Source organism: Amblyomma mixtum, chromosome 10 (assembly GCF_055824585.1).
Source record: "Amblyomma mixtum isolate Tamu chromosome 10, ASM5582458v1, whole genome shotgun sequence".
Lineage (NCBI taxonomy): Eukaryota > Metazoa > Arthropoda > Arachnida > Ixodida > Ixodidae > Amblyomma > Amblyomma mixtum.
In genome coordinates, this window is record NC_143021.1 from 138,474,842 (window position 1) to 138,546,317 (window position 71,476).

General features: G+C 48.2%; 3 protein-coding genes across 3 annotated transcripts in view; all 3 read left to right on the top strand.

Moving 5' to 3' along the window:
- LOC149327077 (uncharacterized) overlaps nucleotides 1-93 on the top strand; it is a 2,888-nt gene extending 2,795 nt beyond the window's left edge. Inside the window, exon 2 of the mRNA XM_089564090.1 lies at nucleotides 1-93. This exon is cut by the window's left edge and continues 1,397 nt beyond it. The gene's annotated coding sequence lies outside the window, so the exon portion shown is untranslated.
- Nucleotides 94-26,578: 26,485 nt separating this feature from the next.
- LOC149327078 (uncharacterized) lies at nucleotides 26,579-31,314 on the top strand. Its single transcript, XM_089562731.1, has 2 exons — nucleotides 26,579-26,592; nucleotides 29,094-31,314. Exon 2 carries the CDS (start codon nucleotides 29,161-29,163, stop codon nucleotides 29,674-29,676), a length of 516 nt encoding a protein of 171 aa, XP_089418857.1. The 5' UTR covers nucleotides 26,579-26,592; nucleotides 29,094-29,160; the 3' UTR covers nucleotides 29,677-31,314.
- Nucleotides 31,315-48,616: 17,302 nt separating this feature from the next.
- LOC149327079 (uncharacterized) lies at nucleotides 48,617-60,087 on the top strand. The gene is made up of 8 exons (XM_089563708.1): nucleotides 48,617-48,795; nucleotides 55,182-55,381; nucleotides 55,459-55,488; nucleotides 56,501-56,563; nucleotides 56,666-56,737; nucleotides 56,967-57,041; nucleotides 57,556-57,618; nucleotides 59,653-60,087. The coding sequence occupies exons 1-8, from the start codon at nucleotides 48,710-48,712 to the stop codon at nucleotides 59,703-59,705; spliced, it is 642 nt and encodes a 213-aa protein (XP_089419834.1). The 5' UTR covers nucleotides 48,617-48,709; the 3' UTR covers nucleotides 59,706-60,087.
- The last annotated feature ends 11,389 nt before the right edge of the window (nucleotides 60,088-71,476 follow it).

The window sequence follows — 71,476 nt, forward strand, 5'->3', positions numbered from 1 at the left end:
GTTCACTTTCCTTTCACTGGCAGGTGACAGCCGAAACTCTTCTAAGTGACCACTTTCTCATCCATATCACCACCTCTCTCTCCCACATCCCTCGCTGTCATCCGATTATTCACACTGACTGGCATGCTTTTCGCACTAATCTCGCCTCCGACTCCTTTCAATCCTACGACGACTGGACGTCGCGCATCTCTGCAGCGCTCACGTCCAGTAGCCGTCGCGTTCGCTCTCGTTACCCAATCCAAGACCCAGATCCTCACCTTCTCCGTTTATGGCGTCGCCGTAAACGTCTTCAACGCTCCTTTCGCTCCCAACCACACAATGCCCAACTTTCCTCCCGGATCACTGCTTTGCGGGCCGAGATCGTCGCCCACTGCGCCTCCCTCGAGCACTCTCGTTGGAGTGCTCTTTGTGACCGTCTTGACTCTGCATTGCACTCGCGATCCACATGGTCTCTCTTCAAATCCCTCCTTGGCACTAAGCCTGCCCTTGCTCCCACTCTAGCTAAAGCCCTCACTCAAGGAACTCCCTCCGATGTTTTTGATCAGCTCGCCTCTCTCTATCTCCCGCCCCCTCTGGCACCCTCCTACCCGGTGTACTGCGGTGGACCTAACCCCGATCTGGACCAATCCTTCACTCTCCGGGAGCTCGAATCGGCTCTGGCTGCTAATGCTACACGCTCGGCTCCCGGTGAGGATGCCATTACATACACCACACTTCGCAACCTTCCTGACTGCGCCAAAGAATTCCTCCTTAAAACCTACAATGATGCATGGGACAGCGGCTGCCTGCCCAGCTCCTGGACCTCCTCCCTCATTTCTATGATTCCAAAGCCGGGCAAGCCTCCCTCTCTCTCTAACCTCCGCCCAATCTCCCTGACATCATGTGTTGGTAAGACCCTTGAGCGAATGGCCCTGACTCGCCTCTCTAATTTTCTCGAGACGAGGGAGTTCTTCCCTCATTCTCTCATCGGCTTCCGACGCCACGTCTGTGCACAGGACATGTTTCTGGTTCTCCAGCACACGTTTCTGTCACCTACCCCCACTCAAATTCACGCCCTTGTGACCGTCGATGTTCGCAAAGCCTTCGACGGTGTTTGCCACGACCACATCCTTTCCCAACTCGCCTCCCTAGACTGTGGCTCCCGCATGTACTGTTATATCCGCTCATTCCTCTCTAAACGTGTCGCTCGCTTTCGAGTCGACACCTATCTGTCCGACCCCCACAACCTCACCCGAGGCACTCCTCAAGGTGCGGTTCTCTCTCCTACCCTTTTCAATCTTGCTATGGCCCCTCTCGCCTCCCAGCTAGCTGAAATTCCCGACCTGCATCATATATTTTACGCCGATGACATCACTCTCTGGTGTTCATCTGGCTCTCCCGGTCACGTACAGGACACCCTGCAACGTGGCCTAGATCTCATCGACTCCTTTCTCACCACCGCTGGCCTCTCTCCTGCTCCTGAGAAATCCGAGCTTCTCCTTCTCAGCCATTCCTCCTACCAGCGCTCACACAACCACTTCGTCTCTCTCCACCTTTCTGGCTCTCCCATTCCTGTCGTCACACAGTGCAAAGTTCTTGGCTTCCCTTTGCATGCGGCTAAGAATGTGCAATCCCTTCACCGCGCTGTCACCACCTGCCACTCTGTAACTCACCTCCTGCGGCGCGTGGTCACTCGACGCTCAGGTCTCCACGAGGCTCACGCGTGCCGAGTTGCCCACGCGCTGGCCCTCAACAAGGTCTTGTACTTTGCACCCTACGCTTCCTTCACTCAGACTCAACTTAACGCTCTCGAGACTGCTCTTGTGGGCCTCTACAAGGCAGCTCTCAACCTTCCTATCACTACCTCTACCACTAAGCTCTTTGCCACAGGCCTCTTCCATCCTCTTCGTTCTCTTCTCAGTCTCCATCGTGACTCGCAGCTTGCCCGGCTTTCCCTTACCCGTCAGGGTCAGTGGTTATTGACTCAAGCGGGTATCTCGCCCATTCCAATCTCCCCGTTTACCTCTCCTATTCCCACCCCGGCCCCCAATCTTCGTATCCTTCCCCTCCCGACCAACATGTCCCCCGTCCTGCACGCCGGACGTCGTCATGCGGCCGCACAGCACCATTCCCCTCTCTTTGATACCCAGGGTGTAGCTTACACGGATGCCTCCTTCGTGGCTCCTCGAGGTTCCTGCGGCTACGCCCTGTACCATCCACACCTCCCTGCTCCTGAAACCCACACCAGCGGGCCGTATCTACACCCTCCAGACGCATTGTCCCTCGAGGTCCTCGCCATTGCGCATGCCCTCCAGTCATTTTCCCTCCTTCCCTCTCTCCAAGAGTACACAGTCTATTCGGACTCACAAGCCGCTATACACCACATACAGAAACGCACCCTGACCCCTTCTCTCCAACAGGAGGTCGAACGAGCGGTCTCCGCACTGCAGCCTTCCATCGTTTTCCTCCGCTGGGTCCCTGGGCATTCAGGGATTGACGGCAATGAGCTGGCTCATCAGCTCGCCCGCGACACACTTTTCCGGGCACCGTTGATCCCCTGGCCCAAGCCCTCGGAGGACGGTGGGAGGCTCACCCTTCGCCGCACCATAAAAGAGGTCTACCTTGAGCTCCGCCTCGACAAACGCCTTTACCCTCCCCCTCATCCATCACTCACGGTGCCGGAGTCTCGCCTTCTTCGGCACATTCAGATGAATGCAGTTATCACCCCGTCCCGCCTCTTCCTCTATCGCTATCGATCGGACCCTTCCTGTCCCAACTGCCCCTGTATCTATGCGGACCTGGCCCATTGCCTATTCTATTGCCCGGCTGCTCAGCAGTCGGGTTCCTTCCCCCCACCCTCTCTATCCATCACCACCTGGCTCGACTGGCTTGGCGCTGAAGGGGAAGAAGAACAGCGGCTTCTGGTCGCCCAGGCGGTCGAAATGCTCGGCCTGTAAATTATGGTTGATTAAAAGTCTTTTACTACTACTACTACTACTATGCAAGGCGAATATGTGTAACTCCTAGACAGTGTTTCGAGGTACGGGCTGTGGAGTCGGTGAATCTTAGGAATTGGGTCTTTATTCAGAGAATGTGACACAAAAGAAAAGAGGGCCCCAAGCCCTTGGAAGGTACAGACTGGCAGCACGAGCAGCTGCTCTCTTCCGCTGCTGGAGGGACTCCCTGTGTTTACTTCCGCTCCATCGAACGCCCTGTCCACGCGACCAACCTGCGCATTCTCGGAAGGAAGCGTCCTTGGGTGCTGACGGTCGCGTTTTGGAACGCCGAACAGGAGCCCCGCGTCCGCGACGAGGCCGGCTACCTGCGCCCACGGTAGGCCAGGACGCTCACGTTGCAAAAAGTTTCCGGGCCCGCAACGCCACAACAGCGTAAGTGCAAGAAATCACGAAACGTTATCAAGACAACGCACAAAGAACTAGTTTGCTGAACCCTGCTTTACGCTCTGACATTCTAGGCAGGAATACATTAGTCATCGTCATCAGATTGATTAGCGAAACTCTGCATATTCACTTGTTCTCCACTTGTGATAAGCACGTTCGTTTTTAAAAAAGATAACTACTGAGCCATATAAAGCACGGATAAGAGACGCTTGTGTTATTTTGTTAGGACAGCGCACCCTGAGAATGGTTTTAAGCGTGTATTAAAATCATACCGTTTCCAAATGCCGTAAACCTGGAAGAAGGCGTTTCGGCAGCAGCACTTGAAAGCCCTCCTCGCATAGAAAGCTTCAAGCCTCCGGACCAGCAGCCTGAAACGAAAACAACGGTGGCAGTGCACGGCTCACTTTTGGGAGCTGATTTACGCAGGTGTGCATATATCGACACGTCGACGAAACCCGGCTCAGAATCGTCGCATCAGCAGCGCAGCTGTGCTTCTACATATCTATGGCTGTGGCTACACAGGCGCTCAGTCTTGATTATATTCTTCGCACTATCCATCCTTGCCTGCTGCTATGCCTGGACGAAGAGTATATTGCATGGCTGCCGCGGCTGCGCCAACTGCCGCTTAACGACATCGAAAGTGCCATCTCTCATGCTGTGCAACAAGCTGAGAATGACGAAGGCTGCCTCTGGCGCATAGCCTGGCTGCGCTGCTGGCTGTTGCCGCTGCAGCGCCTGGAGGGATGGCGGATCTACTCCCTCATTGTTTCGCTGGAGTGAAACAAGTGTCTCGAGTTGCTGGAGCTTATGGCAGCTGCGCTTCGACCTGGTAACCGACAACCTACGCCCGTATGCAGAATGCACAGAAGAGGATTCGCTGCCTGCACGCTGACCGAACATCAGGATCACCTGTCCCATGATCAACGCGCCGTTTACGTTGTCTTGCGGCCGGGGTGGCGTTTCTTGGCAGTCCACTACATGGGATTCAACAATCAACAGCGAGTGCTAGCCACTCTGCGTGAAGCGCTGGGTTACGGTCCTCGGCAGATCGAGAGCCTAGTTGCCATCCTCGACGATGTCTTCTGCGTCATGGATGAGTTCGAGCGCGACCGCGAGCGCTTGGCGTAACCGCAGCTCGAGCTATGGCTCAAACGGCCCACACATTTTGCGACGGATTTTCGTCGTGGAACCTATGTGGGTGCTTTGGCAGAAGGTAAGTACAGCTTGGTCTCTTGGAGCCCATTTTTCTAGGAAATCTTAACGACTTGAAAAATATTCAAGGCAAAAAGACTTTTGAACATCACCGCGGTTCTTCTGAGCGCAGGGTTGAAATTCTTAATCTGATAACATTACGATCTGTATTAGACGGTCTTTCTACTGTTATAAACTTTCTACGGAGTGCGCATGAAATTTTGTAGGGGCGGAAACCTTGAATTCACCTGCAATTGCTCATTCGCTGCAGGAACATGGGCTTTCGGCAGTTACCCTAAACAACATTCAGTTTCCATCACTGAGTGGCCTAATGCATTTTTCGAGGGTCTGACAGTTTGCCTGTACCTTTAGAAATTTCCAGAATGGCATTGCGTGTAAAAACTTTAGGGCTCCCCGATTAGTTCTCGTGGACCGCAAGCGCGAGACTTCGTCCCTTCCTAGATAAATATTTTATCTTATTCAATGCCTCAAAACGAACTCTTCGAAGAAAGTCAATATCGAGATAGCACGTGCAAGAGAATTAACCTAAAAGTTCTGCCGCTGGACTTTATCGCCAATTTTTGGGCAAGAATAGCAAAAGAAATGCTCTTCGACTTTATAAGGCTGTCGTATCCGTCGTCCGGATCGCCGAGCTAAGTTCACCACCTGGTGTTACATACATAGTGCCCCAGCTAACTTAAGCCCCGGTTTAAAAGCATGCCGTGGCTCTCTCTAACACAACGTGATGAAATGCATGCTGCTGGATGTTGTGTGGAACAAGTCTAACTACTGATCTCCGCTTTTCAATTGCACATGCAATAAAGAATAATTAAGCAACTTCGCAAGCAATGAAGCTGGGCGAAAAAATCTCATGAGAAAGTTGCAGAATGGCCCCAAAACATCCGACTGAACAGTTTCAAACTTTAGATAAAGTGCAAACAAGATTCTTTTTTTTTTCTCTCTCTCTGCGGATACCAGCGATATAGGAAAAAATACCCCGTGGCACACCACTTGCCCGCCGCTGTCGCAGTACTCTCAAAAATTCCGCCTACACACGAACTGCTCATTGGCCGGGTGCGCTGCCGCTGAAAAGGTGACACGGCTGCAACGTTGGCGCCGGCTGTGCGATTTACCCCAGCGCAAGCGATGCCGGCTGCGCCTGCTTATCGCTATCATGACGCGCTATAAATGAAGCATACCGCAGGTGAAAATCGCACAGCCAGCTCCTGCGTCATTGCCCTGCCGCCTTTTAAGCGGCAGCGGACCGGCCTGAAAGATTAACTCGTTTCAACGCCGAATATTTGAGAGCACTGCAATAGCGGTGCGCAAGCGGTTATATGCGGTATTTCCTTGCATTTGGGGGGGGAAAAATTTAATTGGTAAAAGATGTTAATTTACAAATGAATGTTTGTGGAGCGTTCTAAAACTTCACTGCTTGCTAATTTGGAAAATTAATCGTGACCAAATATGCTATTCAGCACAATCCAAGAAAGTGACTTGCTGTACACGATAGCAACCAAAAGCACTTGTTTGCGTCGTATGAGAGTGCTGCGACATACTTTCAAGCCCTGGCTAAAGTTAAGTGCACGAAAAGCCATTTACAATATAATAAGCAGGAGAAGCAGCGAAACGTATGCCAATGAGCTTTCACTTTCACACAGACAAAAACTCAGCAGATGGCTTAGGATGTCTAAGCGATGAATGTCGTGCGATGACACTACTTACGCTGAGTGCATAAGCTGCTTACGTGCTAAAGGCATTATACCTAAATGAATTTACGACAAAAAGCCTTGCACCTAAAGGGCTTTACTCAGAAGGCCTTCGACTTATAGGCGTTTAGCACGAAGGAATTTTGCTTGAAGGGATTTGCCCCGGTGAAGGTCCACCAGCAGTATACGCATGGCAGGTTGCCCACAACCCAGTGGGCAGGAGGGCGCCTGCCGGAGTGCAGACTTCAGGCACGTAGTACATATGTCCGATGTGAGAAAATGCGCCTAGTGGTGCTACTGCAGTAAAACTCCGAGCTTGCAACTGCCTTCCACGCCGAGAATCTTATCTACTTGTGGTCTCTGTCTTGCTAGGTAATTGCAATTAAAATTGTGAAATAATCATTTCAAACAACCTTTGCAAGACACTGACGCATATGCCATTTGTTCATTCAACTACTTCGCAATTTCTTATAAACAAACCCCTTTTCGGGTGAAGGCGTTTGTTCTTTCGCATGCTTCCTCCAAAGCAATGCACAGATAAAATGCAAAACTGAAAGTGATACAACTTGTTGAGGATGTTCTGCAATGACGATAGCTTAGTTTCTTTCTCCTTCCAACTGCAGCGGCTGGCGCGTTGACCTGCAATGAGTGCGGCTACAATTTCTCATCGCGGCTAAAACGGGACTGGCACCAGTGGCGCGAACGTCCCTAGGTACAAGTACAGCAGCAGTGTTGGATCGCCGAGAACGACTTCTCTTCGCCATGGACAGACAGTACGAGCTCCCTCTGCTCGGGCCGAGCATTAGAGCTACACGGGATTCATCAACAGCTTTTATTTTTGCAGTCATGACGATGATGTTTGTGAAATAAAGTTTTGTTTTTAGCCAGCCTTTCTCTCTGTACGAAAGTCGGATTGTTGCTGAAACATGTGAGGTCAGCAAGGAGGAATACCTTCGCTCAGATCAGTTACGCTCGCCGCTAGCGCGTCATTCTAAAACACGTGTTACGGAGGGAAGGATAAAAAAATTCGAAGGGGCACTTCATCTCCGCCTTACTGACTTAATGCCCTTATATTGAGGTAATGGTTTTACATGCGCAATTCGTCATTTTAACTTGATGTTCATACGTCCCTGGCAGTCCATAAAACTCCTTGAGCATTTGTCCATCGCTTAAGGGATGAGCCTTTGGCCTGCGATGCATTTGCTGCCACTTGCGGGTCTTATACGACCCAAGTTGCTCTTCCCTAGTAACCTCTCGCAAGCCAATGTTTATTTCGCTGTCATGTGACCACCCTAAGGTCAAGTAACCTAGGATGGTTCTTCGAGGGTAGAAGTACTGGAATCACGCCGGTATCGTGAAAGATTAAAGTTTTATTATTTACTGTACAACGAAAAACCACGAATAGACAAAAACCGATATATTGAACTTGCAAATGCGCGTACGACTCGATAATTCCACAACAGAAAGGTTAAGGATTTCACGTGCAAAACCAACATGTTCAAGAACTCTTTTTTACCTAGGACGACACGTATCTGGAATGCACTGGATGCCCAAATTGTTGAATGCCCCACTCTTGATGCGTTCACAGACGCAGTCCTGAGTAAAAAACGAAATGTATTGTAACCTGCTCTGAGCCTGTTCTTGTGCCCCGTGTTCACCTCTTACGCCCTCGACACATTTTCTTTGTTTCTTTTTTCTCCTCAGTCATAATGAAACTCTGTACAAAGAACTGTGCGAATTTTGTCGCTATTGACCATCTGTTACCTTGTGGTGCGCTTTCTTGTGGTGCGCTTTTTTGTCATGTGCATATATTCTGTACGGTCACGCCCACCCACTCCTGCCCAAGACCTTGCATAAGGTTGGCAGTACCTGTAAAATAAATAAATAAATAAAATATGGTGCCGGAGCCAACCTGTTTAGCGATCACGACGCCGACACCGGATTGTCTGCGTAACGTGGCCTATAACGTTGTCTCGTTAGAAAGGAGGCATTTTCAAGGCTAGAAACTTAGAGCAATGTTTTCACCAGTACAGCATAATATACGACAGGAATTGATCGCCACTCTTTATTCTAGCACGTGTTCTGCGTGAGAAGTGATTCAGCGATTGGTTATGTTTCAATACATTGAGAGGACGCGGGAAACGACGAAGACTGGCACCACCAAAGATGGCTGTCAAATGGCGGCTTAATTTAGGGCGGGAGGTAATATTGCTTCGAATAGCAATTTGCACCGACGCTAGCATTATCTTTCCTAGCATTTCGCAACCTGAGCTATCTGTAAACTGTGAAATAATTGCAACACGAATAAAGTTAAAAAGAAATGCTAGCACCAAGGAGCTGCTAATGAGCGATAAATCTAAGCAGATGTGTCGCACAAGTTGCGTTAGCGATGTGTGCTTACGAGTAACATGACGAAAAAAGTGCGCTATCACTTCTTTAGTGACAACATTCCTTTCTTTCTCGATTGTATGTGAACGAAACTTTAAACAGTACGTATGTCTTTTTGCAGTTGGGTAACCTATGCGAAGCAAATTTGGAGAGCTATTTTTTTTCTGCAAAATTCCATAAACATATCTGTACTCTCTTGCGCAATTTCGAACTCTCACTCGTCGCGACATGACATTCAGTAGGCTAAGCGTGGTAAACTATGGATCCTTTAGATACTATCATAACGTTCTAGTTGGGGGCCAAGCACAACTAAATACTTCTCAAACTGCCTTTGAAAAAGTTATTTCACTCTGAATAACAAAGCAGAGAAAAGGGTCAGAGGAAACAGACAGGATTTCTTTTTTGTTTCTTTCTACTAAACGGCAGCTATTAGCGCCGGTCCTGCCTATTTCCTGTGTTCCTTGTCTCGGCGCTGTTATTCCCAGTCAGTATGTACCAGCTATCCCAACTCGCCATCTTACTGAAGTTATTATTCATGGTTCGGTCATTTCCTCTACATCAAACCCAAATACGTAAACTGCTCTTTCTTCCGATGGGACGAAGAGAAAAAACGGAGCGCAGTCAACCTTGGAAAAATTCATTACCTGAGGGCAAGAAAGTATAAAATCATATTCCCTTGGTCGTTGTGTTATATCCCTCATAAAGGTGAAAGTGCTATGGCCAGCAGGCAATCTAACTCTCGAGTCCAAGGACATAAAGATTGGTTTCCGCTCCATGCAGTGGTGCGTGGATGGTCCGTTTAATATATTTTTTTTATTTTTTATTTATGTACATACTGCAGACCATGGTTAGGTCCAAGCAGGAAGGGCAGGTGCACAAAAAGCAAAATTATAGCAACAAAAATACAACAATACAGCAAAGATAATGAAGTAAAACAACAATACAGCAATGCAAGACAAAGCAGAAAAAATACATAATACTCAATATCAAAAAAGATGGCTGAGGAACGCGTCTGATTTTCAGGGTTGATTAGGTTCGGTTAATGAGTTACAGTCGGATATGGTGCGTGGGAAAAAGGAAAACTTGAACGAGTTAGTCCGGGCAATATATGGTTTTAAAAGAGCTTTGTGATAGTGTCGTGTATTCCGTGTTGGCATTGGGGAAAGATAAGTGACGGGCGTGTAACTGAGAAGGCTTTACATTAAAGATTTTACATTAACATTATTTGCAAATAACATCTGAGCAAACGATTTCAACAGGTTCAATTCCAGATATATCTGCAAATAACATCTGAGCAATCGATTGCAACAGGTTCGATTCCAGATGAATAGGCGATGACTCGAGTAGTTCCGGTTTTTGAAGCAGAAACCGGTCCGATCCTTCTAACTACCGTCCGATTTCTTTAACATGCATTGCCTGCAAGCTACCAGAGCACATTATAGATTCGCACGCGGCCTTTCATACAGGGTGTTTCACCTAAGGCTTTCTGCAATTTTTAAAAATAAGCTATTTGAATTAGATGCGCGCTTTTTATGGCATAGCATTGTCAGTGGTGTAGTACATCATAATGCAGCTAAGACGTGCTAACTAGTAGGCTTGTTAACTAATATTAAATAGTTAACTTCTAAACTTTTACCGTTGGGCTCCTTAATTATTGAGAGGCATGTAGCCCAGCGTAAGTAATGTCCATATCCGTTTTTAGAATTTCGAGAACGCGATTATCCTCGGCGCTGTGGCCCAACAAATTTTGGCTATTTCGACGAGTTAGGCTCACTGGAGAGGTTGCTTTGCCTGCAAGCTTCTCAAACCGCATGTATTTTGGCGCGATGTAGGCGAAATTTGTTGGGCCACAGCGCCGAGAATAATCGCGTTCTCGAAATTCTAAACACGGATATGGACATTACTTTCGGTGGGCTGCATGCCTCTCAATAATTAAGGAGCCCAGCGGTAATAGTTTAAAAGTTAACTATTGAATATTGGTTAACAAGCCTGCTAGTTAGCACGTCTTAGCTGCATTATGATGTACTACACCACTGACAATGATATGCCAGAAAAAGCGCGCATCTAATTCAAAAAAGCTTATTTTTAAAAATTGGAGAAAGTCTTAGGTGAAACACCCTGTATAGATTACAACTGCTTCTGTTCCCCCTATCGGTATAGTTTCAGATCCGGTTATTCATGCGAAACCCAACTTTTTCATTTCAGTACCGATGTCAGCCTAAATTTAGATTCGCCATTTCAGACTGATGTCATACACCTGGACTTCTCGAAAGCTTTTGATCGTGTAGCCAATCAGCGCTTTCTAGAAAAACTTTCATGCTTGTGCCTCGATCCCCTGGTTTTTACATGGCTTCGCTGTCTCCTAACTGCTCGTTGTCAGTAGACTGTTAACGATAATGATTAGTCGTCTGCAACTGAGGTTTTGTCCGGTGTCCCACATGGCTCGGTGCTCGGTCCACTCCTATTTTTATTTTCATAACTGACCTTCCTGCTGGAGTGCGTTGTCATCGAACGCGATCCATGTAAGTTCCACCAATTGCTGCTGTCACACTTGCAAACCTGATGTTGATTACTCTTCTCTTTGTATTTTACTACCGTTTTATATATGTTTGGCCACTCTCTGTGATAGGTTTATGCACATTTTCTTTTTATATCCGGCCAGGATATGTATATGGCAATGATTGTGATCTGTTGTATTATTGTGATGTGCGCCGTCCCCCCCTTCCCTTTTATGCAATGCCCCACCACCCATGGGTTTTTAAGGGTCAATAAGTGATGATGATGATGACGAAAGGAATCGTTCGGCACAAACACCTCCGTCGGCTTGACTGAAAAAAATTATGGTTGGTCGGGAGCTTTGTGATGTAATGTGATGTAAGAAAAGAAAGTCGCTAAGCGGAAACGAGCCACCGTCCAGAGGATCTGGATCCGGGCACGCTACGCCTGCACCACTGGCGAGCGTTCGTGCAATGCGATAAATGGAGACTTTGCACGAGCACCTTATACTGAAAAGTAGGCGAATTGCGCTACAGGAACACTTAGTTATTTGGGTCACTAATTAGAGGCTCCAGTTAATATGGACCATGATATGTTATCGTACAGTATGTGATGGTACCACGCGCGTCAATGTCCGTGAAAGGCAACCATACGCACCCTTTAAAGCTATCACGTGATACTCTCCCCTCAACGTAAGTTCGGTTCGGTTTATGGGGGTTTAAGTTCGCAAAGCGACTCAGGCGGTGACGGACGCCGTAGTGAAGGGCTCCAGAAAAAATCGACTACCTGGGGCTCTTTAACGTGCAACAACGTCGCACAGTACTCGAGCCTCTAGGCATTTCGCCTCCATCCAACTTCTACCACAGTGGCCGCGATCGAACCCGCATCTTTTTGGTCAGCAACCGAGTGCCATAACCACTGAGCCACCGCGGCCCAGAAAATAGATGTCCCTCATGTTTTTTGTATAAATCTCATTCTCAGCTTGTACGGCTCACGTTTCTTGCGGGCCGGACACTAGAACTCTTTTAACGCACCTCTAGAGCCCGGCGAGGATGCTTCTGGCTTTTGTGGCTCCCTGCTGAGACGCCCTCTGGCGAGCCGCCGCGGTGGCTCAGTGGTTATGGTGCTCGGCTGCTGACCCGAAAGACGCGGGTTCCAACACGGCCGCGGCGGTTGAAGTTCTATGGAGCCAAAATTTTAGAGGCCCGTGTACTGTGCGATGTCAGTGCACGTTAAAGAACCCCAGGTGGTCGAAATTTCCGGAGTCCATCACTACGGCGTCTCCGATTGCCTGAGTCGCTTTGGGACGTTAAATCCCATAAACAAAACACAACCAAGCCGAGCTGAGCGCGAGGAACAGCGTTAGTAGTAAGCAGCAGGCTCAATGATAGCCCTGCCACGGCCGCTCAATGGAGAGCGCCTCCATTGAGCGGCCGTGGCCCTGCTCAGGGCGTCACTTCTGTGAGTGTCATCTGTTTCGCTCAGCGGGCCGCAGATTATTAAGGCAAAAGCCTTTATTAGCTCATGCTCGCGGTGTCCGTCCATGCTCACGGTGTCCGTCCGCGCGCTGGAATCGTGCCATCTGTGACCTCCCCTCCGCGCAGCGGCACAGCCTCCTACGTAATCTCCTTTCCTCAAATTCATTTTCTTCATCCCTGCTCCTCTTTACTCTTTTACTCCCACTTCCTCCTTTCCTCCACAAACGGATGACGGGTGACCACCGAGATATGCGAGACAGTTACTCCGGAATTTCCTGTCCTCAAATACAATTTTCATTTTCATCACTACGGACCCTCTTTGTCTTTCTTCTTTCACACCCACATCTTCCCATCCTGTACGGTGCGGCTCGGGTGTCCACCGCGACGCTTTCTAGGCACCGTCTCATACGGCGGCATCAACAACAAAACAGCGCGATTCAGGCGTCCACTGACCCAGGGAGCCAGTTTGGCACTTCCGTTCTTTATAAGGATCTGAGTGTAAAACGTCAACGCCAACGCCAATGAACACAATGACCGCCGAACGGGCAACGGCGACGGCTGCGCCGCGAAACAGGCGCCAAAGAGCTGCGCACTCAAAGACTACAATGAAAAAAATTGGCGGGGTCTTAGCTTTCCTTAAGCCTAGTAGGTTTCGAAAGCAAAACCGCGGTGCCTCCAACTGAAGGAATGCAGTGCGCCTCGTCTACAGGTCACGCGTGGCTAGCGGCCGCCGCTGCGCGACGATTAAAGGCGTGTTCGGTAATTTTATTAAGGCGTAAGCCTTTAATGCCTCATACTGTCGTTAGCAGACGCTGTCGGCAGCCGTGTCGACAGACGCGTCGGCAGATTTGTCCGCCTTTTGGCGTCACTGCTTAAAAAGAAACTGCACCGAGGGTCGGAATCGAACCAGAGCCTTTGGCATTTGAAGCGGAGACGCTAACACTCGGCCACGAAGGCTTTTTTTTTTCTTCAACATCGTATTTATTACAGTGATGTTATGTTCTATGTACATGAACTATATACAAGCCATTATGAAAACAGTGGTAATCAATACATATTCAAAAGACATACACTAGAAAAGGGGCAATGCAGAGCACATCACTAATAGTGAGTGCCACTCCTGTTCGTACTCAGTCTGGGCATACACGTCTCTTAAATGAACAACCATTCGACTGAAGTGATCCTTTGTAGACACAACAGGTTCACAGTGTCTGTCCATCATGCGGGTTTTCCAGAGGCTGTGCAGTCCAATCAGAAAGAGCATTTCCACAGGTTCATCAACAAATGGCAGCGCAGTGAGATAGCGAACAGAATGTGGAGTCAGATGAATCCTTTTTTTAAATGTGCGTTGCAGGATATCCCAGAAGAGTACTGCATCTTTGCAACTAATGCAACAATGCTCAATTGTTTCTGGTTCATCACAAAGGCGGCAATTAACGGTAGACACAAAAATGCCCTTTTTATCTAACCATGTTCTAACGGGCAACGTACCGGTGTGTAACTTAAAGAAAAAGGTCTTTGTACACGGCGAGACTGGCATCTTACGTACTCTTTTGAGTACGTCATGCCCCGGTAAACCAACATACAGAGAGCGGTACATGGGCGGAGAGAAGAGCATACTAATCAAATCCTTATACAACTTTTTCTTCGACACTAAAAAAAGGAACTCAGGAGAAAAACGAACAAGTAGGAAACGGACAGCCAAATACACCTCTTGCATTATGCCCCACAAACACGGACGGTCACAAACATTGGAAGACACAATGAGGTTGGGTAAACATAAACTAAATTTGTTTGCAGGAATGAACGTACTATTGGGTGTGTAGTGTCCCGGAAAAACATGAAACGTGACACTATCTGTCGGACATACAGGCGAACTAGACCAAGGCCGCCAGCGCTTACAGGCCGAAAAAGGTTATCACGCCTCATGGATTCAAAAGACGACTCCCACACAAAAGTAGCAAAAACCCTGTGAAAACGCTGGATAGGAAGTCTTGCGCAATGAATAATTTGCAGTACATAATATATTTTAGTGGCGAGAAACAGATTACAGGCGGTCGCCCTGCCAAAAATTGAGAGGCCATGGGGGACAAACGTTTGAGCATAGCGCTGAAGAGTTGACACGCGATCTTTCCAATAATGTGCGCTATGCTTATAGGCACTCAGAGGGACGCCAAGGTACTTTGGTGGCCTGCATGTCCATGTTATACCAGCATATTCAGCAGGTGTCGAACCCCAGCTACCAAACCAAAGACCGCAACTCTTAGAGCAATTAATCCGACTTCCTGACACCGAACCAAAGTCCTCCGTTAAACGAATAACCTCATCGATGCTTGGCTTATCACTACAATAAACGCAAGGTCATCTGCATAAGCCAATATCTTCAGTTCATGGCCCATTATTCGGAAACCATTGACAGCTCTACTGTTTTTAACACTTATGCAAAGTGGCTCCAAGTATAATGCGAACAGGAGCGGAGACAGTGGGCACCCTTGTTTCACCGAAGACTGAATTGGGACTGGTTGCGAGAGACAGCCATTAACAATCAAGCGCGTGGTACAGGATGTAACAAAGGCGTATGCCAGTAGAAAGTATTGAACCGAGATTGACGTGATTTAAAAGTGCAAAAAGAAATGAATGGCACGCTCGACCAAATGCCTTTGCCAGGTCAATTTGCAGCATTGATACTTGTTCTTGAGCGTCACTGCAATACTGCAACACCGTACGCGCTACATGTAGGTTAGATTGCATTGATCGTCCCCGCAAGCCACACGTTTGATGAGGCCCAATCAAAGTAGACATTGCAAGCTGCAGCCGATTTGACAGTAGTTTAGCAAAAATCTTATAATGTACATTAGAAAGAGTGATTGGTCTGTAGCCATCTACAAATCGAAGTTTTTCCTTATCCTCGGTTTTTGGTATAAAGACAATATGGGTTTTCGTAAATGACTGAGGCAGAAATTCAACATCAATACTTGTCTCAAAAATTTGCAGCAGGACAGGGGCTAGAACAGATTTAAATGCCTTGTAAAATTCTCCTGAGAGGCCGTCAGGCCCCGGAGTTTTCGAGAGCGGCAATTGATCAATTGCATCTTGCAATTCACCCAAGCTTAAAGAGCCACTTATTGCCTTGCACTCATCCTCATTGAGTGGGTTAATCATGGACACCAATCGCGCTATATGATCATCATCAGCAGTGCTAGACGTGGCAGCAAATAGAGAGCTATAGTGGTTTTCAAACTCGGTAACTATGACATCTGTACTTGTGACCAGGGCACCACCACAGTAGAGCTCAGAAATTCGCTTGGCAGCCACGTGACGACGCTCATCTAGCAAGGCCTGTCTAGTAGGCTCCTCGTAGTGCAGAGCACGGTTGCTGCGGGATCGTACACGGGCCGCACGATAGCGTTCTGCATCAAACTTCTGAAGGTTGCACTTAACAGCACCAATTTCCTCTGGGTACAATCCAGGAGCCTCACATTCAAGCGCATGCAGATTATAAAGACTCTGAAGTAACCGTTTCTCCTCACCATGCTTAAGTTAAGACTTCACGGAGCCGATCTCAATAGCTATGCTACGAACTTCTAGCTTAAACATCTCCCAAGCTGCAAATGGGGCATCCATGACCAAGGAAGATTCCAAAGCTGTCATCACTAGCTGCTGAAAATGCTCATCATTTAGAAGCTCGGAATTAAGCTTCCACAGTTCCCACTGCGGCTTAAATTTGGGACGGGCGCATTCTCCAATCCGCGCAATGACCATAGCATGATCTGAGAAAGAAACAGGCTTGAAATCACATGAAATGTGCCGTTTAAGGAGATCTACGGAAACGTAAATGCGATCAAGGCGTGAATGTGAGGCTCCTCTGATGTATGTGAAGGCGGATGGCAATCCGGCATCAATTAAACCTGCGTTTTCGGTAATAGACAATAATATACCAGAGCTCTTATCGGCGTTTTGGTTAGGACCTGTGCGATCGCGTGGGTCGCACACACAGTGGAAGTCACCCATGAAAACGACATAACGATCACATCCTAGGAGAGTTGCAATGGCATGAAAAAAAACTGCTCGTTGCACCGGATTATTGGAAGCATACACATTGATAACCCTCCACGACTCGCCATGCAGTCGAAAGTCACAACATATCAGACGCCCTTCTATGTCAACCTGGTACTTAATGTCAGAAATAGGTACACTCTTTTTTAAGAAAAGAAAGCAACCTGCCGAAAGACCCACTGAGTGCGACACACAGACGTTGTAATCTGTTAGGAAAGGTCGCAGGCCTATCTCTGTATCCACTTCACTTTCTATCTTAGTTTCTTGAATAGCGACAATGTCTAGCCGATTGCCCCAAAGCAATCGGCGTAACTGTACTATCGCGCTCAATATGAGTTGCAACGCGCGGTCATCGACCAGGGCTCGTTCCGTGGTGTGCCTCCTCCAAACAGTCGCTCGGAATTCTGGGAGAAACTTTTTCCTGAGCGGGGGTGCTGTTGTTTCATGGAACAGAAGTTTCTCCCAGAATTCCGATCGACTGTTTGGAGGAGGCACACCACGGAACGAGCCCTGGTCGATGACCGCGCGTTGCAACTCATATTGAGCGCGATAGTACCTGTTTCTGCCTTGAACGGAGCCCACATATGTTGAGTTTTGCTACAGTCAACTGCTGGTTAGACGCCATGGTGGCTAACTGGAGCCTCAATCAGGCATCCACGGTGTCGGGGGGCATCACTCCGGAAGGTGAGACCTCCCTGGAGTTGACGCCCTTTCTCCTTGATCTGGAGCGCTGAGGAGGTTTCTTATTCTTTGAATTTCGACGGCGGGACTTGTGCTTGGCGGGGACACTGTCTTCCTCAGAGGAGGCAGAACTCGGAGACACACCGCGCTTCGAGGCCGCACTTAAAATTTGCTCATCGGCATCACAGTTGCCGTCGGGGAGTGAAGTGCCAGGTTGGCACTCTGTTACCTGTGTGGCACATCCGGCAGGAGCCTCAGAAGATGTAGCAGTGCAGACACTCGGCACCGGAGCCACAGCGTCGTCCTTGTCTTCCTCTGGCCCACGCACAGCACAGGCACGTGCGCCAAGAGCGCCATCACTGACACTACATATAGCTGGAGCCTGCTCCGCCAGGCATCGACGCTCATCATCTGCAGACAGCTGCTCCATCTGTGAAGGCTGGGTAGGCTCATGCTGCACAGCAGGAACGGGGCCAGACAGCGGGTCAGTAGTCGCTGAGTCAATGGGCGCAACGGCTGGCGTGCCACCAGCAGCATCCAAAACTTCTGTTGCGTCCATCAAGTGCTCCTGCAATGCGTCGTCCATGGCACGGGTGCCACGGCGTAGCTTATGAGCATACGACACTACGCACTCCTCTGTAGTATGGCTGAAACGCCGACAATAATCACACCGAGGAGTGCGGCAATGACGGCGTATATGGCCAACCTTGTGGCAACGGAGACACAGTGGTGGCCTTCCTGGCACTAAAACCAGACATTGTACACCGCAAATTGTCAAAATGTGAGGCACGTCATTGACAGTGACGCCATCAGCAAGAGTCAAGGCAACGTCTCGATTCAAGGTGCTCATGCCCTCCATTTCTGGAACCCTCCAGTGCTCCACTCTGATGGACGTAATCGTTCCGCAAGGGCGAAGGGCGTCCCGAATGTAGAAATCTTCAAGATGTTCAGGGAGCCAAAGTATCTTGAGCTTTACTGTCTTCGGTTCCGGGTCAATCACTAGACAACGACGGTTTTTCACTTGTAACTCCTGAGTGCTCACGAGCTTAGCTTTCGCTAACGCTGTCTTGCATGTTATCATCCATACGTGAGACATCTGAAACTGTCCGATAGAGCTGATGTCACAGAGGTCAACGACACCACGTAAGGCATCTCTGAAATCCTGGGCACGATAGGGACGGCCAGCAAGGTCCTCATGTAGAAATACGGAGTTAAAAACCAGCTTACCAGCAGGCAGACGGGGAAGAACAGTACGGTAAGTATTACTGGAAGCAGAAGCCGCAACAGTACCTCGGCCTAGGGCCGATTTATCCATTTCTGCGGAGAGCATCAAAAAACGCGATGATGATGATGATGATGATGTCCTCGGGCTGAATGGCACATACCCACGGCGGGGGATTGGCCAGGGTGCATAGCGGATACAAACGCACTCGTGTAAAGGGAATGGAGTATAATTAAATCTAAAATTTTGGGACGCAGAGCTAGAAATTGTACAAAACAAAAAATACGGAGAAAGAAAAGTTGTGAATTCACATTCTAGCAGAAGAATCTACCAGATGAAATTATATAATCGTGAATAGAATCGAACACTGGTTTCAGGGCATATCCCTTGGCGCTCGCCCCGAAGGATAAGAGAATCGGAATAGATAGAGGAAGCCCAAGCCGAGCGAGGGAGATCTCCAATTAAATTCTACGGAGAGCAGCGAGCCGCCGGCAGGAGAGGAAAAAATGTTCTATAGACTCAATTTCGCCACAAGACTGCCTTCTGCCTCCACGTCCGTGGAGGCAGAAGGGGTGGTGGGCTGAATAGCAGCAGTAGCAGAGGAGGGAGGACAAGTAGACGAGTTGAGGTTACTTAAAGCAGATGAAGCAGCCTGCGCGGAAATGACCTGGGACAAGGCATCGCTGAACGTACTGATCATGCGGTCAAGTACGCCAGCAACAGCCTTCTCCACCGCAGCAACAACGGACTTAGTTAAGGCTGCCTCCACATCAGCAGTGGTCGTGCGGGCAATACTTGCGTATGAGCACTGCCCGACCGTTCGGAGTCGGCGAGTTGGGCCGCATACTCAGCCGCTCGTTGAGTGAGCTCGGCGATGCGAGCTTTAAGTTTCCGGTTGTGCTTCTGCCGGCGCCACCGACGGACGAGGCAATGCCGGGCCTCCCAGAGGTGGAGCAGGTGGTTGTCCACATCAGAAACCGCCTCTGAGAGCTGAATTTGAGTTTCGGAGGAGCGAACGCTAGAGACCAATTGTTCTGACCAAGACTGGTAGCCTTGTTCATGTATTGGTGTGGCAGTGTTATAATTTTGCCTGAACTCGGTCCAATCTGGGAGTCGGACTTGTGTTGTTGGTCGCGCGAAAGGATAGGTCCTAATCGTAATGTTCAGGAGGCAGTGGTCGCTGCCGAGGGTTTCCTCGGTGTTAACCCAGTCTGCATACTGAATGTTGTGGGTGAAGGTCAAGTCCGGACACGTATCCCTTGTCACGGAGTTGCCTATACGAGTTGGATGGATGGGGTCAGTGTGAAGAGTGAGGCCCAACTGGGTGGCACGATGCAACACGGCCGCGCGGCAAATGTCCAGGCGGAACACGTGGCCACTTTTTCGCGCACTAATTGACCCCACGCAAACACGCACGGAAACTCAAAAACACCTCCAAAGAGCCATACACAGCTTTCAGGGCAACACAACTCAGTTGGCGCACAAGCTCCGGGACCAGTACTTGTGCACCACCCAGGACCCCCGCGGGCCGGCGTACTCTTATGCAGGTTCTGAGAACGTTGAGCTGGATCAACCGTTCCAGATCCATGACCTGAGGGCGGCCCTGGCAAAAATGAAACGTGGCACCGCTCCGGGTCGGGACAAAATTACAGTCAAATTGTTAGCCAACCTCCCCGACTCGACATACTTGTCTTTACTGAATTACATTAACTCAATCTGCTTGGGGAAGTACCACTCCCCATCGACTGGAAGACCGCCCTGGTCATCTTCATTCCTAAACCTGGAAAGGCCATCAACACGGACAACCTCCGCCCCATCTCTCTGACTTCTTGTGTGGGCAAACTCATGGAGACGATGGTACGCGACAGGCTGTCCGAGTTCATGGAATCCAAACATCTTTTAGCAGACACCATGTTCGGGTTTCGCCCACAGAGATCTGCACAGGATGTCCTGCTACAACTCAATCGGGCTGTCCTTGACCCCGTCGAATGCGCTCACAATGACAAGGTCGTACTCGCCTTGGATTTGAAGGGAGCATTCGACAACGTTACCCACGAGATCATTCTCACCCACCTCTCTCAAACTAACTGCGGCAGAAACGCCTTTCAATACATTCGGCAATTTTTGACAGACAGACAATCTTACATTCGAATCCAGGATAAGGATCATGGCCCTTTTCATTTAGGAACCAGGGGTACACCACAGGGCGCGGCGCTCTCTCCCCTTTTATTCAATCTGGCTATGATGCGCCAACCGGCCCAGCTGGGCGCTGTCACCGGTGTACAGCATGCGCTGTACGCCGATGACATCACCCTGTGGGCCACACAGGGTTGCCTTGGAGACATTGAGGCCAACCTGCAGGAGGCGGCGACCATAGTGGACCGTTATGCTCGCCGCTGCGGCCTCCAATGCTCCACCCAAAAGTCTGAATTTGTGCACATACGCCCCTCACCAAAGTGCACAGCCAAAATTTCATTGTCTCTTGAGACAGGTCCAATCCCTGAAAAAATCGAAGTCCGGGTACTGGGGCTCGTTATACATCAAGACAGACGGTCAGAAACAACATTGGCGAAACTCCGCCAGGTGGGGGACCAGGTGGGCCGCTTAGTCCGCCGGGTTTCTAACAAGCGCGGGGGGTTACGATGTAAGGACGCCTTGAGGCTGGCGCATGCATTTGTAACCAGTCGAATTCTATATTCGACTCCATACCTCCACCTGCGGAAGCAAGACGAGGATTCACTCGAAGTCATCCTCCGCAAAATTATTAAGCGGGCTCTGGACCTCCCCGTGACCACCTCCAACAAGCGCCTCCTGGGGCTGGGCATGGTGAACACATTTCGGGAGCTCCGGGAAGCTCACTTGACCAACCAATACACACGTCTCTCGAAGACATCGTCGGGTCGCCGCCTTCTTGCCCGACTACACATCCAACACACCACTCTCATGGAAGAGCGCGTACGTATTCCATCTAGTGGAGATGCGCCCTCCACGTGCGCCCTCTTCCCGCGAACATGAACCGTGAGGACCATAATGGCCGGCGCCTGGCGCGGGCGGAAGCCCTGGCCCGCCACTATGGATCGAAACCCGGCGTATTCTACGTGGATGCCTCCGGCCCCCACCATGGTGGATGGTTCACGGCCGCAGTCGTCCACGAATGCAAAACAGTGAACGGCCTTACTTTCCGAGCCCGTGACATAACACACGCGGAGGAGGTCGCCATTGCTTTGGTTGCATCTCATTCCAATTCAAAAACAATTATTTCCGACTCGCGAGGGGCATATCGGAACGTCGAGCAGGGCTGGGTACCGTATCTAGCCTACCGCATTCTCCAAAACAGCGTCTATACCGGGGACCCCGCTCACCGGCGTATCGTTTGGGCTCCTGCTCACATGGGCCTTGAGGGAAATGAGGCAGCTGACGCCGCCGCCCGCGCGCTCTCTCACCGGACATTCCCCTCCGCCCCGACGATCAGGAACTCGAATTCTCTCCAGCTTACTCGTTTAAAGACATTTCTTTACTTTATCAATCTGGCCATAGTCTTTATCCCCGCCCGTGTAAAGGTCTCTCAAAGGCGGAGGAGCGGCTTCTGCTTCGCCTATATACAAATACTTTGCTGTTCCCGGCAGCTCTAAAACACTTTGACCCTTCTTTCTCTGGCAGCTGTCCGCACTGTGCGGAGAAGTCTTCGGACATCTACCACATGGTGTGGGCCTGCCCCTCCAACCCTGCTATCCCCCCTCACCCCAACCCAACCCGGGAGGACTGGGAGGCGACCCTGCTCGGCTGCTCTGACCTGCAGGCCCAACGCGCCTTGGTCGCGCGAGCCCGGGCAGCGGCCGACGCCACTGGGGTCCCGAACTAGGGACCTCCACCTAGTACTTGTGAGGGCTGGCCCCCTTTCGGTCAGCTCATACCTCACCTCCCGAAGTTTATCTGTAAATAAATGTTTTCCACCACCACCACCGACCGTTCGGAACGCCGTCTTCGTCTTTCTCCTCCGCCATGCCAGCTCGAACGCTTGGAATCTCCGCCACGAAGGCTCAAGGTTCGAGCGTGAATAAAGGCACATCTAGTGAATGCATGGGTTTCATAATTAAAATAAAAGGAATAAAGTGAAGGAAAGGAAAAATAAAAATAAGAAAGTAAACAAAAACAAAATAAAAATAAGATATAAAATTAAAAAAAAACAATAAACATGAGAAAAAGAATGAAAATTAAAAGAAAAACAGAATATCAAAAATAAAAAATAAAAACAAAGAGATCCAAAGTGCCCCCTGAATTTTTTATATTTTAAGGCGACAGCCTTTAATTCCTCATACGGACGTTAGCAGCCGTATCGGCAGATGTGTCCGCGTTTTAAGGCGAAAGCCCTTAATGGCTCATGCTGTCGTGACCAAGACGTGTTAGCAAATTTGTCCGCGTTTCAGATTGGTCGAAATGGTCGTGACGTCACTGCGCGCGAATTTCGACCGGAGTCTACCGAAATATGTGAGACAGCCACTGCGCAATTTCCTTTCCTCAAATACAATTTTCGACTGCTGTCCACCGAGATATGTGAGACGGTTACTGCGTAATTTCCTTTTTTCAAATACAATTTTTATTTTCTTCATAACGGCCCCTCTTTCTTTCTTCTTTCACTCCGACTTCCTGTACGGTACGGGAGTCCACCGAGATGACAGAAAATTTCCTTTCCTCAAAAAGCGTTGCGTTCAAAAGGCAAGGCATCGCGCGGAACGGGTGGTGGCGTACCTCCATTCCTGTATGGAGCAGTTCGGGTGTCCACCGAGATGACAGAGAATTACTGCGTAATTTCCTTTTCTCAAAAAGCGTCGCGTTCAAAAAGCAAGGCATCGCGCCCAACGGGTGGTGGAGTTCCATGGACCGCCTGGCATCGCGACAACACGCTTTCGCGTTCCACTCCTAAAAGCGAAGCTTAAGCGTCATTAATTAGCACTTAATTAGTATATAGTCATTAATCAGTAATTATTCAATAATTAGCAATTTCCATTACTTCGTCATCAATTTTGTGTGACGTCTTCCAGTGGTGACGTCACCAGTGTGACAGGCAAAGTAGTGCGGAAAACGCTTTCTCCTGTACGCACTTTAGACAAAGTGCGCCTGAATTTTTGTTTTTGGTATTGTTGCGAGCGAGAAAAATGGCTGAGGCTTAACTTGGTTAACCCTGGTCTGATGCGAAGCATATTGATGGCTAGGCTTGGTAATATATGGCTTTCCTTGGTTGAATACTTGGTCATTTTAATACAACCACTAGAAGCCTTCGTCGTGGGGGAAAACAACGGCAAGGCTACAGCGGAACGCCGACTAACCCCGACACGCACGTTGGGTGGGCGCCTGAATTGCCACGGAAGCCGCGTTCACGCTGCCCGGTGGAGCGAGCGTTTCACCTACACCGAGTGTGAACGCGCGTTCGAAATGCGCGGGAATGCCGCTCGAGGACATTCCGGTGTCTGTGCGATGGCATCGTTCTCCCTCTCCCAGCGCGTGACGGCGATCTGTCGTGACGTCATGTGTCACGTGGTATGTCACGTGGTGTGACGTCACTGTACCACGTGGTCTGCACGGCGTGCAACCACAGCGACGGCGCGAGGTGGACCCCCATCTTCCCTGTCATGGCGTCATGTGTCACGTGGTATGTCACGTGGTGTGACGTGACTGTACCACGTGGTGTGCACGGCGTGTCACCACGGCGAAGAGCTGTAGTGTACCTCCGTCTTCCTCTGTCACGTGTCACGTGGTGTGCACGGCGCGTAACCACGGCGAAGGGCTGTAGTCTACCTCCCTCTTCCTCTGTCGTGACGTCATGTGTCTCGTGGTATGTCACGTGGTGTGACGTCACTGTACCACGTGGTGTGCACGGCGCGTAACCACGGCGAAGGGCTGTAGTGTACCTCTAGTAATATGCTTTGCATAAAAATGGTGAGGCTTAGCTAAGGTTAAGCCTAGTCAGATGCGAAGCGTATTGATGGCTAGGCTTGGTAATACATGGCTTTCCTTGGTTGACGTTCATCCCGCTCTTCATCGGTCTCTGTGGCACGCTGAAGCTTTCGCTTCTCGTTCAAACCAGCCCTGCTTCTAGGCGGCATCCCAACACCTGGCCGCCTCGTAAGTGCCCGGAGATGTTGTTGTTGTGATTGAGAGAAGAATGAAAAGGAAATGGCACGGGCCTGCCTACTGGCTCGATCCGAGCCACCACCGCTGCCATATGAAGACAGAGGAGAGTTAAAAGATCAGAGGAAAGAGAAAAAGGAAAGAAAAGACGCGCGTGGCAGCACCAACTGCATCCGCCGGAGCGGACGCTCCTCAAAAAACAGATAAGCGGCCGAAGCCGCGCTCGCCGAAGCGAGAACAGATACTGCTTGCGTGCCCAGAGAGTTGTTGTTGTTGTGACTGAGAGAAGGATGAAAAGGAAATTGCACGGGCCTGCTACTGGCTCGAGCCAAGCCACCACCGCTGCCACGTGCAGATAGAGGAGAGTTAAAAGATCAGAGGAAGGAGAGAGTGCAAAGGAAAGACGCGCGTCGCAGCAACAACTGCGTCCGCCGGAGCGGACGCTGCTCAAAAAACAGATAAACGGCCGAAGCCGCGCTCGCCGAAGCGAGAACAGAACGCTCAGGCCTCACCTCACATGCGTACTAATCGTGCCCAGAGAGCGAGGCAAGCTCAGCTTTATACCGCTGCTGTAGCGTCACGTGGTCACCTGCAGCGCCTCTGTTGTGGAGCCTCCACCGCCGCGGCCGACCGCGCGAGCCGGCAGCCCATCTCTCCTCTGCTATGACGTCATGTTGTCACGTGGTCAGCCGCCGTGCCTCTGATGTGGAGCCTCCACCGCCGCGGCCGACCGCGCGAGCCGGCAGCCCATCTCTCCTCTGCTGTGACGTCATGTTGTCACGTGGTGTCACGTGGTCACGCTAAAGGTCAATGGTAGCTCCACCGCCGGGCTCGACGGGCTGTAGTGTAGCTCTAGTAATATGCTTCGCATAAAAGGAAACATAATTTACAGCTGGTATGACGTCACACCGCGAGTAGCGCCACAGGCGCGCGGCGCGGCAAACACACACCGTAACTGCAGCCGTGCTCTCTGAAGGAGCGAGTTGGTCGCCCATATTCACTCCACTAAAGGTCAAACGTAACTGCGGCCGGGTCACGCGAAGGGTTTTTGATAGTGCGAGTAGTATTGCTTTCGCAATAAAATTCAGAGGGGCACTTTGTTGACCTAAATTGCGGTGAGGCGAAAGCCTTAAGCGTGGTGTTGCTGCTTGTGTGACTGATGTGTGGTTAAGATGCTAAGCTTCGCCTCAAAGAGTGCAACGCGACAGCGTCTTGCAACGCTGCCAGGGAGTCCACAGAACGCCATCTCCCATTCGGCTGTACGCCTTGCTCATTCGGTAAATTGGTTTTTGAGGAAAGAAAATGTGTGTGTCTCGCATATCTGAGTGGGCACCTGAACCTCGCCGGAACGGGAAGGGAGGAAGATGGGAGTGAACGAAAACACCGTATTCATTAGGCGCGCCTTTGTTCATTCCAAACCATCGAGCTGGCATGGCGGAGTCGTAAGCGTGCTTGTCTCGCACTACGGTGACCGTGGTTCGATTCCCCAACTCGACCAATTTCCTACTTGGTTTTATTTATTTATCTGGTCTAACTAGAAAGGTTAGTTAGGCTAATTGCTTAACTATCATTACTCACTTAGTCATTAATTATCATGCAATTATTATTAAGTATCGATTAAGAAATGATTGGCATATGACTATATAAGGCACGTAACCGAAACGAGGGCGCATCTGCCGACACGGGTGCTAACGAAAGTATGGGGTATTAAAGGCTTTCGCCTTAAAAACGCGATCGCAGGCTCCAAAGACAACAAAAAACTCACATGCGGAAAGCCCGCCACGCGCCAAGCTGTTCGAAGCAAGCGGCAGTGGGTTGTCCACAAGGCTTTCGCCAAGCCGACTTAAAATTTCCTCCCTTTGGTAACTTTCTTTGTCCACACCCTGTATTTGTGTCTAGGTTTTGTATGCACACGTGGCTGCAAAGCTGTCAATAAAATTATATATAAACTCTGACTAAAAAAAGTGCCAGCGGTGCCAATTGCTGTCTTATTGTCTTGAGAACGTGAGGTTTAGCCGATGGAAATCAAATGTGTAGGCGTGAAATAATCCATACGCAACAAAGACAGAAATGGTAGCGAGAAAATAGTCTCCAGTTAAGATTCTCCTTCATTCTTCAGCCCCCGGCATCTTCCTACAAGCAGCGCATTATATCACATCCAGTCATTTCCTCCCGTGAGCTTTTTGCGAATAACTGTATTCTTAGTAAACTTATGAGTGTGTAAAACACGGAAGTAAATAATCATATAAAACAAGCCGATAATTTGCGGTAAAATAATTTATTATGCTTTCCCGGAACTACTGCGCAACTACGGGTAATTCAGTTCTTAAGAGTGGATGATGAGCTGCAAAAGCTGCACCACAACCTCTTATTTCTCTTGAACAGCTTATGGTTGAACAAATATGAAACAAAAATTTGCAAATTCATGTATGTTATTTTCATTGCATACTTGCAGCATGTTTCCCTGAAAACGGGCTGTGAACACCGTTACCGGCACTTTGAGCCCTTTTGTAAACGGCCCTGAACGCCCTCATTCTGAACATGGTTGGTTGGTTTATGGGGTTTAACGTCCCAAAGCGACTAAGGCTATGAGAGACGCCGCAGTGGAGGGCTCCGGAAATTTCGACCACCTGGGGTTCTTTAACGTGCACTGACATCGCACAGTACACGGGCCTCTAGAATTTCTCCTCCAAAGAAATTCCAGCCGCCGCGGCCGGGATCGAACCCGCGTCTTTCGGGCCAGCAGCCGAGCACCATAGCCACTGAGCCACCGCGGCGGCCATTCTGAAAATATACCGTACGATAGACTAAGCTCGTGGACATGGCAGAACTCGTGGAACCGCAAATGGTAATTAATAAGCTCCAGGTAAAATGCTTAATAGAGTCCAATGTGGTTATGATAAAGCAGGTTGTAAAAAGAAGGAGGCACTCAAGGAGCCGACAGCTGCAAGCTGGTCATTAGCGAAAAATCATGTGCATGCGCTGAGATGCAAGGATTGCAATGGAATTCTTAATTTGTTAAGGTACCTAAAGTAGCAGGAAAATCAATCATATCTTCTGCAACACGAATAAGCAGGATGCCAGCGATAAAGTTGGTCGTTGAGATGAGTTGTACATTGCAGACTTAATGAAAGTGCAAGTAAAGAAAGCTTTGGAAGCAATGCAAAGGATTCGTTTATTGGTTTATTGGGGTTTAACGTCCAAAAGCGACTCAGGCTATGAGGGACGCCGTAGTGAAGGGCTCCGGAAATTTCGACCACCTGGGGTTCATTAACCTGCACTGACATCGCACAGTGCACGGGCCTCTAGAATTTTGCCTTCATCGAAATTCAGCCGCCGCGACCGGGATCGAACCCGCGTCTTTCGGGTCAGCAGGCGAGTGCCATAACCACTGAGCCACCGCGGCGGAGCCCAATGCAAAGGGGAAAAGCGTCAGGGGCAGGTAATTAGGTGTCCGCAAATTTTTTCCTGAAGAGCGGGAACATTGTGGTAGAAAAACTCGTTACTTTGTGGACCGAGTGCCATCCCGCGTCGACAGAACGTGAATATTGGAAGACCACAAGCATCACTTGAATCCACAAGGAAGGGACCTTCTGAAAAAACTACACATCAGCTCACTGGTCGGTGCTTAAAATGTTTTTACTAACATTACACGTCCTGAAAACACGAGGCCAGTTCATCTGTGTATCGCGCTGGCCGAAAAAGAATAAAGTAAGGATGCTCGATAAGGTAGCTGTTATACCAGCCGGAAAAAAATATAACCCTCAGACTGCGCAGGTGCACGAATTCACGGGAAAAAAAGTGTGATCATAACGCACAAGGAAATAGATTTAGGAAACCCATTGAGCTCTGACGTTCTTCACACAAATGCGTGAGGCACGATCATCACGCCTGATAACCATGACCTGCGCAGTCTATTTTTTTCTGCGCATATGCAAGTGCTGCTCTTAAGATAACCACGCTCGTTTCTTTCATAAGCTAACATCGGAACCATACAAAAACGAGGACAGGAGGCGTTTCCATATTACTGTTAGGGCAGCGTTCTCGGCTAAGGGTTTCGTGCGCGTCTTAAAACCACATATTTTACAAATGCGGCACTCTTGGGAATAGGCATCTCGGCAACAGTGTTCGGAATTTCTCTTCGGATAGAAACCTTCAAAGCCTCCGGGCCAGCAGGCTGAGACGAAAACAACCCTGGCAGTGAACGCCTCATTTCTCGGGCCGCTTTGAACGGGGTGTGTATATTTCCACGCATCGACGAACGCAGTCTGAGGATCGTCGCATCAGCATCACAACTGTGCTTCTCCATGGCGTCTATGGCAGTGACTAGACAGACGCTCAGTCTTCGTTCTCTGCTTCGCAGTATCCCACCAGCGAATCTGCGACGCCTGGACGAAGAGTGTATTGCGTGGCTGCCGCGGCTGGAGCAAATGCCACTCGACGACATCCTGAGAAGCATCTGTGTAGGTGTACAGATGGCTGAGGATGACGAACGCTGCCTGCGGCGGATTGCTTGGCTGCGCTGCTTGCAGTTGCCTTTGCAGCGTCTCGAGGGTTTGCGGATCCACGTCCTCACTGCTTCGCTTGCCTGGGACGAGTGTCGAGGGTTGCTGGACCTAATGGCGCATTTGCTTCGGCTTGGAGACCACGAAGCAACCATCGGTTGGAGAGTGTACAGAAGAGCACTCATTGTTTGCCTGCTAACAGAACAGCCGGGTCACCTGTCCCGGGACGAAAGCGCCGTGTACGTGGTCCTGTGGCCGGAGCGGCATTTCCTGGCAGTCCACTACGGGGGGTTCCACATTCAGCAGCGAGTGCAAGCCGCTCTGAGTGAAGCGGTGGGTTACAATCCTCGGCCAATAGACAGCGTAGATGTCAACATCGACGAGACCTTCCGCATCATTGACGACCTCGAACGCGAGCATTTTGGAGCAGCTAGAACATGAGATTCCTTTCCGGAACACAAGACATATTCGTACGGATTCTCTCAGTGGAACTTGGGTGGCTGGTTTGCCGCAAGAAGGCAAGTACACCTTCGTCGCTTTCACTTTATTCTTCTTATGAATGTTTGTGAATTGAAAAACATTTCCGGGGAAAAAAGACTGACCATCGTCGCGCTTCTTCTGAGGTGCATTCTGTAGTAGAGTATCGATCCGCGATCAGAAAATGTCAACGCAGTTTGCGAGTAAATGTTTTGTACGAGTCAGATACATCAATAATAATTGCTTAATCCTAGTCAAGGCGATAGGTTTTCATTCGTTTCATCTAAAAATGCAATAATGATGCCCTCTTTTAGTGGTCTAAAACACTTTTTCTATGGCACTGTGAGAATTTTTGTGTGTTCTCTTTAGCAGAAAAATGAGCGTAATATCTGGGAGCAATTTGAAAAATTGCATTACCTGTCATACCTTGTGGGCTCCCGATCAGTGCTCGTCAGCCGCGAGAGCAGTATAAGTTTTTCATAAGCTTAGGCAAGAGTGGGGGAAAACAACAAATCCCGGCTCAACATGGTTGGCCCTAGTTAATCCAGCGAAAGCGGGGTTATATTTGGTTCGGCTTGGTCTTGCCTGATAAAACTTGATTTACATGTCTAAACTTGGGTATGCCAAGCGAATTGTCATATCAGGCTACACATCATAGCATGACGTCGTTATGTGATGTACGGATTACAATTTTCAAGGTGAAATACAAAACCGAAAAGTAAAGTGACCACTGGAGATTGTCATGCCCAGTCATAGCTTGCCTAGGCATACGATGGTCACGCATGGCGATACATAGTCATACATTGCTAAACTTTCCTATGCTTGGCCGTCCCTGTCAGTTCAAGGTCATACCGTGTGTACCCAGGCGAAACTCGGAGAAGCCTAGCGTAGTAACGCTTCCGCTCTAAAACATATTTAGAGCTTTTCAAACTATAATGTCTGTCGTCGTTTACAAGGTGGTATCATGTACGGTGCACGAAAACCTATGAGAAAAACAAGCAGCAGGAGGGGCCAAACATTTGTTGTGCGAACTCTTATGTTGCTGTTTCCATTCACCCAGGGTAACCTTCTACTCGGGTTTCTCTGCATTTCTTGCGTATTGTGAAATACTCATTTTAAACCGCCGGAAAAAATGATATTCACATATTTGTACGTTGTGCATTCTGCATCTTGCAATTCTTGTAAACACGCCCTGAGTGTGAGAGCAGGCATCTGTTCTTTACGATGCTTGTACGAAACCAATGCAGTGATTGACTGCAAAACTGAAAGTAGTGCAACTTCTCCAGGACATTCTGGAATGATGGTAACTGTATTTCGTTATCGTCCCATTGCAGAGGCTGGCGCTTACACCTCCTCAAGTGCGACGGTTGTTTCTCATCACTTCAAAACCGGGACTGGCATCAGTGGCACGAACGCCCCTAGATGCAAGTGCAGCAGCAGTGTTACATCGCTGGGAAGGACTTCTCTTAGCCATGGACAATACAGACGAGCTGCGGCAGTTCAGGGGACAAATATTAGATGTCGAGCTCGTCTTCCAGCAGCTTTTATTTCTCCCGACACGACGATGATGTTTATCAAATAAAGAAGTTTTTAGCAAACCTTTCTCGCTATACGAGTGTCGACTGTTTCTAAAATGGCCGCTGCGGTGGCTCAGTCGTTATGGTCCTCGGCTGCTAACCCGAAAGACGCGGTTTCGATCCCGGCCGCGGCGGCTAAATTTCCTTGGGGGAGAAATTCTAGAGGCCCGTGTACTGTGCGATATCAGTGCACGTTAAAGAACCCCAGGTGGTCGAAATTTCCGGAGCCCTTCACTACGGCTTCTCTCATATCCTGAGTCGCTTTGGGACAGTAAACCCCGTAAACCGAACAAAACCTGTTTCTAAATCGCATGAAGGCCGTGGAGATCAGTACTTTTTCCCAACTTAATTACGCTCGGCACTAGCGGGTCATTCTGAAACCGCGCCTTTATTTATTCGCTACACTGGCAGAGAAAGAAAAGAAAAATACAGTCCTTAAAGTGTGTGTACACACGTTTGCTCCGCGCATGCTCGCTGTTCTGTGCAAAAGGGGGTGTGTGTTTAATGAGCTCTGGGCACGCTGGGTACAATAACGCTTAGAAGTAAAAAAGAATTACGCACTCTCACGGAAAGATATTTAGGGCCATGTTTCTGTCAGTCCAACATAATATTACTGCTGTTCAGGGCCACTCTTTATTGTAACAGAAAATTCCCATCCCAATCATTGCATTTATGCTCTGTTCAACTGCAGGGGGTAGAGACTGACCTCGTGTTTTTCTCGTGAGACAGCTCTGAATGGGCCTTTTATGACCGCCATTGCAGAGATAAACGAAGAGTGGCATTCCTACCATGCTTCGCCATTCTCCTCTGTGCAGCTTCGTACCCTCTAATGATTCTTAAGGGCACATGTTTCCAGCATGCTTGCTGCATTTGAAGTCAAAACCGCGGTCCATTATGTTTCAGGTGATCTAAAAGGCGCGACAATGAGGAAAGCTGACATTACCAAGGGTGACTGTCACCTGGTTTCTTTGTTCATGGGTGCAGATGATAAGGCTTCCGACAGCAGCAAAAGAAGAGAAGCATATAGATTTTGTGAGCCCTGCGCAGCGACAGGAGAAGGACGAACAGACAGATAAGGAATCATCTTCTGCATGAAAATCACCGAACCAATCCCTCCATTGCCGCGATGAACGCAATTGAGGGCAGCACAAGATCTAAACACGAGGCCAAGGAGACGACATCAGCGAAATGCAGAAAGAGACGAGAGAAACAAAACATACCTTCCAAATTTTGATAACAGCACAGACAGCAGTGGAAGCCTGCTTATCTTTTATGCGAAGCATATTACTAGAGCTACACTACAGCCCGTCGAGCGCGGCGGTGGAGCTACCATTGACCTTTAGCGTGACCACGTGACACCACGTCACAACATGACGTCACAGCAGAGGAGAGATGGGCTGCCGGCACGCGCGATCGGCCGCGGCGGTGGAGGCTCCACATCAGAGGCGCTGCAGCTGACCACGTGACGCTACAGCAGCGGTATAAAGCTGAGCTTGCCTCAGCTTTCCAATGTACTTTCCATGGGTGCCAAGAATGCTGTTGTAGCCGGTGCTGGGGCAGCGGTTGTACACTCTGCATTGAATTCACCGATGATCCCGTATATAGCTGCCACGGCAATCCTTGCTACACTTCTAGTGGTTGTATTAAAATGACCAAGTATTCAACCAAGGAAAGCCATGAATTACCAAGCCTAGCCACCAATATGCTTCGCATCTGACTAGGCTTAACCTTAGCTAAGCCTCAGCCATTTTTTGAAGAGGAACGCAGAGCTTAAGCGCATGTCCTAAACATAGCTAAAAATTTGGCATTAAAAGGTGCGACATAATACGTGCCAGAAAGTTTAAAAATATATTCTTTTTCCGAGAGTACTCGCGATCAATTCGTATAATAAACAGGTGACACGGCTGTAAGCTAAACGAGTAGTACTAAACTTACTAATGCTAAGCTTAAATATCAGGAGTCCAGGTCACCAAGAGCATAGAAAGATGCGTCAGGGTTAATGGAACACAAAATGTAAAGATAGGGTTGTGAGAATTTAAGCATTACGAAAAAAAAACCTGGAATTAAGAGGGCTGCAGGCTAAAAGACAAAACACGATCTTTTCCGGACCATTAAAAAGGTGTAGTTATAAAAAGTACAGTCTTTTTTTCTTCACGTTGTGCATGTGTTTTCGGCATGGTAGCCAAAGGGAACAGAGCCATTCTGGCTATTGAGGCCGAGCTCTCAGACTCCTCAATTTACCGTTGGAAGTTTATCTTAAACCCCGAAAAAAGTGAGTAGAGCCGAACTAAAAAAAAAATGCTCTTGAAAAAGGATTTTCAGGCTCACCCAATCAGTATACCCGCAAGGTTTCTCTTCTCGCATAGGAAGACACCAGAAAGCACCCACCACCACAAAAGCGACGCCTCCGCTCATGTGCGACACCGCCAATGAAAGCCAGTCGTTTTTCCGCAAGCGCAGAATGTTTCGTCCAATCTTAACAATACTACAAACACAGGGTTAGACTTGATATTTTCAGCCTGTCATAGAGTGCCTTTCTCTTCCGAAGTGTAAACGATCATAAGAAGCAAAAAAAGAGACACTATCGCGCAACACGGCAATAATATACCTTTTGCACATGCGCCTAAGGCATGCTGTATTCTAAATCTCCATCGTATGGCAAGGCGTACGTCGGCCAAACATTTATATATAACCGAAAGGTCACAGAAGCGTGATAACGATTGAAAAGGGTCAGAACTGAGGAACTTGCTTGATGATCACAGAAAATATGGCAGTGATCAACTTTGCTCTCCCAGTTCTGCAGCGAACACCATTTTGAACAAAAAAATGCCCCAATAAGCTGGCGCGCCTTATAATTGAAGCTGCTAAGATTTCGAATCTCTGAGCTGAATGCGTCAGCACGCTCTCTCTTTCGCTTTCAGATAAAGCGACTGCCCTCCCTTCAGGTTGCATCGGACTTTACATGGCGTTTGATCTCCCGTTCCCAAGCCCCTACCTTCATTTTTTAAATGATAACCTTCCTGTATAGCCATTTCAGTATTTATACCTGCATAGTTTAGCTCTTGTTTTTATGAACCTTTGTTTATTCTGGAGCCTTCTTTATTACTCGCTTTTACTTTTGTCGCTTTTAGACTCTCGAGCGCATCGCTTTCCCGTTTTTCTTCTATTAGATCTAATTCCACCCACTTGATATTTTGTGTTCACTCATTGAATCTTTTTCAAACCAACTTCAATAAAAAATATAAAATAAAAAAAGATCTACTTGCAAACTTGCAGCGGCGTTAAATGTTGCATTCCTAAGTCTTGTTCACGTGCACAGACGTGAAAAAGAATGTTTCTTCATGTCTGCAGAGTTATCAGTTGGCCTTTTACAGGAAACAGCTTATTCGGGTGTTCTTGACAACCATTTCCGCCTCCTGCGTAGCAGCCTTTGCCACTCGGTTGCTTGTACTGGTTTGCTGTTCGAACAGAATATTTTCTTTTTTTTTCATTTACTTTTGAACCATCCCTATATTGGCCAGACGGGTCGCTGCATTGACGACAGGACACGGAAACATGAAAAATCGTTAGAAAACGGAGGCGGGTCGAATTTGCCCCTACATTGTAAAGATTGCAAGTGTGACCAAGTGCTTAACGGAATAAGGATTCTGGGCAGGAGTCGCGATTTGGTGGCACGGGAAATTCTTTAGGCTTTTATGATCAATAAGAAGGGAAGCACTTGTGTTAGCGACTCCTCTGTGTCCCTCCGTAGAAATGAAATGTCCTTTCTTGATAGTTTTTTGTGACGTCATGCACTATGCATCTTTTCAGCCCTGCATTTCTAGCGGCCCTCTGTTGTTTGTTTAGGCGGTTTTTTAATTTTGTTACTGTTTTTTTCTTTTCCGTTTTGTTGTTTTTTCGGGTTCTGACTGCTTTTGCTCAATACGTTTGACTCTGCCTTTGCTACGATTGTAATTTCTTTTTGACTGATTTTGCTTCTCATGTTTGACTCTGCTTTTGCTACGATTATTTGACACTGCTTTTGCTACGAAATGGCCTCCTCTAAGTTCTTTTATCACAATCTTTTAGCTTTTTCTGCCGATGTTATAAGTTTCTTGTCTGTTATCTTGATGTTGTTGCTTTTTTTCCTCGTGTTGGGTTAGGAGCGATAATGCGATGAGTGTCATGCCTGAGCTGTATGTTTAAATATACAACCTTTCAATGCAATAAACAGTTGGTAGTGGGCGCATGTGGTGTCCTCTCTCTTGTTAGTGTCCTTGTTGCGCCGCCGTTCATTTCATCCCTATGCCCTTGCGTAAGAATCTTTAGTACCATTAAGGAAACTTTTAGGGAGTATTTATGCATTGATCCGGTAGTTTTGAAATACATCGTTGTGTGCGCTCCTGCATCGTACTCGCAATGCTACCACCGCTCAAATTTGTTGAAACGCCATCAAAACCGAAATATTGTTCTTTCAAATTCAAATTTGCAAAGTGTGGAATGACACTGCCATATCTTAGCTAAGTTCGGTTTAAGGTAGAAATTACAGGTGCATATTAGGACGGGCTACAAAGAGCAGGTGCGCAACAAGAAACCCAAAATAAGGGGCAGAAATATCCCATGATGCCTCTCGGCTAAACGAAATAAAGTTTGCTTAGCATATACTAACAAAACAGTATGGGCGCACCCAAAATAGTATGGAATGCGCCAGGGTGGCGCTCATCATACCTCGGTGGTCAACGTATGCGGATGATTTCTGAAACCAGGTGAGACAACGCATGCTAATTAAAGTTTGTGTGTAACTGAGACAAAAATCACAAAACTACAAATATTATACAACAGACAGGCGACTCAGAGCAATTACTCTTCGCACATAGGAACACATGCAGAGTTCAGTGCGAGAGGGATTACAATACACTGATAAAATTCTTGCAACAGTGAACTAGCCTGGTTCCAGAGACGCATTATGTTCAACTATATATAAAAATCAGCAAATTATTACGTGCGTATCAAGAAGTTCCTATTTCTAAAAAAAACAGTATGAAAGGCAAAAAAGGTGTAGGCATTTCGCATGCCGCACCCGACCACTTTCGCAGAGATGCTGCCTTATACTTCGAAAGCATTTGTGCGTAATAATTTATTTTCCATAATATTCGAAGCGTTTTCGAAGCCGCCTAGAAATGTTGGCGGCTGCCGTTTCACCGCGCCGGCAAGGCGGTGTGCGTGACGAGTCAGTTTTCTCGACACCGACGGCCCCTCGGTCGTTTGCTCTGTCTTCACGTGAACCTGCAGGGATACAAAAGACAAGATTTTCATCATCGTATACAGGGGTAAGCAATATTGAAAACTCCTTTGATGCCACTGACGCGCTTGCACTTAAAGCCACTCCCTCGTCAGTGCACGGCAGCTTGCTGTGAACGCCGGGTGCGCTGAGACAAAATGTTTCATTGTCGCCCCGAGGAGTCAACTCACACAGCGGTCACCAAGTAAGTATCTGAAATTTATTCGTGCATGCCGCTAAAAATATTGTGTGACAGTACAACCGTGGCTCTTCACGTTAATATGTACACCTGGAAGTATGGTAAGATTTCCTAGGGACCAACATTTCTCTTGTATTTACGTCCCATGAACATCGGAAAAGCTGTACAGGCAATGAGCAGGGTGAAAATGCACGGCGGCTGGGATACCTAAATTTTTGTGGCGTTATTACAAGCCGCTAAGCCTATCCTGCCTTAATCGGTTGCTTCCTTTCCTGGGTTTTAAGAGGACCGTGTGATGCAAACAAAGTACGCCATTTTATTCTTTGTTGTCATAGCAGATTGGATTGGAAAACGTTTATTGTCAGCACTGAGCCCTAGTGGGCATTATACTAGGTGGCTTCGAGCCCATGGCTCTTGGCGACCTTGTGAGCCCACTCAGTGGCCCGGACGTGCGTCAACGGGTCTGAGCTGGCCAGTATAGCCTCCCACCGTTCTAGAGAAGGGACTGGTAGTAGGTACGCTAGTGGCGGCGCCTTTTTGCAGCTCCATAAAATGTGGTCATATCCGGCTATCTCGCTGCATTGTTTGCAAGTTGCGTTGTATTGTGTTGGATAAATGTGCGCTAGTCTCGACGGGCTAAAGAAGGCTCGCGTCTGGAGCCGACGCCACGTTACCTCCTGGCTTTTGTCGAGCTTTTTGTGTGGTGGCGGATAGATCCTCCTTTCCAGTTTAAACTGATTGGTGTATTCGTGAAATGATATGAATGCATCTCTCGTGAAATTTGGGGACTCAACCCGGCTCACTGCTCGGCTGACATAACCTCGAGCTATACAGTGAGCCAACTCGTTTCCCCTGTTCCCCGAGTGTGCCGGCACCCATATTAGTTGCACCTCTCTTTGGTCCCAGTCTTTATGTCTTAATATTTGTTCTGCCTCCTGGGAGATCATACCCGCGCAAAATTGTTGATAGCCACCTTGGAGTCGCTAATTATGGTGACTGCTTTGGTGCTGGCCATTGCCATGGCGATAGCCGCCTCCTCCGCTGTCCCTGAGTTTTTTGTTTTGACCGAACCGGCCGTTAATGTTTCACCCGAGTCGTTCACGGCCACGACCACAAAGGAGTCGCCTCCTTCGTATTCCGCCGCGTCCACATAGGTTGTGTATTCCGAGCCTTCGAGCTTGGCTTCAAGGGCCTTTGCTCTGGCTGTCCTCCTGCCTTCGTGAAAAGCAGGGTGCATGTTTTTTGGAAGTGGTTTAATGAGTGAGTGATTTTCTAACTTTGGTCTGTAATTTTGCCTGTGCATTTCTTTCCGGAATTCTATCATGTAATCCTAGGTCGCTCAGGATCTTTCTCCCCGGGGGTGAGGTCGCAAGCCTCCTTAATTGCGCAAATATATGTGCCTCGCATAGTTCCGTAGTGGTGTTGTAGATCCCCAGTTTAAGAAGTCTTTCCGTAGGAGTGCAGTGGGGCAGCTCCAATGCTGCTTTATATGCCTGCCTTATGATCCCATCTATTTTTTTCTGTTCCGCCAGCCCTAGCTTGAGGTAGGGAACGGCGTAAACTATTCTGCTTATCACGAAAGCCTGAACCATTCGGCAGAGATCTTTCTCTTTGACTCCCCGTCTTTTGTTAGCTATTCGCCTTATGAGCCTGGTTGTCATGTTAATTGTGGACGTAAGCCTGTTTATTGTCTCTGTTCTTTCTATTGTCCTGTATTATAAGTCCTAGGACCCTGATTTTGTCAACTTTGGCTACCGGAGTCTCATTTACCAGTACGTGAATGTCTCCTGCGTTGGTATCGCGTTTGCTAGCCCCCCGGATCACCAGAAGTTCGGATTTGCTTGGCGAGCATTTTAGTCCTGCCCATTCCGCGTAATCCTGGACAATATCGATCGCGTGTTGGAGATTTTGTTCTATTTCCCCATTGTTTCCTGTATGCGTTCATATTGTTATGTTATCCGCATATAGCGTATGGTTTATACCCTCGACAGTCTTCAATAGCGGCGGTAGGTTCTTCAACGCCAGGTTGAATAAGAAAGGAGCGAGCACTGAGCCCTGCGGAGTTCCCTTGTCTCCCAGCTTAATAGTTTCTGACTGGATGTCTCCTAGATTTATTTCTGCGGTTCTGCCGGTTAGAAAGTCGCTGACGTAATCGTAGGTCCGTTTTCCAGGGGCAATCTCCGCCAGATTAGTTAGTATGACCTCGTGTTTGACGTTATCGAAGGCTTTATGTAGGTCTAGGCCCAGTATAGTTTTGGCGCCCCCTTTGTTGGGCGGGTCTATGATGTCTGCTGTGAGCTGGAGCATGACGTCCTGCGTGGACAACTTGCTACTGAAGCCTAGCATCGTTTCAGGAAATACCTCCCTTTCCTCTGCGTATTCCTGGAGTCTGTTTAATATGACATGTTCCATCAGCTTCCCCAGGCAGGACGTTAGCGATATCGGCCTGAGGTTGCCCACTTCAAGTTTCTTCCCGGGTTTTGGAATAAAGATTACTTTGGCAAGTTTCCATTGTGAAGGTAGACTACCTCGTTTCCATATCTCATGTAGGTAATCTGTGACTGCCGTGACCGAGACTAGATCTAGGCTCCTTAGCATTTTGTTGGTTACCCCATCTGCCCCCGCTGCCGACGTGGTTCTTAGTTGACTCTTCGCTCTTCATACCTCCGCTATCGAGATGTCCTCATCTAGCTGTGTGTTCTCTGCTCCTTGGTAAGCTGGAGATGAACCCCCTTTGTCTGTGTTAAGGTACCTGCTCTTCAGTTCCTCTATTAGGTCCGCGGCTGTTGCCTGGTATTTGTGAATCAATCGTTTAGGCTGCCCTTGTGCCGCCGACTTTGTTTGTCCTGGGTCTAGTAAGTGGCGAAGAAGATGCCACGTGTTCTTGCACCCTAGCTTTCCATTCATTTCATCGCAAATTTGTCGCCAGTGTTGACGCTGAAGCTCGTTTGTGTAGTCTTCTATCTGTTTTTCGAGTGTCGATATTCTCTTCTTTAGCCTTCTATTGTGTTTCTGTTTTTTCCACCTGTTCAAGAGGCTCTCGTGGGCTTCCCACATGTGGGCCAGCCTCGAGTCTGTGATGTCATGTTCGGTGTTTGGGGTCTGTCTAGTGTGACTGTTTACGTCTCTTTTGAGTGTCTCAACCCATTGATTTAGACCCGGTATCTCCCTCAGAGCGGTTCTGTCCCGGACTTTTCGGAGGGTGTCCCAGTCTGTCAGCTTCGTTTCTCGCAGCTTCCCCTTCATCGGCCTGGTTTGTGTTTCAATCTGTATGATGTAGTGATCGCTACCCAAGGTGTGTCCTGTGTTTGACCATCTTTCACCCTCGAGGTCTTTGCCTAGCGTCAAGTCTGGGGACGTGTCTACGCGGACGCTATTGCCTATCCTCGTGGGGTCTTGCGTGTTGTTTAGTAGCGTGAACCTTAGGTTTTGGATTTCTGTCCATAGTTTGTTTCCCTTAGGGGAGGCCGTCCGATATCCCCATGCCGGAAGTGCGGCGTTGAAGTCCCCCGTGATTACTAATCTCTTCTTATAAGATAGTCTAATGGCTTTACGTAATAGGTCCGCCAGCCCTGTGCCCCGGTTTTTCGGTGAGTTTTATATATTGAGAATAAAGAGACTGTTGTCCCCTTTTCTGTTTGGGATTATTTCTAACATCACGTAGTCCTCGCTTGTGTTTTCGAGTGCGTGTTGTGTTGCCGTTAGATTTCTTTGCACTAGCGTGGCCGTGAACAACTTGGGTTTGTGCTCTTTTTGCACTTCTAGCGGGGTGTACGTGGCGTAGCCATTTAATTTGACCATGCCGCTTGCCTCCTGCAGCGTGATTACGTCCGGTGTGGTTATATTTTTTTTAATGTATGCCTGCAGGTTCCATCTTTTGGACTGGAAGCCTCTGTAGTTCCAATGCCATATTCTAATTTGTTGGCGAGGGGCCATGATGTCCTATAGAGGCTGCTGCTGCGGTTGCAGCGAGGGGAGGGTGTTGCCGGCAACAGGGGGAAGCCTGGCTTCTATGTTTGCTAGTTGTTCCAGAATTTGCTGGAAGCAACCCATGGTTCGTTCCCTGAACATGACGAATTCCGCCGTCAGATTGTCAGCACGTTCGGCTATTTTTTCGACCCTAGCGGTAAGGGCATCAATTCTAGCGTCTTGAGCGTCAACCCGCTTCAATAGTGTGTTCATGTCCGACCTAACCTTGATGTGGGTTTTAGCCGATGCGTCCTCGTTAGTACTTTCTGCCGCCTTTTTGGGAGTACTGTCGTCTGTGTTTCCCTCTCTGGGTAGAGGTCTTTTCAAGGGGACTCTGGTGTATGTCTTCATTGCGTTTTGAATGTCTCCCCCTTCATATGTGTCACGCGGGGGCGCCTGACTCGCGTTTCGTGATTGTTGCAAAGGAGGTTTTTCGACCACCTTCGGCTGTTTTGTGTCAGCGTTAATGAGTTTCCTCAGCTCCGCCATTTCCTTCTTTATGGTGTCTAGCTCTCTGTCTCTCTTAGCGAGCTGCTCTACCAGTTCCTTCTCCCGAGCGGTTTCCCAAGAAGAGGCCTTATCTGCCCAGCTCACAGAGGACATGGCTGTGCCTTAGCACCCAAAGAGATTACCTAAATTGCTGTATTTTCCAGGTTGGTGGCGTCGAAACGCACCAGTGATTTTCGGCAGCCTACATGAGGTGGCAACGATACACAGTGCTGCCTTTCTGGTTCGTTAGGCGCCTAGTTACAAATTCTGGTACCTTGTAAGCTCTTAGCATTTGGAAAAAAAAATTGAAAAGTTTCCTCTTCGCTTCCATTTTCGGAACACCTATTGATGTAAAACTCTTGTAAGCGAAATTATTCTTTTAAAGCATAATTAAGATTGTAATAAAAATTAGGCAGTGGCTTAGCTGTGGTTAAGCCTGGATATACGAGCGAAAAGCTGCAGTTATGCTTGGTTCGGCGTAATGGCGGTCGAAGTTCAACCACAATGCACTGGGAGCACCACGCTAACGGTGGAGGCGTTCGCCCGTCCACACACTGCCTGTGCGAAGACGGAGAAGGAGACGGTAATCGGTGCGGTTAAAATTCAGGGAGCACTTTGGCTCTCTAAAGTGCTGCGAGGCGAAAGAGTTTCCTGGCGCACTGTTTTTTTATGTTTCATATTTTTTATTTATTTTATTTTGTTTATTTCTCTATTTTTCTTACATTTTATTTTTCATAAGCCTTGTTTGCGCCCGGTGCCTATAAATTAGTGCCACGTAAAGTGCCCGCTCTTCGTTTCAGCGCTTGAATTGAAGAAAAAGTGATCAATGGAAGCTTATCCCTGCTAAGGTGATCCCCGCCACGATTCCTTCAACTACGCCCTTTTGTGACGTCGCAGGAGTAGTACTCAGGCCTTTTCAAGTTCTCTAGAGGGGCCCGCGTTCCGTTTTTTCTTTTTTGTTGTTGTCTGGGGGGAGGGAGGTGCCTCTTCTTCCAGGGCCGAGGCGCGTGCGCGTGCGGGCAGCAAAGACGACACCAGAGCCCCGTACTCTATTTATGTGCAGTTCACGTGCCGAAAAACCCTGGTCAGTTGCACTAGCTGCGACACTTTTCGAGTCGTGAAGCGCTTTCTTCTGCTGTCCCTCAAGCTCCTTATCATTTCTAGCTTGGTCCTGTCGCCGTTGCTTCTCTTTAGCGCGCTCCGTAACGAGATTCCTCCCAGGCGATGCGCGTTTTACCTCCCCCCTCCCTTAAAGCGCCAACTCCTCACACTATACCTAGGCGGAGGCACGCATCTGGCGGCAGATAGCGACTACGCGCGCGGCAGCTGCGCCGAAGACGCCACCTGGCGGAGCTCAGCTGAAACAGTTGCTAGGAAACGGCTGTTCAAGACCATTCGTGCCTACCGGCCACCGGCCACGCGATGAGGAGAAAATCTGGCGTAGTGTTGCTAACGCAACAAAACGCAGTAGTTCTGACGAGTTCACTCCAAAGAGACAGGCTCCGCTTCAGAGCGCGCCGCCATTTGGCTGTTATCTCATTCGATCTGAGAGAGGTAATTAAGCATCCGCTATGGAGTAAATGCTGTGAGTGTGACGTCATCGTCCCTTTCCTTAGAAAGTTTTCGCTGCATCAGAGCCAACGGCTTCCGCCGTTTTGACCAATCAGGGGTGGCCGCTGTGACAGATTGTGACGGTTTCAGTTATGACAGAAACCCGCAATACGGACTCCAAACTAGAAAGCTAATGAAAAGGTTTGCAATCAAACTGAAGAGAGCGCAGTGACCAGCGCAAAAATGACAGACTACTTTTTGCAGTCGGAATGTCTACTGCCTGCGAATGCGTCCATAACTATCGATTGGTTGGTTGGTTTAGGGGTTTTAACGTGTCAAAGCGCCTCATGCTATGAGGGACGCCGCAGTGAAGGGCTCCGGAAATTTTGACCACTTGAGGTTCTTTAACGTGCACTGACATCGCACAGCACACGGGCCTTTAGAATTTCGCCTCCATCGAAATTCGACCTCCGCGGCCGGGATCGAACCCGCGTCTTTCGAGTCAGGAGCCGAGCACCATAACCACTGAGCCACCGCGGCGGCCGCGATCCTGTCGATAATATAGGCAATAACACACACACCACGCGTTTCGGGGAAGCCCATCAGTAATATTTAAGGATAGGCATTTTGGTGTGCAAATGATCCTTCAGCGGTATAGTAATACCAGCGTGGCGGACATTATGAACATGTGAATCATGTTAACCGGCCAGCTGGTTAAATTTCTTCTCATACTCACATTTTTAACTGTTAGAGATAAGCAGCTGTCTGCAATGAGCGATTTGCAGCTCATAACAGCCATGTTTGGTCTTATAATTTTAATAACGCGATTATCCCTGCGCTGTGGCTTAACAAATTTCGGCCATTTATTGCACAATTCAAAAATGGCTTATGCTCCGCCCACGCTGCGCTACTCGGCGCTGTTAACTGCTCCAGCAGAAGCGGAGACGAGAAGGTCACGTGGCACGTGCGCCGCTGAGTGGCGTTCAATGGAGGGCGTCGCTTAGCGCGCAACGCAGGCGCGCGACTTTCGAATTACGCGAGAAATTGGCAAAACGTGTTGAGTCACAGAGCCGACGGTAATTGGCGTATTCAAATTCAAACAACTGATATGGCTGTTACTAACGGTTAGCTGCATATCTCTCAATGCAACCGCGTGTCAACCCATAAAAGTTAAAAAGTTAACTATTAGATTTTGCTTAGCTGGCTTACAACATGATTCACCTCTTTTCTGACGTCCGCCAACACCGGTATAACAATCAAGAGGAAGCGATCTGTTTATAGTAAAAATTCTAATTTTAAATTTATTGTAGGGCTTCCCTGAAACTACAGTTATAAGCTCGATCTCTCTCCCGGTTTGCTGCCCTGTTCTTGAAAACAAAGGCAGAAACTCAAGCAACTGCTTGGAAAACCCACAAAAGAGGAAAAAAGGGGGGAGGCGAAAGAATATAATGCTCACCGGTGGCAGTCACGAAGGGCCCTTCCACCCCTGCGTGCACCTGAACGCGGCTCGTTAACAGGTGCATCCCCTTCCGAAAAGCAAGCATCCTCTCCCTGAGAACGGCCACGAATTTCGGTCACGGAAGCCTCATACAGCGAATGGTCATGAGTGTGATTGCGTGGTTGTGAGTGCGAGTGCACATGAGTGTGAGTCTGATTGAGTGCATGTGAGTTCAAGTGGCTGTGAGTGTGAGTATGGTTGGCCACCTTTCATGGTGCCGAGGTATGCAGGTGGGCGAGAGGAAGGCGCTTGAGCTTGGAAAACGGAACCATACAGCGGTGGGCTCGGCGTTTAGCTTGTTCTTTTTGGTTTAGAAAACGTTTCCCATATTATGTGCACCGCGCAGCTTCATTTGTAGATACTGTATGAGCCAGAGGTGTTAAAGGTGCACTGAAGAGGATTCTGATCTTGTCTTCTTGCCGCGGGAACTCGATCTACACGTTCCTAGCATTCTTAGAAGCTGCGACTTATTGCCCTCAGTGGCCGATTTCCCTAATTAAATCGAATTAACGTCCGGCTCCCGTCTTTATCTTTCGAATTCTCCGCGTACAGTGGGCGGAGTCGACCAATGAGTGAAGTGCCTTTCAGCCAGCTCCGTGGAGGCTTTGCTTTCGCTTTATTTTGTTTTTTAGGTTTTCATGAATAAATAGTTTCATTCGCAGATAATATAGCCGCAAAACAAGCACGCAGAAATAAAAATACGCGCGGACTATTTGCTACTACGGACTACTACGTATTACTCCGCCGATGGCAGAGCGGCAAGCCGCAACGGGACTGGGTGAAAGGCGCTCCACGCGATGGTCGACTCCGCCCACCGTACGCGGGAGAATTAAAAAAAAAGGCGGGAGCCGGACGGTAGTTCGATTTAATTACGGAAATCGGCCACACAGGGCAATAAATTGAAGTTTCTAAGAAAGCTCGGAACGTGTAGATCGAGTTCCCGCGGCAAAAAGACAAGTTCAGATTCCTCTTCAGTGTACCTTGAAGCTGCAGCACACAGGGCGAGATTAAAAATTGAATTCACCTAAAAGATCAACAACCTCTCACAAGCTTGGTCTTGAGGGCTGTGAAGGTATAAGGACTGGTCTCCATTAGGAACGTAGTTCCAGCAATCCACACACTTATCACTCAAGCGTGTGCGAATAACCAAACTCCTTACACGACCCCACCGCATAAATTGTTGACAAATACCCTTATCTATCTTCTCTACCCCACCCATGTGGCGATTATACTCTAGTATAGCCTGTGGGCATTCCACCTCAATGCGCTCCTTTTTCGAAGAGCTCCACCTTCTCACAACACTAGCCTCACCTGTGCAAACGAGTGTTGAGGGCACCGTCACAAGATTGTTGTCCTTCCATCGCACAAGGCCCACGTCTCCCTTTTCGGTCACCTTGATATCGGTGCTCCCACGCTCCTCCTTTCGCAGTTCTTTTTCGCCTTTCAGCTTACAACCGAGCAGCTTGTTGCACCTGATTGTACCAGTGGCAAGGATTCCAATACCTTTTAGCTCCCTCAGAAGCAACACAGACGTGAAGTAATTCTCAAAGAACAACTTTAGATTGCGGCGCTGTGGGAATGACTCCATAAGTCTCATTACTACTCAGCCCCCTAGACCAAGGTAGGAGAACTCCAGGTCTATGCCTGTGCATTTGCCCTGATACAGTTCAAAATCATGTGCCAGGCCATCGGTGCTGCACCGCACAAAGATCTTGACACCGGCAGGGTTTGGTTTACTTTTCACCACCTGTTTTGCAGGGACCCTTCCTGCAATTGCCACCATCTGCTCATCAATGCAGTTATTTTCAAGCACTTCAAGCTGAAGGCACTGGAACCGAATAACATCAAGGAGCGACCTCACCTTCCAGAACTTGTCCACGTTAGATGCATCCCTTGGCTCATTCTGGTCGGTTACGTGCAATGCGCTTCGCAGCTTAAAAAATCTATTTACCGCCATTGCATCTGCAATTGCAGAAATTCGGGTAGCGCTTTGCCAATACATGCGGGCACGTGGAAATTTCAGGACTCCCATATAAATCAAAATTCCAATAAACACTTTCATCTCTTGCACGGAGCAACAAAGTTCGGTTCCTATGTTCTGCAAGGCATAGATATCAGTGTACTCCGTGAAATCCTCAAAAATTTCGTCTGTGAAATAATTCATGAGTTACTTTAGCGGTTCTTCAGGCACTGACCCGCCCAGCGGCTTGTAGGTGCACTGTGTATCCACTGGATCGAAAGGTTTGGCGAGCCACTTTACATGTTTCACTTTTTTCGCAGGCCTCTCGTCACTGTCACTGTGTTCATCCTCGTAGTCTGCCGGATGCATTATAGGGTCATGCTCCTCGTCCAACGCAGTTACCTACAAGCGCAAAGGCAAAATGACCCAAATGCCAACAACAAATTTTGCCACTTGCACACTTACCGCTTGAACTGCCTGTACGTCGGCGACTTCATCGTCAGAAAGGTCGGCGTCTGACACATCTCCGTTCATGAGGCGTCAAAAAGCTGGTCGACAGAAGAGTTAGGAGCCTTTCATCGTGTTCTAGCATGATTCTGGATACCTATAACAAGAAAAAAAGACTCAGGAAAGCAGAAAAGCAACATTCGCAGCAGTTACAGAAGGATGAAGCAGCTGCCGCCTAAACAGTAGATTTAAGGCACGTTGTGTACAAATGTACACGCCATGGTAAACATGACCGCCGTTTCCTAACCAGCGGTACAATAAAAATAAATCCGTATTAATGTGATCTCTAGTAATTATCTATTAAGTGCGCAGCATTAGTTTTGCTTTAATCAAAGTTTTAACTAGACAGAAAAGATGACCATTTGTGTAGTACTTAGCATATATTGTTATGGGTTTGTTTGTTTGTTTGTTTGTACCAGTTGTCTTGGTATTTCTGTCACTATACAATGTAATGTTTCCACTCCTACCTTAGTCCTGGAAAGGACTGGTAGTATGTAATAAATAAATAAATAAATAAATAAGATAAAGTCAAGAGAACCTACTTGACGCGCCATAGAGCATGGAGGCATACATCTTGTTCTTCTGTTTTGGTAAACCATTTGGCGCGGCAATCGCGAGATGGCAGCACCATCCGGTAGAGCGGGAAATTTGAATGCGGGTTGAGTGGCCCAAGCGTTGATGATGACTATAGGAAGTCGCAAAAAGCTCGTGAAAATCGCGTGTTCAATTGTACACACCGTGTCGCAAAGGGTTTAAGGCTTTCACCTCACCGCACTTGAGGTCAACAAAGTGCCCCCCTGAACTTTTTACGTAATTTCCTTTCCTCAAAAAGCGTCGCGTTCAAAGGGTAAGGTGGTGGTGAAAACATTTATTACAAATGAACAGGAGGTATGTTTGGATCAGCCCGTAAGGGACCGATGCTTACAAACACTAGGTGGAGGTCCCTAGTATGGGTCCCCAGTGGCGGTTGCCGCCGCCCGGGCGCGCCCGACTAAGGCTTGTTGGGCCTGTAAGTCGTGGCAGCCGAGCAGGGTCGCCTCCCAGTCCTCCCGGGTTGGGTTGGGGATGGGGGGAATAGCGGAGTTGGAAGGGCAGGCCTACACCCTGTGATAGGTGTCAGAAGACACTGCACTACAGTGTGGGCAGCTGCCGCTAAAGGAGGGGTCAAAATGTTTTAGCGCTGCCGGGCACAGCAATGTATTGGTGAGAAGGCGGCGAAGGAGCCGCTCATCCGCCTTCTTCAGGCCTTTACATGGGCTAGGGTAAAGGCGATGACAATTTTGATAATATGTTGTAATATCTTTGAATGTATAGATCGGATTAAAAAGGCAAGGCAGCGCGCCGAACGGGTGGTGGCGTTCCGTGGACTGCCTTGCAGTGCTACAACACGCTGTCGCGCTCCACTCCTAAAGGCGAAGCTTAAGCATCATTAATTGGTAGTTAATTAGTATTTCGTCATTAATCAGTAATTAGTCACTAATTAGTATTTTGTGATTACTTCGTCATGAATTATGTGTGACGTATTCCAGTGGTGACGTCACCAGAGTCACATAGGCAAAGTGGCACAAATAACGGAGGAATGAAAGCAACGATTACAAAGATAAAAGGCAATACAAACCGGATACAGCTCACGAGGCAGGGCCAGGGTTGTGGCATGTTGCAAGTTGCGCGTCCGCGCCGAGGGTGGCGCCATGGTCGAAACGATTGCAGCGATCCTGGTATCGGCGGTAAACGCGGCTGCAGTTAAGCCCAATAAAAGTAAAATTTTTCGACTACTATCAATAATAAAAACATGCTTATGAACTAAATTATAACCAGCCATAGGTATTAAAAATAAGATATCACAGAAATTAGTTGCGAAGATGACGACGCGGGTAACACGGCAGCAGACGACAAGCAGACGACGCCCGGTCAGCCGCGCAAGCAGGTGCAAGAGAAAACGGCGACTTCGGCGACGTTCGCACTGCACCAGCGTCACTGCAGCGTCATGTCGCATATGTACTGTTCCGCGAAGTGGTGCAGCACATCCGGCAAGAGCGGAGAACATCTCTTCAGTGTTCCTGTCGACCAAAGGTATTTATGAATTCGCGACCTAGCGCACCCCTCTTTGCGTAACAAGTTTACAAAACCGTTAGTCACCTGTGCGCCCTTCTGACCGCCTTTGAGCGCTACAATTTGAAATTGCCAATGGAACAGAACGAATTTTTCCTGTACGATTTACTGCACCGGCTTTGTTTTTTTTTGCGAAATGAGTTTGATAAGGACGTTTAAGGGACATTAAAGCAAAATTAAAGGACGGTGCTGTAATTCGAGGTGGCCCAACGGTCAGTTTCCTCTCATAAGCGTGGGGCGATTTGCTACCTTGCTTTTCTCGTTCGCATTTGTGTGTTTGCGTGTGCTCACTGCCTGACTTGTCTCGCTAACTTTAATCCCTCTTAGATTTTGGTGCCCTCAAAGTCTATTTTGTATATGGTTATTCTAACTGCTGCACCGCAACGTCGACAGCGGAGCAATTTTAATGTTCATTCCGGTTCAGTTTTTTTTACGATGTTTAGCGCTTACATATTATTACGTGCGTGGTTTCTGCAGCAGCGATGCGCGCGTCGCACCTAAAATTATCGAGCTGGCCTGACTAATGCTGAATTCCAATGGCAGATCGAGACCGCTCCGTGGGATCGCGTACGGAGCGCGTCGGAGCGCGCAGCTTCGCCACCTCCCATATTACGATTGGAATGCGTGTGCTCCCTCGGGAGCGTGACGCCAGCGCCGCAGCGGCGAGCCGCGGAAACTAGGCGCGCCGCCGGATCGGACGCCCTGCTAGCTTCGTGTTCAAGTGCGATAGGAGTTGCGCGAGGCGCGATCTCCGCGTTGACAGGCGCCGTCTCGGCGAAACAAAAAGGAGGTAGTACGAAGGCAGTAATGTAAGACCAAAATCAAAGCGTATGTACAGGATGGTCCACTCTCCGTGAACACGCGAGTATGCGGCCGCGGTCTTCGGAGAGGCAGTGAGCCTGTCCCTGCCGTTCACGAAAAAAAATTACCGACGATTACGTTACTTCCTAATGCGAAATTTGAGCGCACCAAATAAGCTGTTTCACCTTTTCGATAGATTGAGGCAAAGAAATCGAGCAACACATGTATGCGCTATCACAGAATGTTTTTTTTTTTATTTTTCACACGTATTCCTTTAACAAAGACTCCACTAACAGTTCTTGACAGTCATGAAGGAAGCTTTGTGGTCGGAGAAATAGACTGATATATGTTCGACTTGGTACACCAATGCTTGATTCTCAAAGACGAGATCTATACAAGTGCCTCGCGAGGTTGTCACAGCCGTGGGACGCGTTACGAGCGAGAGGAACGGGATGTTCTCCCGCATAAGTGTTAGGAAATTGCTGTTTGTCTTTATGTCAACATTAAAGTCCCCCACTACTAACATCGGTGTGGATCGATGGACGGTTAATGCGAGTTGCAGGAAGTGCACGACGTCTTTCGTGAGTGCGGTAGGGGCGAAGTAGGCAGCTACTACCAGCAAGCCGTTGGGCAACTTTGCGGCGCACAGTTCGCCAACTTCATGTGACGTGCCAAACATTTCGACTGGTATTGCAGAGAGACCTGTGCGCAAGTAGATAGCGACTCCCGCCGCTCTGTTGTGGTCTCTGCGAGCACCACAGCAGTATAGGAAATCTATGATTTCGAGAGGCTCTTCGGGATCCATCCAGGTTTCAGCAAAGCAAAGTACAGAGGAATGGCGCAGAATGTGATCGTGGTGTACGTCCTTGGCATGTGCGGCAAGGGAGCGTACGTTAAGAATGTGGTTGTGAATGATGAATCAAGTGCTGCCAGCGAATGACGCGTCCATTGGCTGTCTGCGTGTGTTACTGATGTGTGGTTAACATGTTAAGCTTCGCCTGTAAGAGTGGAACGCGACAGCGTCTTGCAACGCTGCCAGGGAGTCCACAGAACGCCATCGCCAATTCGGCTGTACGCCTTGCTGGACGGTAAATTTATTTTTTGAGGAAAGGAAATGTATCTCTCTCGCATATCTGGGTGGACACCTGCACCTCGCCGTAAGGGAAAGGGGGAAGATGGGAGTGAACGAAGACGCCGTATTAGCTAGACGCGCCTTTGTTCATTGCAAACCATTCAGCTGGCATTACGGAGTGGCTAGCGTGCTCGTATCGCACTCCGGAGACCCTGGTTCGATTCCCCAACTCGACCAATTTCGTTCTCGGTTTTATAGATTTATGCGGTCTAACTAGAAAGGTTAATTAGGCTATTTCATATTTACATTATTGCATTTCTATCCATCGTGTTCTGTCATTAACCTGTCAATTGTTGGAACTGTCTAGGATGTTCGACACAACGTATATGAAACGAGCAACGTCTTACTGAGTGGGGAAGTGCGTGGTGGTGGAGGGAACGCGGCTTCGTACTTATCTGTTTTTTTTCAGCAGCGTCTCCTTCCGCGGACGCTGTTGTCGCTGCGGCGCGCGTCTTTCTTTTCTTTTCTTCTGACCTCTTCATTCTCTTCTATATTAATTAAGCTAATTGATTAATTAAGCAATTAACTAAACTCAGTCCAACTTAGTTGCAGCATCACTCTACGATCCCTTTGATTGGTTGCGTGGTTACTAGCCAAAGTACAATTGGCCCCATTTGAAATTCGCGCACTGTGACGTCACGAGCATTTCGACCAATTGAAAAGAGTTACATTCGGGGCGGAGCTGGTTACGAGGCCGACGCCGACGCCGACGCCGACGCCGACGACGACGCGAAACCCAGGAACGGACGCCAAAGAGCTGCGCTCTAAAATTACCGACGATTACGTTACTTCGTAATGCGAAATTTGAGCGCAGCAAATAAGCTGTTTCACCTTTTCGATAGATTGAGGCAAAGAAATCGAGCAACACATGTATGCGCTATGACAGAATTTTTTTTTTATATTTCACACGTATTCCTTTAACAAAGACTCCACTAACAGTTCTTGACAGTCATGAAGGAAGCTTTGTGGTCTGAGAAATAGACTGATATATGTTCGACTTGGTACACCAATGCTTGATTCTCAAAGACGAGATCTATACAAGTGCCTCGCGAGGTTGTCACAGCCGTGGGACGCGTTACGAGCGAGAGGAACGGGATGTTCTCCCGCATAAGTGTTAGGAAATTGCTGTTTGTCTTTATGTCAACATTAAAGTCCCCCACTACTAACATCGGTGTGGATCGATGGACGGTTAATGCGAGTTGCAGGAAGTGCACGACGTCTTTCGTGAGTGCGGTAGGGGCGAAGTAGGCAGCTACTACCAGCAAGCCGTTGGGCAACTTTGCGGCGCACAGTTCGCCAACTTCATGTGACGTGCCAAACATTTCGACTGGTATTGCAGAGAGACCTGTGCGCAAGTAGATAGCGACTCCCGCCGCTCTGTTGTGGTCTCTGCGAGCACCACAGCAGTATAGAAAATCTATGATTTCGAGAGGCTCTTCGGGATCCATCCAGGTTTCAGCAAAGCAAAGTACAGAGGAATGGCGCAGAATGTGATCGTGGTGTACGTCCTTGGCATGTGCGGCAAGGGAGCGTACGTTAAGAATGTGGTTGTGAATGATGAATCAAGTGCTGCCAGCGAATGACGCGTCCATTGGCTGTCTGCGTGTGTTACTGATGTGTGGTTAACATGTTAAGCTTCGCCTGTAAGAGTGGAACGCGACAGTGTCTTGCAACGCTGCCAGGGAGTCCACAGAACGCCATCGCCAATTCGGCTGTACGCCTTGCTGGACGGTAAATTTATTTTTTGAGGAAAGGAAATGTATCTCTCTCGCATATCTGGGTGGACACCTGCACCTCGCCGTAAGGGAAAGGGGGAAGATGGGAGTGAACGAAGACGCCGTATTAGCTAGACGCGCCTTTGTTCATTGCAAACCATTCAGCTGGCATTACGGAGTGGCTAGCGTGCTCGTATCGCACTCCGGAGACCCTGGTTCGATTCCCCAACTCGACCAATTTCGTTCTCGGTTTTATTGATTTATGCGGTCTAACTAGAAAGGTTAATTAGGCTATTTCATATTTATATTCTTGTATTTCTATCCATCGTGTTGTGTCATTAACCTGCCAATTGTTGGAACTGTCTAGGATGTTCGACACAACGTATATGAAACGAGCAACGTCTTACTGAGTGGGGAAGTGCGTGGTGGTGGAGGGAACGCGGCTTCGTTCTTATGTTTTTTTCAGCAGCGTCTCCTTCCGCGGACGCTGTAGTCGCTGCGGCGCGCGTCTTTCTTTTCTTTTCTTCTCACCTCTTCATTCTCCTCTATATTAATTAGGCTAATTGATTAATTAAGCAATCAACTAAACTCCGTCCAACTTAGTTGCAGCATCACTATACGATCCCTTTGATTGGTTGCATGGTTACTAGCCAAAGTACAATTGGCCCCATTTGAAATTCGCGCACTGTGACGTCACGAGCATTTCGACCAATTGAAAAGCGTGACATTGGGGGCGGAGCTGGTTACGAGGCCGACGCCGACGCCGACGCCGACGCGAAACCCAGGAACGGACGCCAAAGAGCTGCGCTCTAAAAAGTGGCGGACGACGCGCAGGCAAGTCGCTCGCTGCTCGATTTTCCGGCCTTGCGACTGCGAGACGCAAGCCGCTGAGCCAATCAGCGAGACAGTCGAGCTTTCCGCAACGACGCCGCCCGCGGACACGCCGAGCGACGAACTGCGCTGCCCCCCGGCCAACGTTTCTCCCTGGCTGCCGTAGTCGTCGCTAAGCCTAACTGTTTTTCTTCGATGCCGCAGCTGAGGGCGCTTCGGAACTGGCCAGCGCTGTAGTAAAGGTGCTACCAGCGTCACCGTTTTACTGTGTACCTCGTCTCATAATAAAATAAAGACATGATCGATTTCTGCGACGCCTCCAACAGCGGAGCTAGCAGACAGCAGGCCAGCCGCACTGGGCATCGGGAAGAAATTTGCTTGTATCGCAGTTATCACTTCTACCAGCAACTCGGTATTGGCCAACGATCCTCAAAAATGATTCATTTTTTACATTCCTCTACTCCAGGGCTTGTTATGAACGCGAACAAAGAATATTAGCGCATTTTTCTGACGCCGGCGGCAGGCATACAGGCCGGCAGCTTCACACTCGCTGTCCGTTTCAGACGAATCTTCACTGCTGGACTCTGAGCTTTCAGTGCCCGAGTCGGAACTGTCACTTCCATGAGGCAAAATTAGTGCCGCACAGCTCGAAGCAAGATCATAGCCGTCCACTGTTGACTGGAAAGTGCCCGGCTGTCCTGGCTCGCCCGGCTCACCATGAAGCGGCTGCTGCTGGTCGCGGCAGGAAGCAGACGCGGGGAAAAGAAAACGTCACGCGAGGTTCCGGTCACATCCGCCGATTTCGGCGGATCAAGTTTTGCTGCTCCACGGAGCGATCCGGGATTTACGCCTGATCCCGATCTGCCATTGGAGTATACAACTCGCGCTCCCATTTTACCATTGGAATACGACTGATCCAAAACGAGCAGAAAAACTTGATCCCGATCTGCCATTGGAATTCAACATTACACCAGTAGTTTGGAACACCGCGCTGAAAGTCGATTCCTATCCCCTGACATATCTCTTATCTCATGCGTGGTCCTTGACTGCTTTCGGATAAGTTCGCCTAGTTCGTGTTTCCTTTCCGCGCGTCGTTTCCGGCGGATGGTTGAAGGCAATGTAGCTTTGGGATATTCACTTGAGAGGCAGCGCCTTTTGCACGGAAAGAGGAAAGGGGGAGGAGGGGGGAAGCATCTTTTTTTTCTTAGGTACCCGTCTTCGAGGCAGCGCGTTTTGCACGGTGGGGAAATGGGGGGGGGGCATTTTTTTTTTACTTTTTGGGGACCCAACTTTCTTGCCTCTCCCCCCCCCCCCTCACTTTTTGAAAGAGCAGTGTTTCCTATTATTGTTTTGCACAGTGAAAGCACAAGGTGAAAAACGATGCCTACTGGTTCATTGACCAGCTGTTCTCAATCTGTAGGGTAGCAAGCTGATTATTCTTTCGGTTAACCTCCCTGCCTTTCCTCTTCTACATCCTCCTCCTGTTCTCAATCTAGACTTCAAACTTCTGGGAAAGCTGCTTTCTGCCACAGCATTGTTGGCATAGCTACATTGGCGTGGGTTCCATGCAGGAATAAAAAAAAATTGGATCATGGGTGGTGGTCAGCCTGCAAATGTCTGGAGAGAAGTGCGAGTCATAATTTCTATGGTAAGATTCGGCTTCAGTCTGCTGTGCAGCTCTGCCTCCATTCCCATCCGCTGCGTAAAATTATGCCGCTCCCAAAAAGTACTTAAACATAAAAGTAGTTTTTGCTACGTAAGCCAAAAACAGATCACAAAATGAAATCGTACCCTCAAGGATTTTAAGGATTGTGGCTTGTTTACTACAGCCAGACATAAAAAAAATGATTATTTGGCTATTTTTTCAGATTTTCACCTTGGCTGAAATATGCCAACAGGCCAGACCTTCTTCACAATCAAAAGGAGAACATCCACTGGACCTACAGGCTCTGCTCAAAACACTTCACGAGAGATTGCTTCACTAGTGATGCCCGCACAAGGTTGACGCTTGGAGCAATCCCTTCCGTGAAGGTGCAAGAGCCTCGCCTTAGGGCCTTGGTCCACCCGGGTAAGCAAAATTCCTGTGCGAGTAAATTCTTCTCAAGCTTGATCCTTCAATATATCTTCTGTCTCTTTTTATCGCAGATTTCTATGAGGAAGGTGGTGCGGCACAAGGTGAGGCACTTTCTTCAGAAAAATTCATCCTGTAAATCTAAGATAAAAGGAAAGCGGGGCCAACTGCAAGCATAACTTGCTGAGCACAAAACTTTCCTACTTCAATGTCCTGTCGCCATTGCTTCAGTTACATCAGTCTGCAATGATGTACCATGCTGTAGCTTAAATTTCTCTAAACTATAGAGACAGTTAGGAGCTGGACAATGCACCCCTGCAGCAGTTTGGAAAGCTATTCTTACAGCTTGGTATTTATATTCTTGTCAATAATTTTTGCTGCTCATTGGAATGAATCAAGGGCAAAGTGCGGGAATTCACTGAGACAATTGTGGTAAATTCTAATAATGTGGAAGTTTGGGCTTGCTGGTAGCATGACATACAAAATAGCACAACAGCACACAGAGAGCCATGTACGAATAAACACAAACACACAAGCACTAACTGCGAGCAGTTTATTGTGAACCACAAGGTGGTAAATATACATTTAGTGGCCACATATTGCACAAACATTCGAGGTGAACATTTTAGTGGTTTCTTAGACAAACTAATTCTTTGAGATATAGGCCACCAGGTTGTTTAACGATGCACATGTCACTTAAGCTATCTGATTTCTGCCTGAATGATTTCGCGAGTAAGTTTGCAAGCATTAATAGTGGTGACACTGCATTGTTCAAAAAAAGTTTGCTCTTGGATTTGCATTTTCTGCAATGCACACCATGCATTTACGGCCTCGAGGTTTCCAATGAACTGTTTAACGCTTGTGTGTTTTCTGTTTTGCCCCTGTGTGCTGTAGCACTATTTTGTATGTTGCGGTATATTCATCTGGCAAAATGTTCTTTTATAATTGAATTTCTTACAAACTTGCAACACCCCTTTAAGCCCAATTTAGGAACAGACAAACTGAGAGGAAGATAAACCGTTACGAATAGAACACCACTGCTAGACTGTGTATTGAGCAGAAGCTGCTGCTATGAAGAGCTTGACCGGTTATCTGTTTTTTTCCTTCTTCCCATAGGTATCGGTTCCGCTGCAGCATCGCAGTCCGCTGGTGCACCAGTGGAAATCTTGCTTGACCATGGTAAGTCTCCCTGCGTTCTTACATAGGAAAGCATCCCTACGCATTCACTACACTAGTTGGTTTGTTTTCCTTTGAAGTAACTTTGCGGTACCTCTATTTCAGACTACTGTCTTACACCACTGACATATGCGTCAGGGACATCCATTGCCGCAGATTATGCCGTCCATGGCACAGGTAAGTGCAATAAGCGGGGATCTGTTTTACATAAATGCTCGAGGTGAAGAAATTTCCATTTGGTTGAGGCTAATACTGCAATCGAGCATTACTTCTTAGTGAAGATTTATAACATGCGCAATCCTCACGTAAGGTATTGAGAGCTATGTCTTCACACAGCAAAATACGCGTATACTTTACTAATTGATGTGTTTAAATTGGGAGCAACTAAGTAGTGCTTTAATTGCAGGCTACCAGCACACCACCGGTTCCCCGCAGTTTACTGCTGCTGAGACTAGCACTCCTCCCCTCCCTGGCGACGATGGTGTGTATAGTGAACTGTTACAGTAGTGACAATGTACGAAAATTGAAAAGTTAACTGCACCACTATTGCTACATCATTGCACATAGCTTAACACTATGCAGTTGTATCAGTGCACAGTAATGTCGCGGGAGTTCAATAATTAGCTGCGTCACACATCGCGCTATACTACCAGTCCGAACACCACAAATTCTTTTGAAAGAGAAGAATCAAGTTTTAACTTTATGCTTATTAAGTAGTATTGCATATCTTTTTCTGTGAGACTATGTTTAAAGGCATTGTTTACGTGGTGGACATCTCTGTTTTCTGTAGAGCATTTTATATATACCCACTTTTTTGTTCAGCTCAATGAACACATTGAATACCCTTCTCAGGCAGACGTCGTGAAACTTGCTTCACTAGCTTGTTGCTCATCATTCAGATATATGCTTTAAATCTAGCCTAAGAAAGTGAACCTGAGCAGTAAAATACCTGATTTCAATAGTTTGTGGTCGCTGAGTTTTTCTTTCTTTGACAGGCGCTACCCAGACCGCTACCTTCAGAGTGCCCACACCAGCACCACGGGAATCAATTGATTATGGTAGGTTCTCCAAGAAAGCATGAGAATTTATTGCAAAATACAACCTCCCATCTACATTCAAAACTATGGACCAGTAACCTTGATAGTTTCATAGTGGGCACTGACGGGCCCATAATAGAGGGTAAGTTGTGCTTGACCGCAAAAAAATATGTTTATATTCCTGGATTTTTTCATTTGCCTAACTGAAGTATTCTATGAAAAATGTACACATTTTTCAGGCACTGTTGGGTAAATGCCCAAGCTGTGTAATGTTGTCAAAACAAAACATGCAGTTACAAGCCTACATTTAGCGGCTTTGTTCTCAAAGTTCTTAATTTACTGATAGAACAACATACATAGAGCACTCGTGATGCCAATTGTATGATAGCAGTGTTTACATGAATGTGACTAGTCTCAACTTTCTGGTGGATTGTACGAGGGAAATGCATCAGGACAGCATACATATCGCGTTAAGCGAAAGAGCTGCTACTGGGGCTAGTTGGAAATGCATCCTTGAGGGTATTAGGAAGTGCCAGCAAAAATACAAAGGGAGGAACATATGAGTGCTTCGTCCTGTGTGTGTGTCCTTCTCTGCATTTTGCTAGCACTAACCTATACCCAGCCAGACGAGGATAGATCAAGAAGGGAAAGCAGCGTGCAGCAGTGAATGGAAACAGGTGACGTGTAGCCAGTTGGATTGCCTCCCAACACCTGCACTGGACAGAGCACTTCCCAGCGGAAGATAAAAGCAGCCTACGCAGAAAGTGCGCGCGGCTTGCCCCTCCGCAGCCTGCACTGGACATGTCGCCACTAGACTTGATGTGGTGCATGTAAATGATGGCGCAACAGCTGAACGAGATACACAAGGAAGTATATAATGCACCATGGTAACATTTCTGTAAATATTGCTTATGTATCCTCGAAAATTCCCTCAGACAACTGTTAATAGGAAAGCCATACTTTGTAAGGGCTGTTGGTTTCTTTCATTATTTCATGAAATTCTGCATGCTCTGTGTTCAAATTCTTTTTTGCCAACTGTATTTTCTGTGGTTGGGAATTTGTGGTCCTTTGACAGGAAAATTTTGAGACCAATAAAGGATAAAATTCCCTTATGAATGGTCATTTCTGTCCCAAGAACAGTATAAGTCATGCCTCGTTAATAGAGACACTTTGGTTTCGCATAAAGGGTTCCATAAAGTGGGCCTCTCGTAATAACGAATCATGAAGAAAAACGAAAGAAAATATCTTTACAGAAAAAAAACATTTAATGGTTGCAGACCGCTTCTGTGCATAGTAGCGGACCATGAAGTGAGTATTGGGCAATCTTAGCAGCTCGAGGAGCATATCGAAAATAGCGTGGTATATGTTGAAGCATGTTTTGATGGCATAGTAGTGTTTGAGGCACATAATAGTGCTTCTTGGCGTTGTTGAAGTATCTGCTACTACGACTGTTCAGATCCAAGGACCCTGTGCTCACTCGTCTGAGAACAGCTGAATGTGGTTTTCAATGCAGCATACAGAATTTTGTTGTCACAGGCACTCGTGCAATGCAGCAAATGGTCAGGCATGTTGACCGGGCACCTAACCGCTGTAAAGCATGAAACCATGGACACATAGAAAGGCCATTACAACGACATTTGCTCATTCGCTGCCTTCTGCCGAGTTTCTGCACTTAAATCATAAGCGGTAGAACAACAGGTAGAGGCATAAGGACTTTGTTCTCGTTGCTGTCCATATTAAAGGAACAAAAACACATGAATACCAATGGGATCCATACATTTTTAACCTGTCTGTTGTCTGCGCAGTGAGTTTCCATAAAGCAACGCGTAAATGTAGTGGAAAAGTTTCGTCACCATTAAAGCTGTCTATATCAGAGCGGTCACATTAATGGGGCACGACTGCATTCATCGATTCGCACAAAAAACGACATGGCACTGCGTGGTGGGCAATTAGTAGCCCTATGACTACACCCTAATCGTGATTTTGTGTGGGATATAGGTTTCTCTATGAGGCTCACAAAAAAAATTTCTTTGCTTTCTTCTATGTTTTTTTCAGCTGAAGCTGGTCCTAGTGGCCTCAGTAGTACCACAGAGGTCAGCGCTGCATGACCAGAGGTGACGCCAGTGCCAGAAACACCAAAAAGCAGAAGTAAAAAACGCACAACTGCGTACAGCCCTAGCACAAAAAGGCGCTTCGAGAAATTGCATTCTGGAAGCGACAGGTACCGTAAAGCTCTGGGCAGGATCACAAAAAGGCACCAATCAATCCGAATAACGCAGCAGGAGGCTTTGAGGAAGCTTGAACCGCATTTGCCACAAGATCTTATTGAATTGGTTAAAGCTCAAATCAGGCTCTATTCTTTTCCAAAATCCAAAAAGCATTGGTCAAGACAACTGAAACAATTCGCTCTCAATTTGTTCTTTCATTCTCCAAAAGCTTATCGATTCCTCAGAGAAATGCTGCATTTGCCACATGTGAGGACGCTGAGGCGCTGGCTGGCAGACATCCCAATGACACCTGGTATTATTCCAGGTGCCATGGATGCAATAGAATCAATTAAAAAAGATTGGCCACTACAAGACAAAGCATGCTGTCTTTTATTCGATGAAATATCCTTGAAAAAAAATTTGATGTATGATCAATCCAAAGACAATGTAATTGGCTTCACAGATGATGGGAGTACCAGGACTTCTTGTGTGGCAAACACAGCTCTTGTTGTGGCTGTGTCTGGCATATCAAGAAGTTGGATGCAGCCAGTAGCCTTTGCAGCGTCCCACAATGCAACTTCTGCCCTTGCAATGCGCAAGCTGCTGTTAGATTTAATTCAGCAGCTTGAAAGAAAAGGTCTTCTGGTGAAAGCGGTCATCTGTGATCAAGGGTTGAACAATGTCAACCTGTCAAAAATGCTCATCCATTCTATCCGTGAGCCATATTTCATTGTCAACAACCGCAAAATATACTTTATGTTTGACACCCCACACTTAATCAAATGCACAAGGAATAATTTGCGAACACATAAGCCCACAATTGGCTCTGAGGTTGTTGCCTGGACATACATCAAAACCCTTTACCAAAAAACTCGTAGCATAGATCAGGCCTCTACCACACCGACTGAGCATCTGAAAAGCAGATTGGCAAAAAAACTAAATGACCAACACATCTACAGGATGCCCTTTACTGACATGAGAGTTAAGTATGCCACACAAGTGTTCAGCGAATCTGTGTCTGTGGCACTCCTCACTCTCATCGCCATTCAGGAGCTTCCTGTAGATGCCAAATTTACAGCAGAGTTTACGGAAAGGATGGATAAGCTTTTTGACTGCCTGAATAGTTCGGCCCTGAAAAACAAGGACGACAAGTTACGGTACGCAATGGCTGAGGGCACCATGTCTTTCTTGAGTCGTGCATAGATTCGATCGCTCAGTGGCATTTTGGTAGTCCTCTGGACAAGCAACCTCACACCATCAAAGGTTGGCAGATCGCAATCAAAGCCTTGCTTCTGCTGTAGACAGATCTAAAAGAAGATTTCGATTTCACCCATCTTTTCACTCGTCGATTGCAGCAAGATCCCTTGGAAAATTTTTTTGTAACAATTCGTCAAAAACATGGCTGCAATGAGACACCTAATGTGTACCAATTCGTGTCTGCTCTAAAACATATTTGGATTGGCAAACTCTTTAAATTATCTCAAGGAAACTGCGAAGTGACAACAAATGCGTTCCTCACCAATTTGGGGAGTGTTCCTGCATTATTGTCATCAAGCAGCACTCCAACCACAAACCACAGCAGGCAGCAAGGCTCAGATTCATCTGACGTGCCAGCATTTTCACACGATGCCTTTGACATAGTATATGAAAATGTTGTATACCATGTCGCTGGCACTCTTGTGAAGAGCTTTCTTGACCAGAGGACTTCAGGTTGCACATGTGAAGGAACACTCCTTGCAGCAGACGGTGGCTCTCTCCATGGGCGCCACCAGTTCTTTGCACTACTCAAGGAGAATGGTGTTCCTGAGCACCTTTTCAGCTCAATCGCCACAACATCTGAGGAATGCCTAAATTATATAAAGGAATTGGATTCGGCCTTCAGAAAAGAAATCTTGTACTGTGCCCATTTATCCAATGTGTGCAGGACCCTTGTTGAAAGGATGCCAAGGCAGGAAACCATTTTCTGTTCACTAGGCTGCAGAATGAAATTTCTCAAATTATTCTGCCACACAAGGCTACATTTACACCTTTGATTCGTAAACAGGAACACAACAAAAACAAAACAGAGTGCTCCTGCCAGAAAAAAGCGTAAATTAGCTGGCTAAATTAATGGTGCACCGAGTTAGGTTAGGATTATTATATTCGTTTTTTTGGTTTGGTATGGTTTATTGGGGGTTTAACGTCCCAAAGCAACTCAGGCTATGAGAGATGCCGTAGTGAAGAGCTCCGGGAATTTCGACCACCTGGTGCTCTTTAACGTGCACTGACATTGCACACTACATGCGCCTCTAGCAGTTCACCTCCATCAAAATTCTACTGCCGTGGCCAGGAATGAACCCGCGTCTTTCGGGTCAGCAGCCAAGCACCAGGTTATTTAATGCTGCTTACTGATCATGTGCCCTCTCTTTAACTTCTTTTTTACTTTTTTTAATGTATACAAGTGTTTATGTGCCTGTTTATACACAGTCCTGTTCCGATTGCCCATATACTATGTCGACTGCTTTTGCTCCTGCTGCGTTACTTCCTTTAGAAAGTACAAGTTTGCTTTCTGGAGGGGTTGTGTGCCCTGTTAGTTTGAACATTGCTATGACCAGTGGTTTGCAATTTACTCAATAATGCCGGATGGCAACAGCTTACACAGGGTGCCGCTAAAAACCCGTGTGTTTAAGCTTCTTTCTCTTCCTGTGCGACAAGCACGCAGTCACAGAGCCCCTTAAGGAATGCCAGAAATCAGTTAATAATGACTGGCTGTATGTTAAAAATAGTCTCTTGCAGCATGATTTGGGCAAAATTAAAATTGTGAAACACATCATACATAATGTCGAGGCACACGTAGACACAGGTGCCCACAAAAACCAAAGGTGCTGTGCAGACCCAAGGGGTTTGTGGTATATTACTTGGCAACCCCTGGTCATGGCTTGCACTCGGTTGTGCAGCTGGAAAATTTACTGATGGCTAGAACCTACAGGCAGCAAAAACAGACTGACTCAGGTGCTCGGCTCTGTACCGATTAAGAGGGCTGTACGCATAAGATGCAAATTGGTTGACATATGTGCTCATGTCGAATAGAAGCGTGCTCAGACTACGCTGCACTGCTATTCACAGTTGATGTGCGTTTTTGTTTCAGGAAGTTGTAACGTTTGAGGTTTCACTTCCTGAAGTAATACATGGGCTATGAGAGACGCAGTATCAGTGGCCGGCAGATTATACTAAACTATATGGCGTCCCTAAATGTGTGCTGATACTGTACAGTACACGGACCGCTTGCAATTTACCACTCAGTAATATATTAACTTGACACTGTGGTGGATGCAATATATTGTAACAAAGAGAAGAATTGCCGGTTTGTTTACACTCTGTGCGTTGTTTTCATTTCTCTAACGTCCTCTTTATATGCACGCATACTTTTGGTTGCCACCCAGTGTATTGTAACGGCAAACTGAATTAATGACCTCTCCGGCCATGGCCGCAATTGTTCGGTGGATTTTCAAAAAGTCTTCTCTGCACATGACTCTGGACCTGCCTTGGTTGCAACTTCCTACCCTTGGCATCAACAAAAAAACAAGTAACCTAAACAGGGAATGGCAGATGAGCTATGCCGTACAGCATGCCAGCCTGTAACTCATCTGCAAAAGTTAGCTAAACATGCCCAAGCTTAGCCGAGTCATACAGTGAGCTTTTCTTGGAGTCTTTATACTAAGCACTAGCACTGCAGCATATTATGTTGTCCCTAGCCCAATGCACTGTGATTGCTTCTGCACGAGTCAAAGGCTGAAACTTTTCTCTGCCTTTCTCTGTGTGTCTACTTAAATTCATAGCCACAGACTGATGCATTTGAATACATATCAGATGTTTTACTTCCCTGCTATTTACCTGAATCTCTTACGCATTTGATTATGTATGCTGTACCTACCTTGATACTTTTTTTATTCTCTATAATATTCTCTGCGCGCTCATGTCTTCTAAGTTTACATAATGGCTTATTTTAATTTTGATTTTTAGGATGCCTGTCACTGACATTGCAATGCCACTGATTCCTGAAATCACTTTTTGAACACAGTTTGTCACTGCTGATGGTCTTTTAATAAATTGTTCTTTGTACAAAACCATTTACGCTTTTCGTTCTCGAGCGAGCGCAGCTGCTAAAAGCAGTCGCGCCGCTCGCCACCATGCACCATGCACCATGCTACATCAACAGATACATCGAAATACAAAAGCGAGGGAACAGATTCGGTAAGTACTCAGGAAATCAAGCGTGAATGCAGCGCGGGAGCAGTTAATCCCCAGTATTTACAAAGCTTGGATCGAGCTAGCGGCCGCCAGCACCAGGAACGCGCGAGCAACCGGCCGCAACCAGCCGCCTGAACGTGCGCCGCCTAATTGGATTTTGGATTGACTTGTTGGCTTGGATTGGCTTGGCTCGGGGAGTTTTGAGCAATTCATGCGTTTACCGCCTCTCCCAGGTGTCTCCACCATCGCTTTCGAAAAAAAAAACGTCCCCATTGGCTCTATGAGAGTGTCACTCCCTTGGCAGGGCGGAAGAGATTCCCCAGACACTAACAGCAAACGATTGTGTCCACATGGAGTAGTGCACAGCATGTGTGGTTTGGGGTGGTGTGTTGAACACTAGACCCATTTCAAGATTTTGACTAGTACCATCTACCAGCAATGTGTTATGCCCGTAAACATTTCATGCTTACTCTACTCTCGGTTACGGGAGAGGCAGAGATTTTTTTTTTAACCTGCATCCACGTCGCAAAGCATGCAAGCGGTTTTGCAAATCGTCCCCATCGAAATGCGGACACCGCAGCCGGTATTCGTTCCCGCGACCTTGGTGTCGACAGCCGGACACAATAGACACTGGTAAGACAGCGACAAGCACGGTGGAAGAAAATACGACGAGCGCTGACTAGCCGCACTAACTGATCTTACAAAGTTTGTTTATTCTTTTCTCTCATCCATCTTCTTTTTTTTTCTCCTGGCGACTGTTTCTCTTCTATTTATATTTTATTTCTGATATTTTATTCTTTTCATGTCTTTTTTTATCCTCCTTTCTGTGCTTATTTTTATTCTTTATTTTATTACACAGTCGGTGGCCATCTGCGCTGCGCGTGACTTCGCTCGGTTTCGCGCATGCGCAGAAGTGGCAAATCTGACCGGTTCACGCGAAGCGCGGTGTTGATGACTCTAGTGAAGCTTTTCGCTTCACTCTCGGCGGTCGACTCAAGCACGCCGCGAGCGCAGGCAGGAATAAGATACCGGCCCATCCGGTAGAGTGTATGCTTAGGGCTACTCTGTTAGTCGACCGAGTAAGGAAGGGCGGCGGGCAAGAATACATAGGGTGGTGCTCATTACGCACTTCACCGCCAAGTGCATAAAAACAATCTTGGTCCCCGATATGATTGCTGCACACACAACAGTCTGCGCTGGCCATTTTTCCCATTCTCAGTGTAAATAGTTATGATTATAGCAGCTTGTGTGTTCAAAGCAATGCTTCCGGCAAGCTCTGTGCCGCACGCCGACCGTTATGCACTAATAAACCGCCTACGGATCAGCATAAAAAGCGTGCGGCTGTTGCCACCGCAATAGTATATGTTCAAAATAAGCTACCAGCAACTCGTCCAGAAAAACAATTAGAAAGCAAATAACTCGACATCCGTTCTTTTAAGCCGTAAAAATTCTTTACAGAACCATCCGTTCCTGCATTAAGGAGAGCTGCGTGACCTCAGCTGTAGCCTGAGGTTGACTCCACCGCCACTGGCTCTAGTGATGATGCTCGCGCCCACGTATTACACGTCGTGAAAACGAGACCTGTTCCTGTTGTGTCGCGCTGGCCAAAAAGGTAAGGCAACACACCTCGACAACGTTTATACAAGGCGAATAAGTGTAACTCCTAGACAGTGTTGCGAAGTACGGGCTGTGCACTCAGTGAAGCTTAGGAATTGGGTCTTTATTCAGAGAATGACACAAAAGAAAAAAGGGCCCCAAGACCTTGGAAGGTACAGACTGGCTGCCCGAGCGGCTGCTCTCTTCTGCTGCTTGAAGGACTGCCTGTGTTTACTTCCGCTCCCTCGAACGCCCTGTCCACGCGACCAAGCTGCGCATTCTTGGAAGGAAGCGTCCTTGGGCGCTGACGGTCGCGCTTTCGAACGCCGAAAATGCGCCCCGCGTCCGCGACGAGGCCGGTTCCCTGCGGCGTCGACGGTAGGCCCGAACGCTGACGGCGCCAACAGTTTCCGGGCCCGCAACGCAACAACAGCGTAAGTGCAAGAAATCACGAAAAATTATCTAGACAACGCACAAAGAACTAGTTACCGGAAGGTGGTGGTGTAAATTTTATTGGCCATGACAAATTACAGGTGGGGGGCAGAGCCCTCCTCATGGCCTGCGGGAGTGGCCCACACAGTGGGTTCCTCCCTTACAAATGGTGTGCCAGACCCTGGAGGGCCAGCCTGTTAGAGGCACTGGTGATGGCGAGTCGTTGGTCTTGGAGTGCTGAACTGGACATCAGCTGTTCCCAGTAAGTGAGTGCCACCTCTGGGGAAGGGACGTGCGGGTAAGTGGAACAGGTGAGCAGAACATGCAGAAAGTCGCCTGGTTTGCCACATAGTCGAAAGGAGGAGGAGAACAGGTCAGGGAAGCGTCCGTGCATGACTATCGGGTATGGGAGAGTGCGAGTTTGAAGCCTGCGCCAGAAAGTTGATTGCGTGGTTGATAGCGAAGGGTGAGGAGGTGCGTATATCTGTCTGTTTGAACGATAGCGTTGTAGGATGTCACTAAAATTTAACAGGCACTCCCCTTCGACGGAGGAGGCGGTGTGCTCACCCGCCCGGAGGGTAAGATCTCGGGCGAGGGCATGCGCCTCCTCGTTTCCGGGTAGTTCGGCATGTGCTGGCGCCCAGATGAGCGTAACGGTTCTGGAGGGATTGCAGCGTCGGAGTATGCTGCTGGCTTGCCGAGAGATACGACCAGTGCTATAATTTAGGATTGTTGTTTGCGAATCGGATATAATTTTGGTAGCGGCTGAAGAGGAGATGGCTAGAGCGATAGCCGCTTCCTCTGCCGTGGTTATGGAAGAGGTAAGAATGGTTCCTGCCGTGATGGGGCGGCCGTCACTGCGAACAGCCACTATAGCTGCCTGTGCGCCTTATGCGTAGAGGGAGGCATCAGTATATGCTACACTGGGATCCTCTCCGTAAGCTCGGCGTAGTGCTAAGGCCCGGGCCTCTCTGCGCTTTTTATCGCGCTCCGGGTGCATGTGTTTAGGGAGGGGGTATCTGAACTGCAGCTCTTATGGGAGTGGGGATTGTGTCAGTGCCGGGTATAACGCCGACAGGCGATATGCGAAGAGACTGCAGCAGAGCTCGTCCTGCAGGGGTGCGTGTGAGTCTGGCTAGTTGTGCCGTTTTGGTGGCCTCACAGAGTTCCTCGAAAGTGTTATGTATTCCTAGTCGAAGAAGGCGCTCTGTGGAAGTGCATGGGGGAAGGCGTAAAGCTGTGCGCGTACTGCTCCGAATGAGGCCGTCTAGGCGTTCTCTATCTTTCGCTAAGAGGGGCAGATACGGTAGTGCGTATGTTATTCTACTGGTGATGTAAGCCTGTGTTAGTCGAAGCGTGTTTGGTTCCCGTAGGCCCGATTTTCTGTGTGCCACACGTTTGATGAGCCTAGTGGCTTGTTGTGTGTGCGTTTGTAGCGCTTGGATCGTGTCAGTGTGAGAGCCAGAAGTAGTGAGAAACATTCCCAGTATGCGAACCTTTGGCACTGTGGGAATCGGTTCCTTGCCCAAAACGAACTGAATATTGGGTGGTGTGCCAGACATTCGGTGGGGTTTGTATATGAAAAGTTGCGATTTCGTGGGGGAGCATGAGAGCCCTCTATCATGGACGTACGTGCAAATGATATTTAGTGCTGCTTGTAAGCGGTGTTCTATCTCCGCGTCGCTACCTCGGCATGTCCATAGTGTAATGTCATCGGCATAGAAGCTGAAGTGTAGGTTGGAGTAATTTAGGTAATCCCACCATGGCTATGTTAAAGAGAGTCGGGGAGAGGACCGCTCCCTGTGGGGTGCCTCGTGCTCTGATGTTGATGTCGTTTAACGAATGCGGGCCGAATGAGAGATGGGCCGTGCGATTACTGAGGAATTCGCGAATGCAGTTGTACATGCGTTGTCCAACGTCGAGGGATTGTAGGTTCGTTCGGATAGCCGCGTGGGTAACGTGATCAAAGGCCTTATTAAGGTCTACTCCTAATATGGCTTTCGTATCCTTTGTTTTGGGTTCCAGTATCTGATGTTGTAGTTGGAGGAATACATCCTGAGCTGACAATCCTGGTCTAAAACCATACATGCTGTTAGGGAGGAGCTCATTATCCTCCAAGTAGTTGCTGAGTCGCGTCTGAATGACATGCTCGAAGAGCTTGCCTACACATGAAGTAAGAGATATGGGTAGGAGATTAGTATGGTGAAGCGGCTTGCCTGGCTTGGGCAGAAATACAACTTTCGCTGTTTTCCACTGAGGAGGTAGGGAACCGTTTTGCCAGCACTCGTTGAAATAGGCTGTTAAGACTTCGATAGAGGGGGTGTCCAGATTTCGTAGTGCCCTGTTCGTGATCCCATCCGGTCCCGCAGCGGAGGATGTGTTCAGTTTGTGGAGTTCTGCCCTTACCTCAGCTTCAGTAATGGGCTGGTCTAAGAGTGCGTTTGGGGCGCCTTCGTAGTCGGGGTGAGTTTGGGCAGGGAATGGTGGAAGGTAGAGGTCTTTAAGCTGTTGTAAGAGGTCCTGTGGTTGAACTGTGCTGCCATTAATGAGTTTAGTGAGGTTATGATTCTGGGTCGTTTTGGACTGCGTTGGGTCTAGAAGATGCCTAAATAGGCGCCATGTCTGAGAGAGACTCATGTTTCCATTGAGACGAGTGCATAAGGTCTCCCAATTTTGCCTCATCAGAGTGGTTGCGTGCTTCTCTATTTCTGCATTTAGTCTACAAAGTCTTCTTTTAAGAGTTCGGTTCCACCGTTGTTTATGCCAGCGGCGCTCAAGGCCCGTTTTTGCCTCCCACAAACGCAAGAGGCGTGTGTCTACCGCCTAACTGGGGCAATCCGGGGGGGGGGGGGGTAGTGCGAGTAACTGCTCGTATATCCTGTTGTAGTTTTGTGGTCCACGCCTCTATGTCCGTTATGGACGTGTGCGTTCTATTGCTTCGGCATTTTCTGAGAGATTCCCAGTTCGTGATAGTTGGGTGTTTAGGGGAGGGTTTGCCAATTTGGCTATGGAGCGTAATCTCTATAATGTAGTGATCGCTGCCTACATTTGCATTAGTGTTGCACCATTTTGCATCAGGAATGGAGTGTGTGAATGTGAGATCTGGTGTGGTGTCCCTGCTCACACTTGTTCCCATACGAGTGGGGTGATCGGAATCAGTAAGAAGTGTGAAGCCTTCCTGCTGTGCGGACAGCCAGACTCGGCGGCCCTTTGGAGTGTCTGTAGGGTACCCCCATGCTGTGTGTGGGGCATTGAAGTCCCCTACAATTAGCAAGGGTCGCTTATGTGCAAGTTGTTTGACAAGTGAGAAAAGCCGGTCGAAGTTTGGGAGAGCCCTTTTAGGAGGGCTATAAATGTTGAGAATAAAGAGACTGTGGAATTTTGGGTTATTGGGTACAAGCTCAATGCAGATATGGTCAATGTCGCAAACGGGGAGGCTGTGCACCAATACGGGACACGTACGTTTAACAAGAAGTGCTACGTTGTGTGGTGCCTCCGATGAGGGTAAATAAGGCGTATATCCCGGCAGGGTAATGCGATTAATCGGTTCCTATAGCTGCGTTTGCATGAATGCGACACAAGTCGACTCCGGTCTACTTTTTGAGGGAAAGAACAGGTTTTGAGAAGGAAAGCCATGACTCGTCCTGTACTCTCTCCCTCGATGTTTGTGCACTTTCCCTCAAGAAGTGGACTGTTGTCGACTTTGTCGCATTCATGTAAACGTGGCTTGTAGCGCCAAGACATCCGGGCCTGAAGCACGTTGTAGAAGTTGTTGGAGGATCCCTCTTTTTCTCCCAAAACCCCGGCAGTTCCACTGCCAGACCGTGCATAAAGGTTTAGAGGGCGCCATCATGTGGCAGCGATGGGAGTGCCTGTTGCGTTAAAGTGGGAGGAGTATGACTTATGTTCGGGGTTGGGGGGTCCTGATGCTCTGGTGTCTTTGGTTTGCGCTTACGATAGGGGTGACTGTCAAATCCAGCCAGATGCTCTTCTATTTCCTGAAATCTGCGGGCTGTGCGTTCTGCATGCTCTTCCAGCGCTTTATGGAAGGTTGTAGAGATTTGGACGAACATTTGATCGATTTTTTTGCGAAAGCGCTGCTTCTAGCTTAGTTACTATGGGGTGTTCAATACGTTCGACCAGGCGAGCTTCTAGCCGAGCACAGAGAATGTTTTCAAGGCGATCTGCCACTGCTTGGAGGTCTGCATCCGAGAGAGCTACGCTTGTTCTAGCGCTATTGCTCGGGGAGGGTAGCGGTTCGAGATCGGGCTCTGAGTCCTCATGCATGGGTGCGGTGGGGGGATGGTCTTTGCTTTGAGGGTTAGTGTCTTGTTGATTTGGTGAAACAGGATCGTGAGTGGGGTTAGAAGTGGGGGAAGGAAGTGAGGAAGAAGGGGATGGTCCCCCAGAGGTAGCACTTAGCTTGGCTTTCAGTAATGCGATGCGTTGGAGGAGCATGGCGTTTTCTTCTTGCAGCCGCCGTTGTGCTGCATTCTCCGGCGTTGAAGTTGGCTGTATTGTGCTGTGCGCCGGCGGTGTAGAGCCGCGCGGTGACGGCGCCACATTCTGCGCCCATGTATCCTGCTTGCTTGCGGCGGACCCCGTGAGGTCTTGCTGCGGCTGGGTAACTGCAGGCCAAGACGACGGATGCTGGTCTAGTTGTTGGAAGGCTTGCTTCGCAGGGTACTGAAGCCGTTTTGTGCCTGGGTTCTGTGCCTTGCAGGGTCCTGTGCCCGTGAGGTGCGGGCCGTTGCAGTGGATACATTTAGGTATGCACTGTGGGTCAGTACTGAGATGCTGTGTCCCACATCTGGGGCATAGATGAGTCTTTGGTAAGGGACAGACATCGTAACGGTGGCCCGGTTGCCTACAGTTCGTGCAGGCGTCTGGGCTACCTCTGTAAGGCGTGCATCTGTAGATGGTGCCCATATAGTTGATGGCGTAGGGGACCTTGTCCGCGTCGAATGTAATGAAGATGGAGTTGGTCTTCCCCATTCTGCGTGCAGCCAAGATGGTGTGGTCTGGATTCCCTTGCACGATATATTTGTAGATTGCCCCGGGCGTCTCTTGATAGTAGACGTTCGTCAGTACTCTACTGGCGCCCGGGGGCGGTGCCGCATAAGCTGGCACTCGTACCGTGTGTCGTCGATGGACAGGTGAGTGACTCCTATCAGGTGTTGAACGGTTTCGGTGTGCGTTGTGGCTATGGTAAATGTATTGTTGGTTGGGTGGATACGAAGCACAGCGTCGGCTGGCAGAGGCTTTGTTAGTTGGGCTTGAACTGCAGCTCGTATTTTCATTCCGGGCATGGTAGAGAGGAGGAGCTCACCTCGCGGCCGGAAGACAACCCTGATTGCCTCTAACGGCAGGGGCGGTATTCGTCTGTTGCGCTGGGAGACGAGGAGTGAAGCACG

Excerpts from the sequence above, each read along its gene's own strand:
- LOC149327078 (XM_089562731.1), top strand. The coding sequence starts at position 29,161 with ATGCCACTCGACGACATCCTGAGAAGCATCTGTGTAGGTGTACAGATG.
- LOC149327079 (XM_089563708.1), top strand. The coding sequence starts at position 48,710 with ATGTCGCATATGTACTGTTCCGCGAAGTGGTGCAGCACATCCGGCAAG. Across the intron at positions 56,564-56,665 it reads GGAAATCTTGCTTGACCATG|ACTACTGTCTTACACCACTG; the intron begins GTAAGTCTCCCT and ends CCTCTATTTCAG. Across the intron at positions 57,619-59,652 it reads ACGGGAATCAATTGATTATG|CTGAAGCTGGTCCTAGTGGC; the intron begins GTAGGTTCTCCA and ends TGTTTTTTTCAG.